The 72,089-nt window shown below is 46.1% G+C and overlaps 1 protein-coding gene, 1 long non-coding RNA gene and 1 pseudogene across 3 annotated transcripts; 2 read left to right on the top strand and 1 right to left on the bottom strand.

The window, feature by feature from the left end:
- Positions 1-40,439: 40,439 nt before the first annotated feature.
- Positions 40,440-47,917, top strand: LOC120670908 (protein NRT1/ PTR FAMILY 4.6-like). 2 transcript variants are annotated; one of them, XM_039951100.1, is made up of 5 exons: positions 40,440-40,573; positions 40,669-40,783; positions 40,890-42,432; positions 42,529-42,746; positions 46,243-47,917. In XM_039951100.1, coding segments are annotated over exons 3-5 (1,662 nt in total). In that variant the 5' UTR covers positions 40,440-40,573; positions 40,669-40,783; positions 40,890-42,431; the 3' UTR covers positions 47,686-47,917. The 2 variants fall into 2 exon arrangements, with proteins under 2 accessions (XP_039807034.1, XP_039807033.1); XM_039951099.1 differs by lacking the exon at positions 40,890-42,432 and having other exon boundaries at positions 40,442-40,573.
- Positions 47,918-48,790: 873 nt separating this feature from the next.
- Positions 48,791-64,045, bottom strand: LOC120669373 (annotated as a pseudogene).
- Positions 64,046-69,269: 5,224 nt separating this feature from the next.
- Positions 69,270-70,817, top strand: LOC120670674. The gene is made up of 2 exons (XR_005673291.1): positions 69,270-69,513; positions 70,644-70,817. It is a non-coding gene; the product is annotated as an uncharacterized LOC120670674 (long non-coding RNA).
- The last annotated feature ends 1,272 nt before the right edge of the window (positions 70,818-72,089 follow it).

Below are 72,089 nucleotides of genomic sequence, written 5' to 3'. Positions count from 1 at the left end.
CCACACTTATTCTTGTACCTGATTTTATTCAACAAAAGAAAAAAAAGGTGGAAACAAGCAAGGACTCTGCCGGTTGCAAACACCGGGGAGTCTAAACTTTTATTGAATTTGAAAAAAAATAAACTTCTTTTATTTTTTTTCTAGTTATTCTATTTTTTTATTGCTTCTATGGTTTTTCTTTTCATGGCAAAGCTAGGTGTGACGGGTAACTTAGCAGGGTGAAAGCATGACATGAGGATGCATGAGTTATGGGATTACATACCTGAAAGAACTTGCCTAGCATGAACAATAATCAATAGCTAAGCTTCATGAAGCAAAGCTTTGCACTTTGTTCTGCTTAGTTCCTCGTGCACCTGACCTCCATGGAGGTAGGGAGTGTTGTATGAGTATTTGGTTGCTGCATGCTACTCCTTAGTCGTTTCCTTTTTATTCCCTGCAAAAGGTTAGTGGACAACAAATACTCGAGGCATGTTTAAGAAGTTTGAAAGGATTTGATCTTTGCCTTGAGATTAGTTGCTCACATCCATGCTTTAAGAAAAATCAGATTTGGAGGTTCAAAAGCCATGGATCCCAAATTGTTTTGCATTATTTTATTTCATCATTTTGTCAAGAGAGAGATATTCTTTTTTTTCAAAGGGTATTTATTATTGTTCACCAAATTTTGATCATTTTAGCAAAACTCAAACAAGGCTAGGTTAAAACTGCATGAACGAAAAGGGGCATTTTGGCAGAATACTCACAGTGCACCTTGAAAGGTGATTTCTGCCTCCTTCGTACGTTGTGCATTCTTTTGAAGTGCGTCCCAAGCCTTGATTCACCTCCAGTATGAACTTAGCTTTAGGACTTCCCTCTCTGTTTGAAGCCTTCCCTGCAGGGGTTAGTCCACAATATATATACATCCAATGCCTATGAAAATATGAACTCTGGCGGTTCATTAATAAAATTTGACACGAAGTCTCATTTGATCAAAGATCCAAAACACTAGGCTAAAACTAGAGCATACCAAAAAACAGGCAAAGGTTGCATGCATTTGTAAAATCAAGCTATGTTCAAAAGGAGATTAATATGAGTGAAGGATTGGTGAACATTGACTTACCTTAGCACATACCTGAGTATACTTACCAGCAGCGTACATGGATGGAAGTTGTGGAGTTGCTGCAGTGGTGGCATGGTCGCATCTGGTTGTCAATGACTCCTCCCTTTTGATGCAGGCTGAAACGGAGGAGGGCGCCATGCCTACCCAGGCGAATAATCAAGGCCAGGTCGTACACATGGCTAGTATGTAGAAACCATAGACTTTGGTGGCATGATCTGTTGGCACAATGCTTTGGGATTGGAGGTGCAAAGTACGTCTCCTTTCTTTGCATATGAGCATGTGCCAAATGGGGTGGAGTAGCAAAGCCCCGGATTGTAAGAGGAGCATTCCTCTTCTTTGCGGGCGTTGGGGATGCTAGTGATGCTGTGCAAAGCTGGCGGCGGATGAGAGTTATGGCAAGGCTTCGCAAGCGTGCGAGAGTAAGGTTGGGTGGAGCCAAGTGGTGAAATGTGTTTCTGCTGAAGTGTAATGCCACAGCTTGAAGGTGTGCACACAAGACAGTCTTTGATGTGTGTAGTGCTAGCAGACTCACTCAGTCCCTTCCTTTCTCACTTCTCTTTTTATATATATACCCCCTTTTTTCTCTCTCTTTCTCTCTTTTTTTCTTTTTTTTCTCTTTTTTCACTCACTCTTTTTTTCTCTTTCTTCATCTCTTTTTTTAGAGGAGTGGGCTAATACCAACCTTGGTATGGATGGACCTTATTGCGGGGTGATTACCAATCTCCCCCACACTTGGATTGTGTCATACGACACTAAATCAAGTGTGCGGTGTTGGTGCCTCCTTCAGAGTGTGCTCCATCGCAAATGTACCAAAGTGTTGATGCAGCCCCCATGTTTCCGGCCTTCGTATGTCCCCTGTTCTTCTTAATCTTAACCTGCAATGGTTAGGGCCAAGAATACCCGAAGGTGCATACTAAACTGAAAACATGTTCATGCTTATTATTATAAAGAAGGAATTTTTTTTGTACATATTATATATATTCCTTTTTTCTTTTTGATAATCCTGGCTGTCTCCCGGCAGCGCATCATTTAAGGTCATGAGCTTGACCATGGGGGCTTCTTCCTGCAGCTATAAATTGGTGACGTAGCCCCCCGCTTTCACCACCATCCGTCGATTGTGCTTAAGATGCAAGGTTAGTGCAATAGTGCAACCACGAAATTTACAATGCTTACGATAAACAAAGGTGTCTACAACCATTTTTCTAAATGTTTTGCTAGAGAGAGTTTTAAGGAGGTTGCAGCTCGCGAAAGCATTCGTGGTGCAACAAGCGGCTGACTCTAGAGGGGTGCTAAAAGAGCATGGTGGAGGTGATTCCAGCATGAAGATGTCATGCTCGTCTATAGAATCTTTTTCTTCGCACTCCAGAGGCAGCGCCTCATTGAATTCCCTAGCCCAAGGGTTCTTTGCCTCATGAGGTTCATCGTGGACGATCATGGTTGTATCTTGTTCATGATCGAGAACAACACAATATGGGCTAGTGGGACAAGGCTCAAACTCGATCGTGGATGATGAGGTTTGCACCATCATCTCGAGCGGGTTCTGTATGGGAAAAGGCTTCGCCGAAGGATTTTCTAAGCAAGGTTTCTCGAATAGGCTCCCTAGAGGTGTAGGCCGAAGGTTGTCTGGAGGGCAGCCTATGAGAAGATCAAAATCAAGGACATCAAAGATGTGAAAGTCAACGTTGACCTCAATTTTGTCTATAGTAATTGGCACGGCACTTGTGACCCCTCGGCACTCAAGAATGTGTCCAAAGGGACAACTTTCTAAGAGTTTGCCGGATGGCGCTAGCGAAACACTACCTAAGAGAGAGTGTGCCAAGTGCCATGGCATGATATTACCCTCCATGTTGGGGATAAGCTGGGCTTCTATAGTGATTCCCCATATGGAACATGGAATGATCGTGGAGGGTGACTCAACCCAAACTGCTTCGGAAAAGCCTATTATTCTATCTGACCATTCCTCCATGGTGTTTTCCTCGAGAAGTGCTTCATTGAGAGGATCAGGAGGAGAAGCAATGTTTGGAGAGATCAATGGTGATGCAAGCATTATCTCTTCGAATAGGTTGTGGTCGTCATGATGCTCCACCATTGGAATTTCCAGGCAAGAGATAGGAGCAGTTTCCCCGGAATCATGATTGAGGCTCCCTTGCGCTGATTTTTCTTGGAGAAGGTTTTCTAAAGGGGAGCCTAGAAGAAGATCAAAATCGACGATCGGGTAGACATGGAAGTCTAAGCAAACCTCGATTTTATCTATCTTGACCGGCACTGCCCATGCGATCCCTCGACATTCAAAGAATAGTCCTGACAGACTTTGAAAGAGCCTGTCGGTCGGGTCTAAAGGCATGCTTCCTACGAAGGTTTCTGTGAGAAATTTGGACATGATGCAGGCCTCGGCAGTGGGGTCATGAAGGGCTTCTACAGCGGTACCTCTTATTGAACAAGAAATGTTCGTGGAGGGTGAGCTAATTCAAAATGCTTCAGAAGAGCGTTTCATTCCCTCCAACCATTCCTCGTTCATGGATTTTCTAGGAGAAGAAAGGGATGTCGTAGGTCTCCTATCACAAAGGTAACTCGAGGTGTTTGTAAGGATTTCATAAAGATAATCCTCGAGTTGGGAAGATAACTTCGAAGGTTGAGTTTCTTCTTCCTTCGATGCTCGTGGTTCGGGAGAGGGCTCGATAGACAAATCTAGGGATGTAGGAGGTGAAGGGCTGGATTCGGCTGATGAGGGGCTCTCATGGTGCAGCTTGGACTCGTGCTAGGGCTCGCAAGGGTAGGAGGGAAGAGAAGACTTTCTTAAGATGCGATCTAGGATTTCTCTTCCTTCTGTTGGAGATCGATGAGTAAACGAACCTCCAGTGGTGATATCGAGATCGTCGGCTGTGTCCATGTCTAAACCCGTGTAAAAGATGTGCAAGGCTACATCATCGGGTATAGACCAGTCTGGGCTTGAAGCTAAAAGGCGTGAGAATCTAGCCCATGCTGCACCTGCGGTCTCCTTCTCCACTTGTTCAAATGCAAGGATTTTACTTCGAAGAGAGGCTGTATGGGATGCAGAAGAGAATGAGAGACAAAAGTCATCTCGGAGATCTTCCCAATCATGGATCGTACCCCTCATGTTGTGAGTGTACCATTGTTCCGCCTTCCCCACGAGAGAGAAAGGGAACAACTTCCACCTCAAGGTTTCCTGTGATATGCCTGGTATTACCAAGCACGAACACAGTTCCTCGAACACTTGCAAATGAAGGTCGGGATCTTCGCTTTATAAACCAGAGAAGGTTTGTGCCCAAACCATGGCAATGATGCAAGGATGGAGTTCGTAGCCAGAAGCCGTGAAAGGCCTTGAAGAGGTTGATGGCTCTGAGAACTCATCCTCGGAGGTAGAGAGTTGGTGGATAGAAGAGGATGACATGGTATAAGGATAAAAGAGAAGAAAAGGTAAAAGAAAAGACACACGGGCAACTAGGTTCGAAGAGAAGAAAAGGTAAAAGAAAAGACACACGGCGCCAGAAATGCTTGTTGGTATTTCTTAACTCTTACAGAGAAGTCCGCAAGCGCACAGAAATACCATTGTAGCACTTCACCCGGGAGTATTCAGGGTATCGTATTTTCCACGAGAAATGGATGTGTAACTGTCTTCTACCTTGATTACCCAGAAGAAGATAAGAGATAAAGAGACCTTAGGGTAGTGTGATTCTGATCTATGGATAGGTCCAAGCAAAGATACACTAATGTTTCCACTCGCTCACTTCAGGCACCGGTTTGACCCTGGTCTGCCAAGGAATATCCGGTATCGCTCTATGTCGTACCCAGGCGGGGGGGAGTGCACTAACCACGCAGACTACCTCCGTAGCGGATGGACAGGGCTGTCACCACCTGCCGTCTACCCCACAATACCAGCGGAGTACGAGACAAACAAAGATAATCTAAGGCCCAGACACCACGCCTATGTCTTCGACTACTACTCTAGAGTCGCGCAGGGTTATCCCGTCTTTATCAGGGGCCCTCTTCTAGAGTATCCGCTATGAGAATGGACGATGAACCCGTGAATGAATGAGAACAAAAGAATAACTTTACTAGAACTCACCAAATAGAAGAACCCAGATATGTACTCCAAATGTACCGTATCCGTAGAGGTACAAGGCCGAAGAGACGCCGACAAGTCCGGCTCTTCTCCGAACTCCTTCCTCACACACTCCCCAGGCTAATGATACAAATATGGAGCCCCTCTACTCTACTCCTCCTCAAGTGTGATGGATGGATGAATGGTGGGAATGAATGAATGAATGAGAGGGGGAGAGGAGGCCCCCTTATATAGTGGTGGAGGTGGAGTAGGGGCTACTCTACGTGGTTCTTTACAAGGAAACCTTATCTTCCTGGGATGATGTTGCTTAGGGGCTACTCCTCGTCAAGTTGCACCTGGACTTGAATCAGTCCAGGTTCGGCCGACCCCCACGTGAAGGTTCCTCGGCTCTGCCTCCCCTGACTGGCTGACTTGTGGGCCCTGAGCCTTATCCTCAGGTGCATCTTGCATGGCGCACCCGTTTCCTCTGATTTGTGGGCCCTCCTTGTAACTGGCATTTCTAGGTAGCAGTATTTTGTGCATTTTATCGTGTGTTCTCCTGTGTTTTCTCAGCTTTGCAGATGTGGGTGCCTGCAGATGACAATTCACCAAAACTCATGGAATTGATTAGTTATAAGCCCTATATCTAAGTTTGGTGATTAAATATCCTGAAAAGCTGCAGGAGTTGACGGTTAATTTTAGCACTTAAGAACCATCAACACCTGCCATGTCATGAGCAGCATCCTTCACAACTCTTAGTTCTTCGAGTTCCTACTGCATCAAGTCCTGGGATTCTGACAGGTCCTTGAGTTGTTTCAAGGTCGTCGCCATCTCCTAGTCAGAGTCCTCCTTGATCTTCTTGAGCTTTTCAATTTCATCTGCGTTTCGGTACATAAGAATCTTTAAATCCAGTACCAGGCTTTCCTCAATCTTTAATGATTTTGATAAAGCTGTGTACTCGATGGAAAAGAAAAACTTATAAATACCAGGCAGAACAACCTAGTCTACTGCATTATATATGCTACAGGCTAACCTTTTTTGGTCTTAGGGAGTTTCTTTATCTTCTCTTGAAGGGCAGCTTTTTCGGACGAAAGCTTCTTCACTTGCTCTCTCAGAGCATCTGGCTCTGAATTGTCCTGGGGTTGGCTGCTCCCCTACTCTAACACCTCCTGCCAAAAAATATAAAACAAGAGGATCAGTATACACTACTCGATCTAAGAAAACAAGTACTCGATATATTCGACTACTTACTCCAAATAGCTTGTAAGCAAGCTTCACCTTCTCTTGAGGCAGAGCACTTCCCGATAAAACCTGGGAAGTATTCGCCTGCACCTCAGAGACTGCCTTTGGCGGCACATCCTCGACTCTTCCCATAGTATTCTCTAGATTTTGGGAATCTAGAGGAGAAATTGAGTTACAAAATCCAACAAGAGGAAAAACAAAGGGAAAGTACTCTATCAGTACAAGGCATTATAAAATCGCCTCTCTCTTTTGGAAGCTTGTCACTTCCACCCCCTCTGGGAGTCTTTCATCGCTCCTCTCAGCATCAGGGAGTGGAGAATTCAGAAGCATAGAATTCGCCATCTCCTCGGCTTTACAAGAATCCATATCTGGAGTGCTCGGGGGCTTTTCTGCTGTTGACTTGGGGGCTGAATCGCCTTCAGTTTCCCCCCTTGCATCCAGGAGTGCATCACTGCAAAGACAAACCAGTCAACAATGCACTCGATATATAGTCAAATCTACAAACAAGTTCAAAGAACTTACGTAGACGCCCTTACAACGGCAAGCTTTCTCATGCCGAACTTAGGAGGCGGCCTCACAATTACGGCCTTGCCTCCCGTGTTCCCGGCATCACTTGCATTGGAACTACTCGCCGGTCGAGTAGTTCCAGTCCCCTTTGACGGGTCTGCTGTGGTGGAAGGGACAGTTTGTCCCACCATAGCTTCATCCCTAGATGTTGTAGTCCGTGGCATCTTAGCCGCCGGACTTGAAAAGCAAAGGTTTCAAATCAGAACAAACAAATCGATAAACTTGGCAAAAGTACTCGATTGCAACCAATAAGCTACCTACCTATCACTGGAAGCTTGTGAGGAGCTACTACGCTTCCTCACTATCGAACGCGTACCTTTCGGGTGTCCCACTTGGGTATCCGCGCTAGGAGTGGGGCTGTGCTCTCCATCACTCTTCTCCCCAGCCACCTCTTCATCTGCACAACCAAGGTCAGATATTAGTACTGCCTATGTAAGAGTCTATGAGAATATTTTGGGACTTGGTTGACAATATAAGAGCACTTGGAGAAAGAAAAAAGAACGATTATGTGCCTGGCAATGGAGGATTGCTCTTAAAAAATTCCGCGTCCTCCTACAAAAAACAAATTCTTTCATAATCTTGCTAAGACAAAGTACTCGACTAGAATAATTCGACTACTTTTGTTCATACCTGCTTTGGAGGATTGGCAGCTGAGAAAGCATCAGGGACAATAGGTACTTTTTTCACATTTCTTAGCAGTCGCTGAATCCGACTAAACACTTCTTCACTTGAGATCTCTTCCTCTGAGAACCGTGATGAATCAGTTGTCCCCTAATACTAGAAACTGAGCATTTCCCGAGCCTGCAGCAGCTGAATTCTTCTTTTCATCCAGTCAAAAACAGCAGCCTCTCTAGTCAAATTCTTTTGCCAAAGCTCGGCAATTCTTGAAAGAAGCTCAGGGATTTGGCTGTTATCAACTGGTTTCTTGTTCCATTCAAGCCGTTGAATTGGAGGGCCTGGAGTAATCACTGGTAGGGTCTCTGATTGGTTTTCTATGTATAACCACCTAGGCTCCAGTCGATTATCTTGTTACTAAGCTTATAGGGGATGTACACTTTATCCTTCCCATGTCTAAGCTGGAGACCCGCACCTCCTACTACATCTAAATCATAGGAATCTGGTTGTGGCTTAAGATGGAAAAGAAATTGAAAGAGCTCAAAATGGGGCTCGATACCCAGAAAAGCTTCGCACAAATGCACGAAGATAGAAATATGAACAATGGAATTGGGGGTCAAGTGGTGAAGCTAGCTCCTATAGTAACGCAGGAGCCCAGAGAAGAAAACCAAAAAAGGGAGCCCCAATCCCCATTCAAAATAAGGGGTGAAAACTACGATTTCGCTCGTATTTTCATATGGACGATCATCAGCTAAGATAGGACGCCATTGGATGACGGATTTCTCAGGCAACAGACCATCCGAAACCAGGGTTTCCAAGTTGGAGTTGGAACACTTACTTGGTACCCATCCCTCCTCGTTGAATGGCTCTGTAGCTACGCCCTTGCCCTTGCTTGCCTTCTTTGGAGCCATCCGGAAATTCACAGGGCGCTTCACGCGCATACAATGGCTAAAACCCTAAAGGAGTCGGGAGCAAGGGAAAACAAGGAATTTTAGACCTGGAAGCTTGAGGCTAAGAGCAAGAATAGATCTAAACAGTATGAAAAGGAGAATGGCGGACGGTGGGGTAAAACCTAGTTTACCATACTATTTTGTAATAGTAGCAGTGGCAAAAAGGTAAATACCCAGAAGAGTAACAGTCAGTTACCAATTATGGTAAAAACGGGGTTTTCTGAGGCATTTCTTTTTTCTAAGATTACATTCTGGAAAAAGAAAACACTCACATCCCTTGACAACTACTCGACTTCACTTCCTTCTACTGGGATTACGTTCTAGAACAAAGGAAAAGTACTCGACACAATACAACAACACGATATCACAATTCAAGTACTTTCTTCTAAAAACTTTACAATGACTCGGGTCTGCACGCACACTTCTTGGCTTCCTGAGCACATCCTACTGCAGCTAGATCGGCCCGAGGCCGTTACAAAGTACAAACTTGTTATTCCCATCAAGGGAATAATGGTACTCGTATTCTGGGAGAAAAGTTTCAAGAGTTTGGAGGCAGATTACAATAATCGCCTTGCAAGATCTCTTGTAGCATCTTGCAGAGAAATTTCTCCTTCTCTCTGAATACGTTGTGACAAGATTAAGTCTCCTCACCAGAGATGAAAGTTCTTGGGCACCCAGAAACAGACAACCCTAAGAGTATGACACAACGTGATGTCACTCATCCCTTGAAACCCTGCCTCATTGGAATATGCAAGGACATGATGTCCAGCATGGATCTGATGAGAGCATTGGGGTTGCAGGATTTGGCTGCAGAGACTTCTCTTGTCACTCGCAAGCTATCTTCTAGCACCTTTTGCTAGAAAACACTACACAAATCTCAGGAGGGCGAGGGCAGGAACACCAAGCGCGAGTCATGGCTTCAGTCTAGTGGTGCTTCCAGTAACACGCCACTCATCCACCTTTTATAGCCATATGGGTCTTGCTGGAGGACAACCTGTGTTGTTAATGTGGCAGCACTCACGAGTGCAATAATAAAGATTCTCCACACAGTAAAGTCCCATGTGAGCAAACAGTACAAAGATATATATCCCGAATTTTATTTTTGAGGATATTACGGGTGCAATCAGTGTGGCATATCCAATCGAATCATTTTTCTGGGATTTCACCTGAAAAAGGGGTCTTTTTGGATATCAAATCTGATTAAACCTGCAGATATTCTTATGAATAAAATCTGATGCCACGTCTTAGATCCTTAATTCCAAATTTTTGCTCGGAGGCTACCCGCAGAATAAGGGATATTGATTTAGGGTTAATTGGAACCATGCTATTGCAACTCTTCAAAGTTGGAAATATAACACTACAACCTTTAATATTGGAACCATACCATCAGATCAGTGGTTTGTCTACCTTGGACCCACTAGCAGGGTATACACCTCTTGTATTTTTCCACCTTGGACTATTTTACCCTTCTATGCTTCGGTCTTTCCATGTCGCTCGCTCGGACACCGTACGTCGCACTCACCTGCCGCGCGGCCGTGTCGCCAGGGCACTCGCTCGGGCGGCATACGTCGCACTCGTTGTGTCGCTGATTTCAGCTGGCTACAAGGAAGAGCCTTGACAAAATAGGTACACATCTGCTGAAATCCCATGGATGGTTTCTTCCTCCTTCGAGTCTAGGATGTATACATGGCTTCGTTGTTGATACGCATGGCACCACATCCGATTCGTCGGCCGCGCACAAGGATTCCATCTTCACCTTGTTCAATTCAGCCTCTGCGGGCGCCCAGCTTGGAACTGCTACCGCCGCCCACCTTCTCGATGCCGACGCAGCCTCCTAAATTGCGATCTCAACTGATCTGCGGGCAGGATTGTCGGACCCCGGGGCCGCCTGCAACCCCGCTTCCAAGATGCCTGCCGCGGACATCTCCAACCATGAGGCGCAGGCCTCGCTCGATCTGGGCAGGCCGAACTTGACATGGTCGCAAGCGTCGTAGTAGCCGCCGCAGCTGCAGCCCGTCGGTAAATCCCGCCTCCTCCCTCTCATCGACCTCCGCGGCGGCGCCACTCCCGCACCCACCGACGGCGACTCCCAGCAGCAGGAGAAGTAGGAGTAGAGCGGTGGCACAGTGGTTGTCAGGTGCCGGCCAGGCATGACCTCGGCTCATGGCCAGCGCCAGAGCACGCGCGCGCCGCTCCCTCCCTCCCTCTGCGACGTGGAAAGACCGAAGCACATAAGGGTAAAATAGTCCAAGGTGGAAAAATACAAGAGGTGTATACCCAGCAGGTGGGTCCAAGGTAGACAAACTACTGATTTGATGGTATGGCTTCAATATTAGAAGTTGTAGTGTTATATTTCCAACTTTGAAGAATTGCAATAGCATGGTTCCAATTAACCCTTTGATTTAAGGCTCGGAGGCTGCGTGATATGTGTACCAGAGATTTATTTTTCAAGTTATTGGAAAATAATGAAGGAAAAAGACTGAAGTAACCCTCAGCCTGATTCTGCGATTCAACCTAAGGCTCGAAGGCTACTCCATATGGAGCGCGAGTACTTCATGCACCATATATGATCAAGATTTCGGGGCTTGAGCACCTCACAGCCTCGGAGCAACCGAAAGTACTTGGAGGACTACTCGAGGTATCTGAAGGAAGGCCCAGAAGCAACCAAAAGGACGTTCTGACTACTTGAAGTACTCGAAGACGTCCAGCCAAGTACTCGACGCTTGCAGGATTCGGCTACGAAGAGCTCGGGGGCTTGTCAGACCCGGGGCAGCGGGACTGCTTATAGGCATAGAATGTTCTAGAGTAAGGGATAGCTCATGGATGTACCTTACCTCTCTTGTAACTACCCAAATAGGCGTAGAACTAGCTGCAGTACAAAGAAAACTACCCGATTGTGTTGTAGTAGAACTCCAACTGTACTCGGCTAGGACTTTCCATGTAACCCTGTCCCCTCGTATATATAAGAGTGGGAAGGGACACCCTCGAAACACATCAATACCTAAGGCAATACGAACAACCACACAGGATGTAGGGTATTACACAACTCACGGCTCGAACCTGTCTAAATCTTTGTGTTCCTTGCACCATCGAGTTCCAGAGCAGTCGATCCCTACCTATAAACCTTACTGTTAAGGGTATCCCTGAGCAGGCTTGGCGGTAAACACCGATACCAAGATCCAGGGAATACTGTGGGAAGAGTTGAGGATGCGCCGCATACAAAGCCGATTTCTATGGTGGAGGCGACTACTTCCCAGGTTTCATTGGAAAGTGCTCTACCACAGAAGATGAGGCTTGCGTACAAGTTGCTGGGCATAAGTAGTCAAGTAACTCGAGTACTTATTTGTTATTAGATCGAGTAGTGTGTACTGATCCTTTTGCTTTTATACATTTGGCAGGAAGTGTTAGAACAGTGGACCAGCTAGCCTTAGGACAACTCAGAGCTAGATGCTCTGAGAGAGCAGGTGAAGAAGCTCTCGTCCGAGAAGGCTGCCCTTCAGGAGAAGAATAAGAAGCTCTCCAAAGCCAAGAAAGGTTAGTCTTTAGCATATATATAATGCAATCGACTAGGTTGTACTGCCTGGTGTCTATAAGCTTTTCTTTTAATCGAGTACATAGCCTGATCAAAATCATTAAAGATTGAGGAAAGCTTGGTACTGGATCTAAAGATTCTTATGTACCGAAACGTAGATGAGATCGAGAAGCTCAAGAAGATCAAAGAGGATTCTGACCGAGAGATGGCGACGGCCCTCAAACAACTCAAGGACCTGTCAGAATCCCGGGACTTGATGCAGAGGGAGCTTGAAGAGCTAAGAGATGTGAAAGATACTGCTCAAGGTGTGGTGGACCTTATGGAGATCCCGGAAGGGAGCGAAGGCGAGCCGCTCATGTTGGCGGGGAGACTTCGTAAAGTACCTGAAAGTTTTGAGAGGTATGTCTCCATAACCACCCGACAGTACGTAGGAAATGTACTCTGGTTAGTGAAGTCCTATTGCCCACGTACTCCGCTGGATGTGCTCGGGGAGGGTGCAAAGACTGATTGCACTGATGACCAATTTGGTCAGTATCTGAGAGAGACCTCTTCCGTAGCGGATAAGATAGTGGAGACTTTGAGCAAGTCTGGATCTCCTTGAGTGTTATGTAAACTGTTTGGCGTTCTAGTGCCTCAAGTACTCTGTGTACAAATGTTTAAATTTGTGTATTTGTCGAGTACTTGTTTTTGTGAAAGGATTTGCATGATCCTTTGATTTGTACGATCATGGGATCTATCGAGTAGTAATACTTAGAAAGTATCATCTGGAGAACCTCATAGGTTCAGGCGGCATCGCGCCTACTCAATTTTAGAGGTAGACACAAAGTATTGTATCCATAGGTGCCTTAAGAGGCGGAGTATTCTCGAGTGAAGTCGAGTAGCATGGTTCTTATTCAGAACTCTAGTGCTAACCAGTTAGAATTGAATCTCGTAGGATTAACCAAGTGGAAAAAGCACTTTTTTCAGAAAGATAGTTAGGCCATAGCCTAATGCAATTTTCCTTTGGAAGGAAATGTTTGGGTTAGAGCGGTGCTCTTACAAACTTGGTTGTCCAAGCAGAAGGGAGGCTCTCGACAACTACTCGAAGCCCCTAGAGAACGAAACACCCTATGAACTTGATGACCTAAGCAAGTGGAATAACTCCGAACAGGTACTCAGGGCAGCAGGTTCTTAGTGTGACATCCCCGGTGGTCCAAGCAAGCGGGAGACCTATATCGAGTGCTTGGAGAACCTGGAGCTTAGTTTTCGTTATGCTCCTTGGATTTTGGAGTAATTTTCTAAGTTGACCAATTAGGATAGACCTTGACTGGTCACCCAAGTGGGAAAGACTTAAGAAAATATCCACAAACTACTCAAACTAGCGAGTAGGGTGTCCTAAACAAGGACTGGATTGATTTCTAAAATAGACCTGATAGGATGAACTCCGTCGAGTTAACCAAGATGAAAATATTTTAGAAATATCCTAAACTTACTCGAGCAAGGTGAGTAAGGTGTCCTACCCAAGGACTAGAGTAATTTATAAGATGGATCTGTTACGATGAACTCCGTCGGGTTATCTAAGATGAAACCATCTTAAAAATATCCAAAACCTACTCGAGCCGGCGAGTAGGGTGTCCTAACCAAGGACTGGAGTAATTCCTAAGATGGATCTGTTAGGATGAACCCCGTCTGGTTACCCAAGATGAAACCATCTTAAAAATATCCAAAACCTACTCGAACCGGCGAGTAGGGTGTCCTAACCAAGGACCGGAGTAATTCCTAAGATGGATCTGTTAGGATGAACTCCGTCGGGTTACCCAAGATGAAACCATCTTAAAAATAGCCAAAACCTACTCGAGCTAGCGAGTAGGGTGTCCTAAACAAGGACTGGAGTAATTCCTAAGATGGATCTATTAGGATGAATCCCGTCGGGTTACTCAAGATGAAACCATCTTAAAAATATTAAAAACCTACTCGAGCCAGCGAGTAGGGTGTTCTAAACAAGGACTGGAGTAATTTCTAAGATAGATATGTTAGGATGAACCCCGTCAGGTTACCCAAGATGAAACCATCTTAAAAATAACCAAAACCTACTCGAGCCAGTGAGTAGGGTGTCCTAACCAAGGACTGGAGTAATTCCTAAGATAGATCTGTTAGGATGAACCCCGTCGGGTTACCCAAGATGAAACCATCTTAAAAATATCCAAAACCTACTCGAGCCAGCGAGAAGGGTGTCCTAACCAAGGACTGGAGTAATTCCTATGATAGATCTGTTAGGATGAACCCCGTTGGGTTACCCAAGATGAAACCATCTTAAGAATATCCAAAACCTACTCGAACTAGCGAGTAGGGTGTCCTAACCAAGGACTGGAGTAATTCCTAAGATAGATATGTTAGGATAAACCCCGTCGGGTTACCCAAAATGAAACCATCTTAAGAATACTCGGAGTAAACCATAGGATAAAGAAATACTCGATAGTTGCTCTATGTTGAGCAAAGCTTTTTGGAGTAGTGTTAGTGATGGGGTGTTGGTCGAGAGCGAAGTAGTCGATTTATAGGGAAATCAACTTTTGTTGAAGACTTGTTGTGATTACAGCAATTGTAAAATGACAGACTCTGACTCTTAAGACCTACCCCTTGCTCATAGACATGATCAATGGTTTACATGACTGAAAAAATATTTGGAGGTAATACTAATCGGTATAGCAGTCGACTAGATTTTAGATAAAGTCTCCTTTACCAGTGGTGCCCCAAGGGCTTTGCGGAGTGAGTTGCACTCGAAGATCGTGTGAGAGCTCTTTGGGTGCATAAAGCACTTGCGTAGGAGCATTTTGTTGATCTTGTCTCCACCAAGAGATGTATCTCCATGGTGTTGGGTGTGGGGCTTCCCCTGAGGAAGGGAACTTACTGGTTTGTGTTTCTTAAAAGACGCGGAGGAGTGCGCTGGGATGCGGTTATTGGAATAAGGGCTGTAAGCCTCTATTTCCTCGTGCTCCTTTCTCCTTGAGATGATGACGTTGCGTGCATCGTGGCCAATGTTGATCACGTTGAGGAGGTCGCTGTTGGAGTAGTCGTAGTTGTCACCTTGCTGTTCTTGTTGGCGGTTGGCGACGCGCTAGCGCCTGAACGCCCTCTTCTGGTTAAGCCAGCAACGACGTTCATAGAGATCCTCCGCTGCGGGCTGTTCTTCCAGTTGAACAGTTACGGTGACTACTGGAGGAGGCATAGGCGGGTCTTGCTTGATAGCAGCTTGGGCTTCTGCGACCGTAGGAGGAGTAGTTTCCATGTTGTTGGAAAGGTACTCATTGTAGTCATCTGAATTGTAGTCGTCGAGGTTGAGACGTTCCATCGAATCGGCCTTTGACTCGTGGACTTCAGAGATGCAAACCATGAGGATTTCATGGTAGAGATCCTGAATTTATTGGTCTTGTTTGCTTGCTGACGGATCTAGCGGGGTGCTCTGCTGGAAGGGGAGATCTGTTGGCTGAGAGGCAAAAGCCTTAGAATCTTGTATCTCCTTCCAACGCATTGTCCGTCCTTGCGGTGTGGCATATATGACCAAGTTTCGGAGGGAGTCTTGATCGGGCTTGGAATTCTTGGTCGAGTTGGATTCGACTTCCTTGCTGTACTGGATTAGGTGATCCAGTTTATCCTCCGAATCGTAAGAGTACTTGGAGTCGGAATTGGTTAGGCCACCGATTTTAGAATATGTGTGCTTTGGGTGAGCAAGAAGCGGAATGTCCATCTCTACACGGAGGGTGTTTTCGTTCATTCAATGTAACCATGATTGTGTAGGAGTTAATCCTTCTGGCTCTTGAATCCAGGGTTTGTAGAAGATCGACTCGCTGGATTGTTCAGGAGCTTTGGATTTTCCTTTTTTAAGCTTGGCTAGCTTCCAGAGGGCGGCTGCCATCTGGGGTGGATGGGCCATGACATCCATAAACAAGTCGATGTTATCTGACCAGTCTTCGAGATCATCGAATGGTTCAAAGTTGTCAAGACTTTCCATAAACTGATCAAAGTCCTGATCGAAAAGGGGATCAGAAATATCAGTTGGTTCAGGAGTCGACTTGTGAGCAGGTTTCAGTGAAGGCTTCTGGAGTCTCCTGAAAGGAGGTGGTCCCATCCGAGCAAGCCGGGGGTTTGCCTCTTCAGATTTCCCACAGATTCCTCCTCCCCCATTATGCTTCTTGTTTTGTAGAGTGCTTTCGGCCATCTTGATGCAGTCGATGAGCTTAGAATATTCTCGATCGATCCCGAAGAGCATATTTCCCGACTGTTCATGTGGTGGGTTCAATGTTTCTGGGTTCTGTTGTGTTTTAGACCGTGAGACCCGATCTACTCTATCAAGTAGTTCTGAGTTGACGATCTTAGGGCGTTTGATTGACTTGAGATAAGCTATGTATTTTCCATGAGTTTCGAAAAAGTAGAGATTTTCGGAGTCATAATTTGTATCGAACTCGGCTAACTCGTGGATTCGAGTTGGAGTTGACACGTTTCCTATGATGTTCGAGTCAAGCTCGAGTAGAGCTTGTTTCCCGTCGAGCTCTGCAACCGTGCAGGTTTCGGCGAATTGGTTGGTGGTTTTCGATTCATGTGTCTTAGGCGCGATAAGGTGGCTGGAGAAGCCGCCCGATCCATCGGCCGTGCAAGCCCAAGAACCGAAAACAAGTGTTGTGCCCTCAGCAACGTAGTTGGCATCGCTTGATCCGGCCATCGAATTCGCCGAAGCCCCTACCTGGCGCGCCAGGTGTCGGTGTTTACCACCAAGCCTGCTCAGGGATGCCCTTAGCAGTAAGATTTGTAGGTAGGTATCGACTGCTCTGGAACTCGATGGTGCAAGAAACACAAAGATTTAGACAGGTTCGGGCCGCGAGTTGCGTAATACCCTACGTCCTGTGTAGTTATTTGTATTGCCTTAGGTGTTGACGTCTTTTTGAGGGGGTCCCTGCCCGCCCTTATATATCCAGGGGGACAGGGTTACATGGAAAGTCCTAGCCGAGTACAGTTAGAGTCCTACTACAGCATAATCAAGTAGTTTCCTTTGCACTGCGGCTAGTTCTAAACCTATTCGGGTAGTTACAAGAGGGGTAAGGTACATCCATGAGCTATACCTTACTCTAGAACATTCTAAGCCTATAAGCAGTCACGCTGCCCCGGGTCTGACAGATATCTTGCTACACACTACCATACAGCACCCCATCACCGCCCGGTCAAAAAAAGGCCGCCGGTTTGGTGATGTGTTGGATTTAACTAAAAGAGCATCGTGCAGCACTGCCGGTCCTACTCGTGCCGCGCTGCCACCTAGTACTGCTCCGCTAGCCACAACGTGCATCCTCGTCATGTGCTTACCCCAGCTCTGTCCCGGCTGGCCACCGCATCCGCATCTTCTACTTCTCCACATCGCCGGCACGGGCCCTTCCCCGCTAGCCGCCATAACCCTGCGTGCCATGCGGCAAGGGAAGGGCGGTGGAGGGGGGACGGTCCCCGAGCACCACCGCGACCGCATCCCCACGCATCGTGTTGTAGGGGCACTGCGGCAGGGAACAGGGAGGGGAGGAGTGGTGGGGGAGAGAAGGGAGAAGAGGGAGGAAGGAGGCGGCGGGAGGGGAGGGTGTAGTGGGGGAGAGAAGGGAATAGAGAGATAGGCAAAGGGGGACAGAAGGGATGGGTTGGTGGGGAGGGGAGGTAGCTACTGGGGGAGAGAGTGGATGGAAAATATGAGAGGAAAGAGAGGGATGGGAGAGGAGGGAGATGTGGGGAAATAATGGGGTGATGGACATCACCATCTGGTCATGACCTAGTAGTGATGTCAACTATCACTGCCAGGTCCCCTGAAATCTGGATGTGATATAAAATCACCGCCGGTTCGATTCGGTCGATTCAAACCAGCGATGATGAGGTGTTTGGGATGACTCATTCTGTGTAGCAGTGATAGCAAATAAAAATCTTTTCTTGAACCTTCTTATCCGTCCCCAGAACGTGCATTGCACGTGGCTCATGAGAGAATTAGTCTACTATTGGTTTTCCAATGAACACTCATCAAACAAATTAAGTGATGAACATCCTCGAGAAATAAGTCAATAACATCGTTTTTTCATTCTCTGTAGGTGTTGCTTTCATCCATAAGCTATATCAGCTTCTTGGACAAGCTGAGATACGTACGTGTTATCTTTCACCATATGTTAAACTTCAACGCATGCACGCTGATTACTTAGTCGTCCGAAGGTCGTATTCTAGCTACCAGCAGGGAGTTCTGAGTTAGCCTAGACAAATGCATAGCCCTCCAAAGAAAAGCACCTGTCATAAACTCAGAATAGTTCCAAAGAAATCGAAGCAAACGGCCAAATCGACGACTCTGAGACGAGTCTGAGACGAAGCATGCATGCTCATGAATGGTACTCCTATCTTAGCTTTTAACTTGTTGGTTCTTCCATCTTCCGTTGAAAACGAAGCTTGTCTTGGCCTGCGCCCTGCAGGGATATCACCATGTGCACGGAAGTGACTGTTAACTGACTGGCATCTTCCAACTAGCTGACGCTGGCTGACAACTACTTTATTGTATAACGCAAAGAAAAAAAATATATATATACAAGTAGAGTAGTGCTAGTGCACTACTACTTCAACTACTACGTGTATGTTACGGAACGAAACATATATATCATACAGAATACCCGCAAAAAAAAATATCATACAGAAAGGCTCACTGTCGTCTACTGGATCAAAGTCTAGCTAAGGGTAGCTCACATACAAAAACCTAGAGGATTTTCAGCTGTTTTCTGCCAGTAATTCAAGGGCCGGGAATGCTATGATAAATTAATTAAACATACCTGGAGACTGGAGGTTGCACGCATGCGAAGTCAAATGCGGTCGGTGATCTGTGTGGCTGCTTACCATACTGCTTGCCGAAGTATCCCATATTTTGGGGAGGCTGAACTAGCACTAGTATAAACCGTGACTGACAGAGAGATGAATTGGCCGCATTTGGTTTCTTCGGAACACGCAAGCCGAAAAAGAAATTTTGCATGCATAGAGTACTAAATGAAGTCTATGTGAAAAATCTGTTCACGGATGAGTGTAACTTTTCGCAACGAATCTAATGACGATAATTAATTGATAATTGGCTACAGTGATGCTACAATAACTATTCTCTAATTACGTGGTCAAAGGCCTCATTAGATTCTTCAGGATTCCTAGCGCAAAGTTCTTGAGTTAGTTTTGTAAACTGATTTTATTTAATACTCTTAATTAGCGGTCAAAGTGCTTTCTAGGATTTTTTAGGAAAAAACCAAATGAGGCCATTGAAGTCCTAGCTTGTATTTTCTTTTTTGAACGATTTTAGTATGTATCCTGCGCTGCGCTTTCAATTTTAATATAATATACAGCTCTTTTACTTTGTTTAGTTTTTAGAAAAATATAGAGTAGAAAACGAGACAACTAAACGTGGACCGACAAAAGTCTATATGAAGTCGAGGAAAGGAATATACCAGGTGCAAACCAATTTTTTCGTGCAAACTTGCAAACTTCTATCTAGGCCACAGGATCAACATCCAAGCGGGTGCGCAGGGGGAGTGTGATGTGAGGGGGGATTTGCAAAAGTGTGATTAGAGACGGGCGGTTAAGTGTAAAATTATATTATTTTCCATGTCTTTTGGATGTTGATCATGTGGCCCAGATTAGAAGTTTGTATGAAGAGATTGGTTTGCACATGATATGTTCTTGTCAAAGAAAGACCATAGGATAATATGCGGTCTCTCTTTTTCTGCGAGGAGAAATAAGAAGGGAATAACGCTTTCTGTATGAACAAGTTGGACAAGTCTGAGCCCGTGCAGAGCTTTCTGTATGTTTTGTTCCATATGCACATCTTAAATGAGGATCACCGTCGTTCGTCGCCTAGTATGGATTATGTGCCCCATACTATGGTTTTTTTCCTTTTCTTTTCTAGTATAATATGAATTTAAAGATAACTACCTGTGCTCCTGCGGAGACTAATTAGAACTAATATAAAATAAAAATTATAGCTAATAATTATAATTATTTATCTCACATTCTCTTTTTATCTATTAAATATTCTAGAACATACTCTGAAATATATATTTATCATTATCTAGTTGCAATAGATTTCATTTTGCATCGCACCTCCACGCCATGTTTGATATATATTCAACTGGACTATTTGTTTGTGAATTGATATTTTTATTTCTTCCATCATATATGAATAGATGGTGACATATATCATGGGTACTATTTTTATATAAATAATAGTATAAATAATATATTAATAATGATGGAAATAGTAATTTAAAATTTTATATTGGTGCACTTTATTAATATTTTTTATTTTTATATAATTTAGATTCAGATGTAGTGATTACTTTAACTTTTAATAATGATATAATTGGATAATTTATATGTAAATTTAGATTGTTATTTGTATTATTTTTTAATTGGTATAGGTGAGTAATTTATATGAAGATTGGGGGATTAATTTAGATTTTTTAATAATGACAGAGTTGGGTAATTTAGATACATGTTTTGGAGGGGTACTTTAATTTATTTTCATAATGGCAGAGGTGAGTGATTTATTAGGAAAGATAACAGATCCAATGAGCATTTTGATTAGAGTTGTTAGAGACCGGATGTTTTTTATTTTATGAGAATTTCTAAAATTTCTTTAGTTTTTTTATTATCCACCTAGGATCCTAAGTGTCTTCACGTGGAGGCTTCAAAGAAACCTCCATTTAGCAATGGTAAGATGTGATCGTTTAGTCTGCTCGGACAATAATAGGTGGTATTTTATTAGTGAGGCTGAGAGGCAGTGATAATTAAGGACGACAAATCATTGGTTATGCCCGGCCCGGCTCCCCTTTGACTCAGTATTACAGAATCCTGCAGTTTGGCAGCAGTTTTGTTCTTTTTTTCGTAGCACAGAAAATGTGCCGAATTTGTCAAACTGTGCTGCACATGTTATGGCCAAAGGCAATATAATGAAGGTGGAGGGAGAGACGTACTGGCAGGGGCATCACCATCCTTTCCGGTGACGGTGAAAAGAAGATAGCAAAACATGTTGGGGGAGATAGAATTAAGAATGCATGCAGTGAGAAACTGCCACAGCTAAAGCTGTGAGAACCTTATTCCTGAGCTAAAGTTGCTAGCATCTCGCCCATGCGCATACCTCTGAGTGTGGCTTAGATAGACGCTCAGTCCTGCTTAGCCCCAACACATCACAAAAATTCCTTTAGTTTATACATTGTACAGGAAAGTAACCACACAATTCTCCGGTCAAGATGAATGTTTCTTGTGCTTATGCCGTTAGTAACATAACGCGTAGTTTTATTATTTGACCAGGTCAACACAAAAGCTATATTTGCTTGGAAAGAAAAGTGTTGTCATGGAAGACCACGGTTTCAACTTATTTTATAGCTAGGTTTCTCCTGGGATAAAAGCGGTCTCGTGTGTTTATTAGTTTAACCATATCTTTGTTGACACATTAGGTGTGGAAACATGACTAGACCAACTGAATGTCGTCTCTTCTAATCTGCTACTCGCCTAACACGTTTAGCTTTCGGCCGGGGTTGGCGATACAGATGGATCGGATGCATGCACGTACTTAAACACATGGTGCATGCCAGGCAGTGCAAAAATAGGTGCGGTGTTTGCATGGCCAGGCAACGGATTACCTAGTTGCAGGGGCACATTTCGCACCATCCAATAACAGTACTGTTACTGTCTTAACCACATGCTTGAGCATGACCAATCCAAGCAACCAGCAAGAAGATGATCTGATCAGGCAGCGTTGTCATCATCTCAGCGTGTGAATAGAGCACGCATCACTACTACAAAAACGTTGATTTGTCCCGGTTGGGAAACCGCTGTTGTCCCGGTTTCCCAACCGGGAACGCCTGTCCGGGACAAAAGGGGGTGCCCTTTTGTCCCGGGTGTGGCAACCGGGACAAAAGAGGACAAAAGGTCTCTTTTTTTTCATGTTTTTCTTTTCTCAATTCTTTTTCTATTTCAATTATACTTTTGCATTTCAATTAAACTTATGTATTGGAATTCAGTGTGTATGATCTCCACTAATATATACATATATATATAGTTACTTATATAATATTTGTCCTAGATAGTTTTCATATATAAATTAATTCACTTATATATATATATATGTATACACATATCTATACATGTGAATTCCTTTACATATGAAAATGTCTAGGACCAATATTATATAAATATATATATACACATATATATTATTGGAGTGCTTATATATATAATACATACATACTCCATCATATTTGCATAGGTATATTCGTTCTTAATTACATAGTAGAATTCGCCTTTTGAAAATTTAATACATACATACATACTCATAAATAGAAATTTAATACCTATGAGTCACATATATATTTACATAGTTATATTCGTTCTTAATTACATATATACGCGTATGAAAGTGATCGGGTGCTCTAGCCTAAGAGGGGGAGGGGGTGAATTAGGCACTAATAAAAACTTAGACCTATGGCTCCAACTAGTTTGCACAAAACTTAAACTAAAACAATCTATCAAAATGTGCAACTAGGTTGTTCTAGTGTAAAACCCCTATCCCAAAAGAGTTTAGCAACCTATAGCCTTTACTATCAAGAAACTATTCTATGAAAGTAAAGGCATACAAATTACTAGAATGAAATGCGGAAGCTTAAAGAGCGGGATAGGAGATAGCAAACTCTTGACGCGGGTGTTTATCCCGTGGTTCGGTTAGCCACAAAGGCACACCTACATCCACGTTGTTGTAGCACTCACTAAGAGTATTGCTACTCGGCCACCAAGTCTCTTCCGTGAACACAATCACGGTCACCTTGGCCCCGGGTTCCACTAAGGAGCTTCTCCACAAAGGATGGGGGTCTCCACGTCCCCCGCACAAAGGTGTCGTCGCCGCTCCACACCAAGTCGGAGGGTCGATGACGTTGCCGGCGAGCTCCACGCTCCAAGGTGCCGGCGCACCAAGCTCTTGTTTTGGTTCACTAATGAACCACAGCACAAAGGCTCTAAGCCTTGCAAACTCACTCACTAAGAGCTAATCCTTTACACAACACTCTCAAAGTGTGCTAAGGGCTAAGGATATGATCTTGATGCTTTTGTATGGCTTGGAGATGTTCTTGGGTGTGTGTGGGATGTCCAGCAACTCCAGCAAGCTTCAAATGGCCGGGGTGAGGCGTATATATAGGCCACCAAGTCTTGTAGCCGTTGCTCCAACGGTTAGCTGAAAATCTGCGTACCACCAGAAGAACCGATGCCTCTTGGCAGGGTAGCGTCGGTTCATCCGGTCACTCATCACACGAAGTAGCCGTTGGACTCCTGATGGCTGACGCAGAGACCACCGGTTGAACCGATGCAATGCACCGATGCCTCACCGGTTCAACCGGTGCTGAAAGAATCTTCTCCTGGATGCTGACGTCATTACACCGGTGGTATGCACCGATGCACCGTCGGTTGAACCGGTGCTGAAGAAACTTCTTCTGGGCACTTGACATCGTCTCTGGTACAAAGGACGGCCATTGCACCGATGCCCTATTTTGGACCGTCGGTTCAACCGGTGCCTATAGGCTGACTTGGCTTCGATTCCCTTCTGCACCAAAGTATCAAGGCGTCGGTTCTTCCGACTACCATCGGATGCTCCGATGCCCTGGCGTCGGTTCTTCCGGTGCTCCTGAATCGAAGAGCTTTCAGGGGCTGCCCTTCGGGCCTTGCTACGCCTATTTTCTCTTTCTCTTTGTCATCACTTGAACCTACAAGCCTGAGAATGATCATCTTAACAATCATATTAGTCCAAGTGTTGTGTTGTCATTCGATTACCAAAATCACTCGAAATGGCATAAATGGTGTCATATTCGTTACAGCGTATATTGTCATATTTGCTGTGATTGTCAATATTAGATATTCCATCATAGTAGAATTCGCCTTTTGGGTCGAGGACTTGCTCAACAATAAATCCGGAGAATTGTTCTTGAATCGCCATAATCTTTTCCTCCAGTATGAGTTTATCGCGCATCTCCCCGACCTATGGAAAAAGGGGATAATTAATTTCGACTAATTAAAATATGAGTTCAAATATTAACAAGTTTTTTTACTTACTTCCTCCTCCCAATCTGTCCAGCCCTTTGGAGGACCTACCAGACCATGGATGTTCTCGCATACATAGTATGCGCACAATACAGTGCCTGGTTTCTGCCTCATACACTTTAAGAGAGAAGAAATTATCAGGTATTTACATGAATATATAATAAAACTAATAAATCGTGCAACGAATCATCCAAGCGCGTACCGGAAAATCTGTCTTGATCTTCAATTCCTTGTCAAATTTGCCTGGATGATTTTTAGCGAATTCTTTCCAAACCCTGTGCATGATTAGAACAATTATAGTCAAGTAACAAAGTGATTCAAATTATCGGTCATGGACGGAGTAGTGGTAGAATTACTTGTGCTCTCGGGGAGCTCGAGCGGTGGGGGGAGCAGGGGAATTAACGGACGGCGGGAGGGAGGAAGGGGCGAAGGAGGGAGGAAGCTAGGAAATATATGGGGGGGGGGGCCTTTTGTCCCGGGTGAAGCCACCACCCGGGACAAAAGGTCCTTTTGTCCCGGGTGGTGGCTTCACCCGGGACAAAAGTCACCACCTTTTGTCCCGGGTGAAGCCACTACCCGGGACAAAAGGACCTTTTGTCCCGGGTGGTGGCTTCACCCGGGACAAAAGGGGCTTTTGGGCGGGCCGGGAAAATTCCCAGCCCGCGGCCCACTTTTAGTCCCGGGTAGATCTACCACCCGGGACAAAAGGGGCCGTTTTCCCTCGTTCCCGCCTAATGTTATGTTTGTTTTTGTTTCTTTTTACTTCTCTTTTAAAATTGGCTTTCATTTGTTAATTCAGTTAATAAAATTATGATTCCAAAAATTATGGAACAAAATTTCTTATCTCTATATAAACTTGATACATGCAACAAAAATAATTAATTTTCATTCAAGTGATTGGGTCAATGAAATATCTAACTTTTTTGAAATCATATTTGTTATTTTGACCATGCAAAAATATATTAGGAGAAATTTTTTTTTCAAACTGTTGCTTTTCGACAGAAAGTGGATTCTATCACGATATTAACGTTTAAAAAGTGAATTTTAGATAAAATTAAGCAATTTCATGATATTAATGAGTAGTGTGTGAGTTTGAGAGATAGTGTGTGTTAGTGAGATTGTGTGTGTTAGTGAGAGAGTATAGTGTGTTAATGTGAATGTAATTTCATGAAATAAATAAAATTTGTTGAGTAATCCATTATTGAATGAAAATTATAATTGAGTCTAGTAATTAAGTGAAAAATATATAAAATAATATATATAACACATAAAGTATAATTGTACAGTACATATATAATAAAAGTATTCGAATTGCGATTATGTTTTTATACAATAATATAAAATGATTCAAGTACATGAAGGATTAGCGGTAACAGACTTTCTCTTCACAAATGTCCCTTGATTATGATCACGGCGCAAGTATGGAGCATCATCATTGGCTAGCAGGATGCATGGATCAGCATTTACTTCGAAAGGTGGAATGGCAACAAAATTATTATATTCTTCTAAAAAGTCTGTCTTGTCCTCCACTCCAACGATGTTTCTCTTTCCTGATAGAACTATGTGTCGCTTAGGCTCATCCTTTTGCTTGTTTATCCCCTTCTTTGGCTTGCTGGACATGTCCTTAATGTAGAAAACCTGAGCAACATCCTGGGCTAGGACAAATGGCTCGTCTCTATACCCAAGTTTGTTGAGATCAACTATTGTCATCCCATACTCATCTTTTGTTACCCCTCCTCCAGATAGCTTAACCCATTGGCAACGAAATAGAGGCACCTTGAAATTGGGACCGTAATCCAGCTCCCATATCTCTTCAATGTAGCCGTAATATGTGTCCTTTTTTCCATTATTGTCCGTGGCATCCATACGAACACCGCTGTTTTGGTTGGTACTCTTTTTATCTTGGGCTATCGTATAAAATGTGTTTCCATTTATCTCGTACCCTTGGTATGTTAAGATATTCCAAGATGGTCCCCTACCCAATAAGAACAGTTGTTCTCTTATATCCATGTTATGCATTAGATGCTTCCGCAACCAACTGCAGAAAGTGTTCATGTGCTCACGTGTAATCCATGCCTCAGACTTTTCCGGGAAATTGGAGAGCAGAATTTTCTTGTGTTCCTCTATATATGGGTCAACCAAGGATGATTGTTGAAGAACCGTATAATGCGCTTTCTTGAATGAGAAATCATCTGTGCAGATATAAGATTTCTTTCCTAATGTACCCTTTCCAGTTAGTCTCCCCTCATATCGCGATTCAGGGACTCCAATCGGTTTAAGGTCATCAATAAAGTCAACACAAAAGTCAATGACCTCCTCAGTTCCGTAGGCACTGGCGATGCTTCCTTCTGGACGAGCTCTATTACGAACACATTTCTTGAGTACCCCCATGAACCTTTCGAATGGAAACATGTTGTGTAGAAATAGTGGTCCGAGGATATCAATCTCTTTGACAAGGTGCACTAGAAGATGTGTCATGATGTTGAAGAAAGATGGTGGAAATATCAGCTCAAAGCCAACAAGACATTGCACCACATCGTTTTGCAGCTTTATCAAATTCTCCGGGTCAATTATCTTCTGAGAAACTGCGTTGAGGAAGGCACATAACTTCACGATGGTTAACCGGATGTTATCAGGCAGAATCCCCCGCAGCACAACCGGAAGAAGTTCGGTCATAAGCACATGGCAGTCATGGGACTTGAGATTTGTAAATTTCTTCTCTGCCAAATTTAAGATTCCTTTTATATTGGATGAGTATCCAGATGGAACCTTTATACTGCTCAAGCAGTCAAACATGGTTTCTTTCTCTTCCTTGCTAAGAGTATAGCTGGCAGGACTTAAGTATTGTCGTCCATTATCTCGCTATTGTGGATGTAAGGCATCTCGTTCTTCCATACGTTGCAATTCATGACGTGCTTCTACTGTATCTTTTGTCTTTCCGTACACTCCCAAGAATGCTATCAGGTTGACGCAAAAATTCTTCGTGAGGTGCATCACATCAATTGCATGACGAACATCTAAGACTTCCCAATATGGTAGCTCCCAAAATATAGATTTCTTTTTCCATATGGGCGCCATTCCGTTTTTGTTCGGAACAGGTTGGCTACCAGACCCCTTTTCAAAAATAACTTCTAGATCTTTTACCATGTTGAAGAGGTCTTTACCACTACGGTGCATCGGTTTTGTTCGGTGGTCCGCTTGGCCTTTGAAATGCTTGCCCTTCTTTCGTACCGCATGCCTGATGGGAAGAAACCGACGATGACCCATGTATACAACCTTCTTACAGTGAGTCAACCATATATTATCGGTATCATCTAAACAGTGTGTGCATGCTTTGTATCCCTTGTTCGAATGTCCTGACAAGTTACTAAGAGCAGGCCAGTCATTGATCGTTACAAGCAGCAATGCTCGTAGGTTGAAGTTTTCCTGTTTGTATTCATCCCACATCCGTACACCTTCATCGCCCCAGAGCAATAAGAGTTCTTCGACCAATGGTCTTAGGTACACATCAATGTCATTTCCGGGCTGCTTTGGACCCGGGATAAGCACTGGCATCATGATGAACTTTCGTTTCATGCAGAGCCATGGTGGAAGATTGTACAGACAAAGAGTCACGGGCCAAGTGCTATGACCACTGCTCATCTCACAAAAAGGATTCATGCCATCCGTACTCAAACCGAACCTTATGTTTCTCGCATCCAAATCAAATTTAGGGTACGTTCTATCTATTTTTCTCCACTACGACCCATCAGCGGGGTGTCTCAACATCGAGTCTTTCTTGCGTTCCTCTTTGTGCCATCGCATCAACTTAGCATTATCTTTATTTCTAAACAGACGCTTCAAACGTGGTATTATAGGCGAATACCACATGACCTTCGCAGGAACTCTCTTCCGGGGAGGCTCCCCCTCGACATCTCCAGGATCATCTTTTCTAATCTTGTAACGCAATGCACTACATACGGGACATGCATCCAAATTCTTGTACTCGCCTCGGTAGAGGATGCAGTCATTGGGGCATGCATCTATCTTTTGCACTTCCAGTCCCAAAGGGCAAACAAGTTGTTTGGCTTCATACGTTGTGGCAGGCAATTCATTGTCCTTAGGAAGCATTTTTTTAACAAGTTTGAGTAATTCACCAAATCCCTTGTCGGATACACCATTTGTCGCCTTCCATTGCAGCAACTCCAAGGTGGTGCCAAGTTTCTTAAATCCATTTTGACAATCTGGGTACAACAACTTATGGTGGTCCTCTAAAAACTTCTGGAACTTCAACCTCTCCGTTTCACTCTCACAGTCTGCCTGCACATTGTGCAATGCCTGCCCCAGATCGTCGCTAGGATCATTTTCTGCTACATCTACTTCGGGCTCTTCCATGGGAATATCGTCATCGAATGCACCGATTCCAGCATTCCCGGGAAAGTGGTCGTCAAAATCTTCTTCTTCATTGTCTTCCATGGTAACCCCCTGTTCTCCGTGCTTCGTCCAACAAACATACTTTTTCATGAAACCATTTGCGAAAATGTGGCTGTGTAGGATTCTTGAAGATGAGTAATCCTTGTTATTGTTGCAATGAACACACGGGCAGCACATAAAACCATTCTGATTGTTTGCCTCAGCCACAGACAAAAAATAATGCAGGCCATCAATGAATTCTTTCGAACGTCGGTCAGCATTGTACAGCCATTGCCGGTCCATCTGCATTTTAAATAAATCGATTTGAATTCTTTACACGTATCGAATAAATAAAATATATCAAACCTAAATTAAACTAAATGTAACATAACATGAATAATTAAAAGATATGCAATATCCATCATACATCTTGATTAATTAAAAGGAGTACTTAATCCATTACAGAACTTAACAAAGGAGTACTATACATGAAATTTAAAAATTCGGTCAACAACTCATAGGTTTTCAACCGTCCTTGCGTTGGAATGCAGAATGTTCTAACGGATTTCTTGCTGGCGCAGAAAAAGATGGCGGAGCTGAAACCTCCGAGTTTGGTGGTGACGAACCGTAACGCCGCAATAAATCCTCAAGATCAAACGGAGGTTCCTCGCCCCTTGCCATGCATTCTCTATATTCTTTTTCCAAATAACGGAGCGCTGCCCTATGAAAAGCACTAGGTTTTTTGGACCGACGACCTACTCGAGTTGTGCCCTTCTCTCCAGAAGGACAACGATCACCCCCACCGGCGCCACTCCCTCCAGCTGGTGAAGCCATATTTTACTGAAAAATACCTTTATTTTCCACAAAATTATAAATTCTTACCATTACAAAGCAAAGATTTTTTTTACTTCTAAATGGTTTCAATGTGAGCCTGATTAAATACATCACTAGAGTGTCAAAATAATCCATTCATAATACAAAAAATTCTAATATACTCATTTCATTAATTCATTCATGAATAAAAAAATCAACTATCCACAATATGGTCATATATACAAGTACATCACATGAAGTGTCTACAATCATTCTAAAAATTTCTACTATCCACATACTCATCTAAATCTAAAAGAAAATCACACCTACATATATATGCAATCTAGCTAAATGTCCAAGAAATGAGCTAACTACACATTTTCTCTATTTCTAAAGCATGAAATGAGCTATACAATCCAAGGAAGAAGAGAAAAACAAGCCCCAAACCTTTAGCGCCGATGGATGGATGGGGAATCAAATATCTTCACAAATATGGTGAAGAAATGAGCAAGAACTCCTCTATCCCGAGCCAAGAACAGCAAGAAAACAAGTGAGCTGAATGGCTCGGGCGGGGGGAGAGGGAAGGGGATAAGGGGGCCAAGGCCTTTTGTCCCGGTTGGAGACACCAACCGGGACAAAAGGGGGTCCTTTTGTCCCGGTTTGTGTCTCCAACCGGGACAAAAGGCCCCTGTCCCCCCGCTGGCCCGGCTAGCCGTTGGACCCGGGACAAAAGCCACCTATTGTCCCGGGCCCAAAGGCTGCCGGGACAAATGGCCTGGAACAAAGGCCTGTTTTGTAGTAGTGCATGCCATTCATTGCATTTATTTTCAACACGAAACTATCAACACCGTTACATTTATGATGAGCTGATGAGTTCCCTTTTGCTGGAAAAAAAAAGATGACTTGAAATTTCAGGTGCTGCATGCATGTAGCTAATGCATATCCGACCCATCTATCGACATGCCTGGAAATATACCTCCCATGCCCTTATCTTGGATGTGACCTAATTGCCGAGGACGCAGCAAGGATTCTCCCCTGATAGCAGGTATCTCCAATTCTCCATGCATCGCGACCACTCCTTTTCTGCATCTCTGTTTCCCTGTGGCACCAAGGCACACACACACAAGATAAAGATTTGCACACATGTCGGGCATGTGGCGCATATTCCGTGTTTGCATGAGGCGACAATGAGATGATAGACTATATGATGATGTACTACAGTGAAATTTGACGAGAGCACACAGTTCCTTCGTTTCCTCGGATCCACTACGTGAAATATGTGTAGAGAGAGCCACATGTAGATCACATCTGGAACCATCTGATGCACTTCGGCATTTCGACGCCGGTTGATAGGATGATGCCTGGCATCTGGATGGTCGTGTGCATTCGTCTGGTACTATTCGACAAACCGTGCGCAGCCATATGGCGACCTCCCCGCCTGAAATTGTATAGGATGTTGTCAGGTCTTAAGGGATTCGCTTTCTAGTGTCCCTGCAAGAGTTTCTATCTTTCCCTAAAGCTTTTTACAGAGTGGCCTATATATATATTACAGTGTTAGTAACAATAATTAGTATCTTTCTTATTATTACCATGAAGCCACCTAGAATCCTAGGCGGACACTCTGAAAAAATAAAGAAATTTTATAAATTCTCACAAAAATCAGAAACATCCAGCCATCAATCCAACAACTCTAATTATAATAATCAATCTGATTTATTATCTTTTCTAATAAATTACCCACCTCTGCTATTATGAAAATAGACTAAAGTAACCCCCTAAACATGTATCTAAATTATTCACCTCTGCCATTATAAACAAATTATAAAGTAACCACCCTAATCTTTATGTAAATTATCAACCTATGCCATTATAAATAATACAAATACCCCCCCTAAATTTGCATATAGATTATCCAATTATGTAATTATTATTGCAAGTTAAATTACTCCATAAAAATCTAAATTACTATTTCTATCATTATTAATATATTATTTATATTATTATTTATATAAAAAATACTACCCATGATATATATCACCATATATTCGTGTATGATGGAAGAGATGAAAATACCAATTCATAAATAAATAGTTCAACTAAACATATATTGAATACATAAGGAGGAGTGATGCAAAATAAAATCCACTACTACAGAATAGGCCTTTGTTACAAGCCATTTGTCCCGGCAGCCTTTGGGCCCGGGACAATAGGTGACTTTTGTCCCGGGTCCAACGGCTAGCCGGGCCAGCGGGGGGGAGGGGGGGACAGGGGCCTTTTGTCCCGGTTGGAGGCACCAACCGGGACAAAAGGTCCCGGTTGGTCCCGGTTGGTGCCTCCAACCGGGACAAAAGGCCTTGGCCCACTTATCCCCTTCCCTCTCCCCCCGCCCGAGCCATTCAGCTCACTTGTTTCTTATTGTTCTTGGCTCGGGAGAGAGGAGTTCTTGCTCATTTCTACACCACATTTGTGAAGATCTTTGATTCCCCGTCCATCCATCGGCGCTAAAGGTTTGGGGCTTGTTTTTCTCTTCTTCCTTGGCTTGTATAGCTCATTTCATGCTTTAGAAATAGAGAAAATGTGTAGCTAGCTCATTTCTTGGACATTTAGCTAGATTGCATATGTAGGTGTGATTTTCTTTTAGATTTAGATGAGTATGTGGATAGTAGAAATTTTTAGAATGAGTGTAGACACTTCATGTGATGTACTTGTATATATGACCATATTGTGGATAGTTGATTTTTGTATTCATGAATGAATTAATGAAATGAGTATATTAGAATTTTTTGTATTATGAATGGATTATTTTGACATTCTAGTGATGTATTTATTCAGGCTCACATTGAAACCATCTAGAAGCTAAAAAAATCTTTATTTTGAAACAAGTATACGTCGTTAATCTCCATCCAACGGTGATGGCACTACCTTTCGGGGATACACGATGCACTATAAGGACGTCGCGAATCGATTGATCGCATCACCAGCACTTCCGATTGATAAGAAGACAGCATTTGACGCAGTCAGCATGGCCATTGTTGTACTGAGAGCATATCAACGAGCATGCTACCTGTGCCAAGTGCTGTGCCTATTAATCGTAAATGTTGGTGCTGCGACTGGCCGATTGGTGACATCCTTGTACCGCACCGTGTCCCCCCGAAAGGCAGTGTCATCACCGCAGGGTTGAGGTTACTGACATATACATTTTTCAGAAATAAAGGTTTATTTTTCTTCTAGAGGGTTTCTGGATATTGAAAAGAGTGTACTCCTGAAACTGAAGGGTGTCAAAGTAATTAAAAGTTATAGAGATTTCTTTCAATTAATTAGAGATTTCTTGAGGATTAATGATACATTTCATCTTTTTTATATGATTTCATTGTTATTTGCAGGAGTTATTAATCTGATCATTGTAATTGTAATAGTAAATAATTTTTGCATTGCAATGGTAAGAATTTATAATTTTGTGGAAAATAAAGGTATTTTTCAGTAAAATATGGCTTCAGCAGCTGGAGGGAGTGGCGCCGGTGGGGTGATCGTTGTCCTTCTGGAGAGAATGGCACAACTCGAGTAGGTCGTCGGTCCAAAAAACTTTGTACTTTTCATAGGGCAGCGCTCCGTTATTTGGAAAAAGAATATAGAGAATGCATGGCAAGGGGCGAGGAACCTCCGTTTGATCTTGAGGATTTATTGCGGCGTTACGGTTCGTCACCACCAAACTCGGAGGTTTCGGCTCCGCCATCTTCTTCTGCGCCAGCAAGAAATCTATTAGAGCATTCTGCGTTCCAACGCAAGGATGGTTGAAAACCTATGTGTTGTTGTCCGAATTTTTAAGTTTCATGTATAGTACTCCTTTGTTAAGTTATGTAATGGATTAAGTACTTCTTTTAATTAATCAAGATGTATGATGGATATTGCATATCTTTTAATTATTCATGTTATGTTACATTTAGTTTAATTTAGGTTTGATATATTTTATTTATTCGATACGTGTAAAGAATTCAAATCGGTTTATTTAAAATGCAGATGGACCGGCAATGGATGTACAATGCTGACCGACGTTCGAAAGAATTCATTGATGGCCTGTATTATTTTTTGTCTGTGGCTGAGGCAAACAAGCAGAATGGTTTTATGTGCTGCCCGTGTGTTCATTGCAACAATAACAAGAATTACTCATCTTCAAGAATCCTACACAGCCACATTTTCGCAAACGGTTTCATGGAGAAGTATGTTTGTTGGATGAAGCACGGAGAACAGGGGGTTACCATGGAAGACAATGAAGAAGAAGATTTTGACGACCACTTTCCCGGGAATGCTGGAATCGGTGCATTCGATGACGATATTCCCATGGAAGAGCCCGAAGTAGATGTAGCAGAAAATGATCCCAGCGACGATCTGGGGCAGGCATTGCATAATGTGCAGGCAGACTGTGAGAGTGAAACGGAGAGGTTGAAGTTCCAGAAGTTGTTAGAGGACCACCGTAAGTTGTTGTACCCAAATTGTCAAAATTTATTGAAGAAACTTGGCACTACCTTAGAGTTGCTGCAATGGAAGGCGACAAATGGTGTATTCGACAAGGGATTTGGTGAATTACTCAAACTTGTTAAAAAAATGCATCCTAAGGACAACGAATTGCCTGCCACAACGTATGAAGCCAAACAACTTGTTTGCCCTTTAGGATTGGAAGTGCAAAAGATACATGCATGCCCCAACGACTGCATCCTCTACCGAGGCGAGTACGAGAATTTGGATGCATGTCCCGTATGCAGTGCATTGCGTTACAAGATTAGAAAAGATGATCCTAGAGATGTCGAGGGGGAGCCTCCCTGGAAGAGAGTTCTTGTGAAGGTCATGTGGTATTTGCCTATAATACCATGTTTGAAGCGTCTATTTAGAAATAAAGATAATGCTAAGTTGATGCGATGGCACAAAGAGGAACGCAAGAAAGACTCGATGTTGAGACACCCCACTGATGGGTCACAGTGGAGAAAAATAGATAGAACGTACCCTGAATTTGATTTGGATGCGAGAAACATAAGGTTCGGTTTGAGTACGGATGGCATGAATCCTTTTGGTGAGATGAGCAGTGGTCATAGCACTTGGCCTGTGACTCTTTGTATGTACAATCTTCCACCATGGCTCTGCATGAAACGAAAGTTCATCATGATGCCAGTGCTTATCCCGGGTCCAAAGCAGCCCGGAAATGACATTGATGTGTACCTAAGACCATTGGTCGAAGAACTCTTATTGCTCTGGGGCGATGAAGATGTACGGATGTGGGATGAATACAAACAGGAAAACTTCAACCTACGAGCATTGTTGCTCGTAACGATCAATGACTGGTCTGCTCTTAGTAACTTGTCAGGACATTCGAACAAGGGATACAAAGCATGCACACACTGTTTAGATGATACCGATAATATATGGTTGACTCACTATAAGAAGGTTGTATACATGGGTCATCGTCGGTTTCTTCCCATCATGCATGCGGTACGAAACAAGGGCAAGCATTTCAAAGGCCAAGCGGACCACCGAACAAAACCGATGCACCGTAGTGGTAAAGACGTCTTCAACATGGTAAAAGATCTAGAAGTTATTTTTGGAAAGGGATCTGGTAGCCAACCTGTTCCGAACGAAAATGGAATGGCGCCCATGTGGAAGAAGAAATCTATATTTTGGGAGCTACCATATTGGGAAGTCTTAGATGTTCGTCATGCAATTGATGTGATGCACCTCACAAAGAATTTTTGCGTCAACCTGATAGCATTCTTGGGAGTGTACGGAAAGACAAAAGATACAGTAGAAGCACGTCAAGAATTGCAACGTATGGAAGAATGAGATGCCTTACATCCACAACAGCGAGATAATGGATGACAATACTTAAGTCCTGCCAGCTATACTCTTAGCAAGGAAGATAAAGAAACCATGTTTGACTGCTTGAGCAGTATAAAGGTTCCATCTGGATACTCATCCAATATAAAAGGAATATTAAATTTGGCAGAGAAGAAATTTACAAATCTCAAGTCTCATGACTGCCATGTGCTTATGACCGAACTTCTTCCGGTTGTGCTGCGGGGGATTCTGCCTGATAACGTCCGGTTAACCATCGTGAAGATATGTGCCTTCCTGAATGCAGTTTCTCAGAAGATAATTGACCCGGAGAATTTGATAAAGTTGCAAAACGATGTGGTGCAATATCTTGTTGGCTTTGAGCTGATATTTCCACCATCTTTCTTCAACATCATGACACATCTTCTAGTGCACCTTGTCAAAGAGATTGATATCCTCGGACCAGTATTTCTACACAACATGTTCCCATCCTCGGACCAGTATTTCTACACAATATGTTCCCATTCGAAAGGTTCATGGGGGTACTCAAGGAATGTGTTCGCAATCGAGCTCGTCCAGAAGGAAGCATCGCCAGTGCCTACGGAACTGAGGAGGGCATTGACTTTTGTGTTGACTTTATTGATGACCTTAAACCGATTGGAGTCCCTGAATCATGATATGAGGGGAGACTAACTGGAAAGGGTACATTAGGAAAGAAATCTTATGTCTGCATAGATGATTTCTCATTCAAGAAAGCGCATTATACGGTTCTTCAACAATCATCCTTGGTTGACCCATATATCGAGGAACACAAGAAAATTCTGCTCTCCAATTTCCCGGAAAAGTCTGAGGCATGAATTACACGTGAGCACATGAACACTTTTTGCAGCTGGTTGCGGAAGCATCTAATGCATAACATGGATATAAGTGAACAACTGTTCTTATTGGCTAGGGGACCATCTTGGAATATCTTAACATACCAAGGGTACGAGATAAATGGAAACATATTTTATATGATAGCCCAAGATAAAAAGAGTACCAACCAAAACAGCGGTTCAGATTGCAGGGGGAGAAGATATTCCAAAGGCCGATGTGGTCATCAAATGGACGTATGAGATCGGCAAAACTCTTGTACCCCCCGAAGTAGTGTCCGTGCTTCCAACGCAAATGTATAAGCTGCACCAGCACTACATGCGTGCGATGGCCAATTGCATCTTCATGCAGAGCGCAAAGATTAAAGATGACGATTTCTTACGGGGGAAGGCCATTATATGGATAAACTGGGAAGAAATTTACCAACTATTCCATCAGGAGGCCCTCAACATCTCTATGGTCGGCTTGTGGGTTCTGTAAGTATTTTACTCACCTTATGTATTGTTTTGCATAATCTCAACATACTGATCCCTTGATTTATTCGGTATCATGTAGAATGGAGATACAAACTTGCAGGAGAAAGGGATACTCTCACCTCTGCTTCATCGACCCAATTACTTGTAATTGGAGGATTCTACGCGACACTGCCGATGAGCTATACCAAAACTTGTTCAAGTACATAAGTGTTCATCACAACAAGCAAATGATATTGTTTCTTTACAACTTTGCGTGAGTGATTTCTTTCGTCTAACTCTTTCTATTCTGTAATCGAATTGTTTAAACCTTAACTATCAATAACTACCTCCGTATAATCTTGCAGTGAACACTGGGTCCTAATTGTCATAATTCCCGAGAAGAGCCTACTCGTGGTTATGGACTCATTGAGGAGACCTCTAGAACAATACGAAAATCTTCTTAACATGATGAAAAAGTAATTCTACCACTACTCCGTCGATGACCGATAATTTGAATCACTTTGTTACTTGACTATAATTGTTCTAATCATGCACAGGATTTGGAAAGAATTCGCTAAAAATCATCCAGGCAAATTTGACAAGGAATTGAAGATCAAGACAGATTTTGCGGTACGCACTTGGATGATTCGTTGTACGATTCATTAGTTTTATTATATATTCATGTAAATACCTGATAATTTCTTCTCTCTTAAAGTGTATGAGGCAGAAACAAGGCACTGTATTATGCACATACTATGTATGCGAGAACATCCATGGTCTGGTAGGTCCTCCAATAGGCTGGACAGATTGGGAGGAGGAAGTAAGTAAAAAACTTGTTAATATTTGAACTCGTATTTTAATTAGTCGAAATTAATTATCCCTTTTTCCATAGGTCGCGGAGATGCGCGATAAACTCATACCGGAGGAAAAGATTATGGCAATTCAAGAACAATTGTCCGGATTTATTGTTGAGCAAGTCGTCGATCCAAAAGGCGAATTCTACTATGATGGACTATCTAATATTGACAATCGCAGCAAATATGATAATATACGCGTATATATGTAATTAAGAACGAATATACCTATGTAAATATATATGTGTGTGTATGTATTAAATTTCTATTTATGAGTATGTATGTATTATATATAAGCACTCCAATAATATATATGTGTGTGTGTGTATATATATATATATATATATTTATAATATTGGTCCTAGACATTTTCATATGTAAAAGAATTCACATGTATAGATATGTGTATACATATATATATAAGTGAATTAATTTATATATGAAAACTATCTAGGAAAAATATTATATAAGTAATTATATATATATGTATATATTAGTGGAGATCATACACACTGAATTCCAATACATAAGTTTAATTGAAATGCAAAAGTATAATTGAAATAGAAAAAGAATTGAGAAAAGGAAAACAAGAAAAAAAGAACATTTTGTCCCGGTTGGTAACACCAACCGGGACAAAAGGGTGCGCTAGCTATGTGGCACTGGCAGCACCTTTTGTCCCGGTTGCCAGACACGGGACAAAAGGACCCCCTTTTGTTCCGGCCTGGCGTTTTCGGTTAGGAAACCGGGACAACAAAGGTTTCCCAACCAGGACAAATTAGCCTTTCTGTAGTAGTGATCTATTGTAACTAGATAATGATAAATATATATTTTAGAGTATATGTTAGAATAGTTAATAGATGAAAAATGTTGTGAGATAGATAATAATAATAATTGACCTTATTGTTATATTAATTCTAATTAGCCCGTGCGGGAGCACAGGTTGATAGACTGGTTTTCTTAATTGGATAACAGTTTTTCCCTGCAGTTTTGGTAAATTACCAACAACAAAATCCTCAACCTCATTGTATAGTTTTATGGTTTGTTAACCAAATGTACTAAAACCATTGGCCATTTTAAAAAGAAGCTGTTAGAAGAAATAATTATTAGTCTTGTTTGGTCTAGGAAATAACTCAAGTGACAAGGATTTGGAAGCAAAGAACAGCACCGACCAGGGGTAAGCTACAACCAAACGGAAGCCATCAACATTTCTTTAAAAGCACATCAACAGGTCATTCTTTAAGAGAGAAAAAAGCCGTATGTGTGTATCCCACTATCCCATGAAAGAATTCAAAATTTTGAGGTGACATGTAGCTTGTAATTTAACTCAACTGGCTGCAGTTGTCTGATTTGCAAAGAAGAAAGGTTGTGTCGTGAAACAATTAAGTATCCATCCATTTCACTACAAGATTCTTTTTTTCGTTTCTTTGCCACAGGGCTCCACAGCTCTGACTTTCAAAGTCAATATGATGCCAATTTGACGTGTTTACACCTTACTATATCATTGTAGTTAATTTTAAAAAGTGTGAATGCGTTTAATAGGACAATAATTATAAGCTAGCTAGGAAAGATTGATATGCCAATAAGATTTATAAAGACAAAGACAATTTTTTTAAGAAAAAAAATCAAAACTGCTGATACATGGGGAAAGTGATTTTAGGAGCATTTGCAGGCCTTTCCCTTGTGCTTCCGGCACACTAAAAAACACACCCCAGATTCTGATCGATAGTGAGGGGGTTGGAGGAGTGAATGCAAACCACTAGCCAGAAATAAAGGAAGACCTATCCAGAATAACCTCATTAGTTCCACTCTTTGCATTTATCCCGTACCCATTAGCAGCGTCCAAAACATGCACGGCCACACAAAACACGCCACGCACAGTTGCAGTAAAATGGATTTAAACTAGTAAACGACCACCAGCTAGTGATCGATCCACCACCCATTCAAATGGTGAGAGCGAGGACCCAGCAAGTGTCCAGCACCTGTTGCTTCTTGTACCTCATGAGTCAGTCACCCAACCAAGTACGCATCTGAAAGGTTCCTGGTTGTTTTGCTTATGAACCTCATGAGGAGTGGTTGGCTGTAAGACGAGCCCACCGGAGCAAGAGCAAGTGTTGTTTTGTGAGCCAAGAGTCTCTGCCCGGTCAGTTATGGGAAGTGTTCCTCGTTAGGAGATGACCATCAGACCCGATGCCCAGATGGTTCCTGTCGAACAGAATGTGTCTGCTGTATGTGTGTCGTCCGCTCGACCAAGCAAGCATGCCTGCTGGTCCATTTGTTCAAACCTACTATCTATGGTACTTTCTCTAATTGTAAATATATGACAATTTAGGATTTGTCGCTGATCAACTTTTTTAGCTTTAGCCATCAATATATCAAATTTGATATAAGTTGACAAGTGACACCACCAGATTGTTGGTATTATATATTCATCAGAAAATATTTTTCATGATATTTAACCTTTCTATTTTGACATGATATTTTTTTAAAAAAAATCGCTAGTTACATTGAAGAGAGAGTAAGTTTTGTAGTAAATAAAGTCCCTTTTTGCTTCCTTTCTCCATCTATAATTAATAAAGTCCGTTTTTATGTTCGATGTGTGTTTTCTTTTCTATAGTTGAGAGGAGTAATTTAGACTTTGCCTAATAATTATTACTTGCCGTTTTTTCAGTCTCCGGATGAAACAGAGTACTAATACTGTATATCTAGTTCTACAATTAAATGTGAAACTAAGTTATTCTTACTATAAGACTAGTCCTAGAGAATAGTATCATATCATGTTGGTGCATCCAAGACTGCCACGATATAAAAACGTACAAACCTATATATTGCATGTCCAGTCCCTTTTCCGGGTTTTATCGGGCATCCTGAGGTTGACGTCCCCGACCCAGAGCCGGCCGCCCTTGCTGTGCCGCGTCCCTCTCGGGCTCTCGGCAGGCAGCCCCCCCTGTCTGTGTGCGATTTGGTGCCCCTCCCGGCGCCCTTTTACCCCTCGCGCAGCCCCAGGGACGGGACCCTCCCTCCTCCACACTTTTAAATACAGCCAGAACCACCCTTCTCCCCGCAGGCACACGAGTGAACTCAAACTGCGACCACCCTGATCCGTCTCCCTCTCGTCTTCCTCTGCCCGCTCGCACCCCGGAGCCCCCGAGCGAGAACGGAGCGCGAGCTGCCGCCGCCAGCAGCCGCGGCGGGCACCATGGTGAGTCACCTGGCGGGGCCAATTCCTGGGCATTTCCTTAGCTCGATCTTCCTTGTTGCTGATCTCTGGTGGCCGCGCGCGGTCGTGGCGCGCAGGAGGACGGCGGCAACGCACGGCGCGCGGAGCGGTGGGAGGGGTACGTGGACTGGCGGAACCGGCCGGCGACCAGGGGCCGGCACGGCGGCATGCTTGCGGCGTCCTTCGTGCTCGGTAAGCGACCCCGCCCCCCGATTCCAGATTCTTCTGCCTAGAGCTCCGCGGTCGCCGATCGCGGCCGGGCCCCGGATCGACCTCACCTCCTGGTTGGTTTGGGCAGAGCGCGGAAGAAAAAAAAGAAGGCAGCGGCGCCAGGCGAGGCCCGCGCGGCGGATCGAATAGGATGCCGGCCCTCCATGCACGGAGTCGGAGCACACCCTCCTCCTCCCCTGCACGCTCTGGCCTCTGCAGAAGCAGCTGCCCCTGCAACCCTGAAAGACACGGCTTCCATCTCCTCCGCTTTCTTCCTCCTCCTCGCTTTTCCCCGATCGCCCGCCCGGGCTCGGCTGCTCTGCTTTTGGACAAGTGGGCGCTCGAGACCCTTCCTTCTTTCTTCCTCACCACCTCGCCGTCCCCCACTGGTGTCCGTTGGGCTCCATTCCCGCCCCTCCTTTCGCTCCCTTTCACATACAGTTCCCGCTGCTTCCGGACGCAACTTGCCCGCCAGGGAATTCGGCGCCTTTACCGCCCAATTGCGCCACGAACCCGAGAAAAAGCAGAGCCCCAACTTGCTTCCGGCGCATGACCCGTGCCTGCAACTGGTGGATTCCTGAAGGTTTTTCTTTTTTTTTTGGGGGGGGGGGGGGGGGTGTTCCATGAGCAGCAGAGCTGCTCGCGTCCATGGTCGATCTTGATCCGTTCGTCTTCTTCAGCGCAACTGGCTCACCAAACTGATCGCGAGGTGTATGAGTCCGTGGCTGCCCTCGTTCCAGGGAATGAACACCTCCTGCTACTTTGCTGCTGCGATCTGGAAGGCTCCGCCTGCCTGCGGACAAGTTTGATTGCATGTGCGAAGGGGAAACCAGTTTGTTTTGTCATCCTGTCTGCCATCATCGTTAGGAATTCAGGACAGGATCGTGTGTGCCGAGAGAGGGAGGGGCCCTCTGTTTTTAGTCCAACCGTTCCAGGTTGAGACAAGAGAGAGAGAGAGAAAAGAATACGAGTATCACCCTGAACCGGACCCGCATTGAAAGGTGGCACGAATCGCAAACGCACGATTGGGTCGCGGCGGGGCAGTAAATTCCACCGGCTGGCCGGTACGCATCGGGAACGGCACACGGCCGCATATCATGGAGGACGTTATGTCCGTTACCACCGCACATGCTGCTTGCGTAATCAAATATTTTTTATTTTATTCTTCAACCAGTGGATCGAATTTGCCTTTTTTCAAAATAGTAAAAACGTTACGCTCCTTTACTGGACTGGAGTAGTTTGTAATTTCCACTTGGAAATTTCATCATGTTCCAAATGGGTTGCGTAGGGCAGCCACAATGTGAGCAAAAAGGTAGCCTTAAGCATTGAATGCAGCTACACTTCTTGACCATAAACATTGTGGGGGATAAATCACAAGTAACATCCAACAAAAATACACCACATGCTTGAGGTCCATAAGGCAATAAAATATAATACCATGAATAAACAATACATTCCCATGAACTTGTAGTGGTTGAGAAACGTAAATTGTTTTTCCCCTAGCTAGGCCCACCTTGTTTCTCCAACAAGATTTAACTATTGTAGAATTGGCCATAGTTACAGCTGACTGCGCGGGGGCCCACCGGTATTGCCATCATAGCAATATACATTGGTGCTGCCCTTATTAATAAGTAAGATAGCAGTCTGACGACAACTACCGTTGGTCATGCCCATGGTGTGGTGCATGCTGAAACTAGCTGACATCCTGACCTGAATCGCGGTTGCAGTGGTGGAGGTGCTGGAGAACCTGGCGTTCCTGGCGAACGCGAGCAACCTGGTGAGGTACCTGATGGGGTTCATGCACTACTCGCCGTCGCAGTCGGCGACGACGGTGACCAACTTCATGGGCACGGCGTTCCTGCTCGCGCTCCTCGGCGGCTTCCTCTCCGACGCCTTCTTCACCACCTACACCATCTACATCGTCAGCGCCTTCATCGAGTTCATGGTACGTACGTCGTCTATCTAGCTATCTACTCATCATTTGTCTGCATGCCACTGCCTGCAAGTTCTTCCTCCAGCGTCTATCTATTCTGATGTCATCACGCGACCAAAATATATAATTAAATATATACAAATACTAGTGGTAGCAGATGCTTCCGGATATAGGCAAATAATAAATATACATGTATCGATCGATCTCCATGTCGTCCCCGCCGTATCTCCGATCCACGCTGGCGTTAGAAGGAATATATATATATATATATATATATATATATATATATATATATATATGCAGCCCAGCTATGCAGCCATGCACGTCAGCGCTTGACCGCTGGGTCCTGGTGCCACGTCAGCAGCTAGCTGTCTCTCAGGCAGCACCCATCAAGCTAAGCGGTTAGTTGTTAATTTGGATCCAAGTGCTAATATCTTAAAGCTCCAAATTTTAACAATAATGTATCCAAATAGGAGTGCTAATAAAGTATGTTAAACTTTGGCAAAGACGTAAAAACTTTAGTACAGGTATAAGTGATAATAGGTGCTAAAATTTAGCCCTGAATTTTAGTCCTCCAAATAGCGTCATCTAAGCCGTCCAAATAAACAGCCAAGGTGATCGACGAGGCAACACGTGGCACCAGGCTCAGTTTACACCCATAGCTCTGTCATGAGCGACCAAGAGTCGCTGTCATCACTGATCTCTCAAGGTGATCAGCCGAACGTAGCGTCTTGCGCGCTCCACGTCCATCACTTTGTCGAATGCCCGCACTCACACTCTCAGCCGGCCAAAGCTCATGCACAGTCCCTGCTACTCGGGTTAAAGGACGGATCGGAACTGCGTGCGAGCAGGTTAGGCCGGGCCAATGATTATCTGGTAGTCATCACTTTATTCGCCAACAAGATGACGATATGGGCCGGATTTTGACCCGATACCCTGGGTCAAAGGGAAGCTAATCACACCTTGTTAATCGCACATTGCGCTGTCACGGCACCAACCTACTATGCGTGTAGCTAGTCTGGGGTATGGGCGTAACCATGCCGTGCGTATTCTGTCATTGCAAATTTCCGTGGCAGGGAAGATGGCAGTATTATTCGTGCGCTAAATGGTGTGCGTGTGTGTGTTGTTCTTTTGAGATTTTTTTTTCACTTTGATGCTGAAAGTATCATCATCCCTTGTGGCCGTGTCTGAGTATACGGCCGGCCGGCCGGTATCCACTGGATGAGTAGGATGGATGTTGATGCGTAGCGGGTAAAGTGACACGTGTGCGCGGATCACGTGGGTGTGCCTCCTAACAAGTCGAGCGGCGTAGTCGTACTTTTTTTTGGACCTTGGCGTAGTCGTACTTGCAGGGGAAAGAAACGAGTCAGTAGTTATTTGCATCAGCAACCGTAAGGTGTAGGGGAATTTCAGCGGTTGATCGAGGGCGATGGGGTGTGAATCACGCAGACGTAATATAAGAAAATACTATATTCCCTCTAAGTATAAAGTCGCAGCACAAGCTCGGAAAATGCACATGACAGGCAATACTTGGATACAGCATGGCCTGGGCGGCCGCCTGGGTGGTCGCCGCCAGGCACACGCAGGTACCGTACCGCGCGCCGCTCTCGGCGGGTGCCGTCGGCGACCGTACCCATTCCTCCCTGGGCGAGTCGATCGGTGGGCGGTGGCGCCGCCCGCGGATGCCTTCTCGCTGTTGCCCACACATGCCGACGGCGCGGCGAGGCCAATCCTGGGCGCGGGGCCGGCGAGGGAATCTCACCGCCCCCGCCACGCACGATAGACTTGTTAGGAGGCACCCGCGCCTGTCAACATCTCCCCGTGGTCAGGGCTGGGACAAAGGGCCTGTTCGGCTGGTAAGATGAATAATGCTCGACTAGTAGAATAAATAATATTTTATAAGAGAAAATAAATCGTAATATACCAGTCTTGCACTGTTCATCTACCAGTCCAACAGGCTCAAACCGTGTGTCACTGGCGGCGGAACGTTCTGGAGCCTTTTTTGTTTTTCCTCTGGCGCGGTCCGTACCGAACCACCACCTATCCAGAGCATAGCCGACCACCACCCTGGACACCAGACACGTAAACATTTGAATATTTGCCATCTGGGCACTTTACATCGGACTGGCACGATTGATCCGAAACACCTGGGTTCCGTCCGTGTACGGCGCTGCAAGTCATGCCCGCCACGTCGCGACGCGGCGTCGAACGCCAAGTCGCCAAGGCCAGAAAGGCTCCTCTCGCTGCCGCGCACCGTGCCGCTAGCTGCCGCGCCCGGAACCGCTCTCACTTGAGGGGCCGCGGGGGTTTGTGATTTGTTTGCGGCCGGACGCAGGCCCCGCGTATCTCCAGCTTGGTCGGGAAGTTTCGGGGCCCTGCGTGCGCGGCGGGGCCGGAGTCCCGGAGGGTGGGGAGACGCCGGCCAGTGGCGGGGCCGGCGAGAGCGACGGAACTACGAGAGGCGCGTCGTCAGTCCTCTTCCGGACGTGGCCGGCGCCGGCTCTCGCTCGTTTCCTCGGCGCGGCCCAGCGGTTGGGGTCTTTTGAGATGAACCTGGAGCGAGGGGCCCGACGGATCTGCTGGTACGGTACGGCACAGCACAACCACACAGTGAAGTCTGGAGCCGTGGGGATCACGCCGTGTTCACACCCGTTTGGGCACGGCATGATACAGCAATCCAGGTCTGGCCCTTCAAGTTGATGACCAAAAGGATCCGGTCTTGTGAGGACGGGCTGATTAGATTAGGCCGACTAGCTGCACCCATCTGATGACATGTGTCCACGGCAGCAGCAACCTGCACTTGCACGCTCCCTGACACCGATCACTGTCTGACCGCACCCTCCCAGATCCCAGCCTATCGGAGCCACGCAAACACATCTCGAGTCTCGACCTCGCCGTACAGGGTTTAATAGTCAGCGCTGACAAAATTACGGAGTCAAATCGCCGGCCATCTCTATGATTGTCTGTGTTTCAACTCTCAACCCCGGGCGGACCCACACACGGTTGCTGGTCAAAGGGCTAACCGCATGGCCGCATGGGATGGGACGGGCGGTCTCCTCCCCTGCTTTGGCGCCCGGCTCACGGGCGCAAAGCGGCGCCGCGCACGGGCGGGGAAGCCGGCGCGAGTACCTTGGCCCGCCGCCGCCACTTGCGCCCGTGTGCTTGCTCGCCTTTTCGGTCGCCGTCGCCTGATATTTGCCCAATCATTCGACGTGATGGACACACGTCTCGTCCGTCACTTGGCACGATTGATATCATCTTCTCTTTACAAAGTGAAATCAACTTTGCAAAAGAACTCGCACAAATCATTTTTGCAAAGAAAACAAATCGTCATGTGACATTTAAGTCATTAACTATACAATGCATGTGGAATTTGGCCCTTGGCCCAAACACAGAGGGCCACACATCACATGGGCTGTGCAGCAATGTCCAAATTGTTTCTTTTTTCCATTATTAAAAATGCGTCCTACTAATTAGTATTTGTCTGCAAATGTCTGATGGTGCGCAGGGGCTGGTGATCCTGACGGTCCAGGCGCGGACGCCGCACCTGATGCCGCCGCCGTGCGCCGCCACCGCGCCGTGCGCGCCCGTGTCGGGGCCCCGGAAGGCGATGCTCTTCGCGGGGCTGTACCTCACGGCGCTGGGCGTCGGTGGGATCAAGGGCTCCCTGCCCTCCCACGGCGCCGAGCAGTTCGACGAGCACGCGCCGCAGGGCCGCAAGGCCCGCTCCACCTTCTTCAACTACTTCGTCTTCTGCCTCTCCTGCGGCGCGCTCGTCGCCGTCACCTTCGCCGTCTGGGTCGAGGACAACAGGGGCTGGCAGTGGGGCTTCGGCATCGCCACCATCGCCATCCTGCTCTCCGTCCCGGTCTTCGCCGCGGGCTCCGGCCTCTACCGGAACAAGGTGCCCACGGGGAGCCCGCTCACCACCATCGCCAGGGTCCTCGCCGCCGCCGCCCTCGCGCGCCGCGCCGGCGCGCAGAGCGCCAGCCACGGCGCTGTCATCGACCGCGCGCCCAGCCCCACGGGGAGCACCGACATGAAGGACTACTGCAAGCCCGGCGACATGGTGGCCAACATCGCCGCCGGCGCCGGGCCGGCCGAGCCGTCGCGGGAGCTCGCGTTCCTCAACCGCGCCGTGCGGTGCCAGGAGGAGCAGCCGGGGCAGCAGAACGGGCGCCTCGCGTGCACGGTGCAGGAGGTGGAGGACGTCAAGATCGTGCTCATGGTGCTGCCCATTTTCTTCTCCACCATCATGCTCAACTGCTGCCTGGCGCAGCTGTCCACCTTCTCCGTCGAGCAGGCGGCCACCATGGACACGCGCGTCGGCAGGCTCACCGTGCCGCCCGCCTCGCTCCCCGTGTTCCCGGTCACGTTCATCATCCTCCTCGCGCCCGTCTACGACCACGTGATCATCCCGTTCGCGCGCCGCCTCACGGGCACCGAGATGGGCATCAGCCACCTCCAGCGCATCGGGACCGGGCTCATCCTCTCCATCGTCGCCATGGCGGTGGCCGCCGTCGTCGAGGTGAAGCGCAAGAACGTGGCCGCCGACAGCGGCATGCTGGACTCGCCGAAGCCGCTGCCCATCAGCTTCTTCTGGATCGCGTTCCAGTACCTGTTCCTGGGGTCGGCGGACCTGTTCACGCTGGCGGGGCTCCTCGAGTTCTTCTTCAGCGAGGCGCCGTCGCGGATGCGCTCGCTGGCGACGTCGCTGTCGTGGGCGTCGCTGGCGCTGGGCTACTACCTCAGCTCCGTGCTCGTGTCCATCGTGAACAGCGCGACGGGGCGCGGCGGCCACCGGCCGTGGCTGCGGGGTGCCAGCCTGAACCACTACCATCTCGAAAGGTTCTACTGGGTCATGTGCGTGCTCAGCACTCTCAACTACCTCTTCTTCCTGTTCTGGGCGATCAGGTACAAATACAGAAACGCAGGGGTCATCAAAGGGTAATGCCATAGCCAATCGGCATTGCCGTTGATCGCCACGGTAGCGAGAACTGCTGGGTGTTACTGTTTATATTGGTGGCAAGCAGAGAGTAAAAAAAAAGGTACTAGGTTAACTTCTGCAGGATGTGGGGATTATATTGGTGGTGGTGGTTTATCAGGTTGTCATGAATTTGGTTGATTGGTTCAACAAGTGAATCAAGAGGTGGCTCAGTTAATCCAATATCCATTTGTTTGAATCGATCAGGCATGCCATTTACAAATGTCAAAGCAAAATTGATTACGTTTTCATCTAAGCAAAGCCCCCAAGGGGGATCAGAGATACAATCGAACCAAACGAAGAAACTTGGAACATGAGTTCGTTCTTTTTTTTCAGTTTTGGGAAAGAACCTTATTCTCACAAGTTACTGAACCAGAGAATATCTCTGCAAGTTTAACTGATAAAGCCATCACGACATAGTGATAATAATAATATGTAAGAAATTTTAAACTATCTTCGAAGTGAGAAATGGCCACATTCAGGCTATGTAGTTGCTCTAACAAACAGGGTGTTACCAAATGTCCAAATCTCAAATACATTCTAACTGCAAAAGAGCTACTTTAATGCAGTCACATCTATTCTCTTTTGAAGGAGAAGATCATAAACTCCACAAAGTACGTCATCCTTCCACCAAAAAGGTGATGAACAAGGCATCCAAATAAAGCATCTCACATGTATCTGAAGTCTATCAGACCTCTTACCACTGGTCAGATGATATCGCTTGAAGGTCTCTGGCAACCACAAATGGTGACAGACGATGCAAGCAACCTAGTGACTGGTCTTTTCATAGCAATAGTTGATCATCTTCTTTCCATAACAAAGGGCCCAACAAAAGTCTCCATGAAGGAAACGACATATTACTGATGCCATCTGGCTATCCAACACACCAGATCAAGGATTTCACCTGGAGCTCAAACTAGCGAAGTGTGAGGGAACCGTAACACCTCAGCAAATGTCATCAATCAGGGTAAACGATGCCCCGAGAATCATGGCTGCCGGCACGGTGGCTCCAAAGTAAGACAAACCAAGCAAATTAGGCAAAGGCATCGTGCTCTATTAGTATGCGAACAGCAGTCCATTTACTCAACCGTGTAGCGCTGCAAATGCTTCTTTGATTGTGATGACTTCAGCATAAACATCCTGCATTGTTGGTCGATCTTTTGGTGTCTCCATAGAGCACGAGAGACCGAGTTTAACAAGTTGCCCAATGCAGCTCTTCACGCCATCTGTAGCATTATTTTCATGGTCCAAATTGTTGGGCACATCACCATCTTCAGAACTTAGAACGATGCAAGGATCTAGAACTTCAGTAAGCTTTTGAGGAAATGCTTGTTCCACGAATTTGTGAAGGTTCAAACCATCAGTAAACATCTCATCTGTTGGACGCTTCCCTGTGAGCATTTCTAAGATGATAATTCCATAGCTGTAGACGTCGCCTTCAGTTGAGAGTTTGCTCCCGAAGCCGTACTCTATAAAATTTTGTATAATTGATCAAATAATTTAACCTCTTAATATTGTGAAAACCTGAGGAATGAGAGTACCTTCTCTTGGCTGTGATGAGTGAATTGTCAACCGTGCGGTGTGATCGTGTGCTTGGTCTTTGGTTGCAGGTACACGGGCGTCGAGTGTCGACGGAGAGCTGCCGTGGAGGTGCTGTGGCCGATGGACCATGCGGTGGATGGCGGTGAAGGACAGCCGGGACCGGAGCTCGTGCTGGACGGCAGCTGTGGCGTCCCCTCCTAGATCGAGGGCGCAAGCAGCGACGGAAGGCGGGTTTCTTGGTTTGCGCCACAAAACCAAGGAGGCGGACGGCTGTTGAAGACGCCAAGTCGTGGAGGCACGGGCGTCGGTCTCGGGACTGACGGAGGCGATGGGCGTCGACGGCGTCTAGGGCCTCGCTGCGGGCGAGGAGGTGACGGGCGTCGGGCGTCTAGGGCCGTCAGAAGGCCGAGGCGGGAACGGCGTCTAGGGCCACGGCGTGGAGGCGGGAATCTTCCCGCGCGTGGAGTTTTGGCGGTTTTCTCAAAACCGGCCACCTACCCGAGTTTCGCGGACCCCTCAAAAACCGCAATCCGGATCTTCATCGACATGGCGGCATCGCAGAGAAGGCTTCGAGTCGAAGAAAGAAACTCCGCCGTCGGATGAGATCATGTACATATTTCCGATTTTGCCCCTACGGGCATTTTAGTGTCTAATTTAGTCTGAGGGTATTTTGGACCCCTGCGTGGGCACTATAAATACCCCTCACCTCTCTCTCTCCCTTGGCGCCAGAAAAACCAGCACCACGCCACCACCTTCTCCTGCGCCGCCCTCCTCTTCCTGTCTCTCTCTCTCTTCTTCCTTCCTCTCTAGGATTAGGATTAGAGGTATGGATTCTTGAGGTTTTTGTACTGAGATTGTGTGGGAAAGGAGGCCAATCCTCCTTGTGCCCTCCGGGGTTTTGAATTCAAGTCAATCTCGTATGTTTTGTCCCTAGTTTTGGTTGAATTCGATTTTCCTTCGTCGATTCTTGAACACAAGTTGATTTGCAGGTTCTTGATGATCACGTGACTCTTTGTGATGATTCCAATCCATATAGCCTAGTGCTAAACCCCCCGGAATCACAAGTCTCCTCGGATCAAAGTTTTATTGTTTTAGAGAAAACCCCGTTCTTGCTCGGGAATACCTCGATTCCTCCCAAACCATGGAGTAATTCGTCGATTCCTTCCGTGGATATGTTCACAAGTTCCTTGTGATCGTGTCTACAAAGTTTGGCGAGGTTTGGACATGATTTGGTCCTTCGATCGTTGAGTTCTTCAAGAAATGCGGGCTGGAAAAACCTCTCTGGACTCTGTTTTTCCTAGCACCAGTTGAACCGACACTTTGAAGGTGTATGCGTTAGATCAACCGGTGAGTAGGTTTATCTGAGATTAGGGTTTTCTGGTGTTCTTCAGTTGCACCGGTGCATTAGCTACCACGAGCATCGGTTCAACCGGTGTCACTGCTGGGTTTGCAGTTTTTGTGCGTTCAACCGGCGTATAGATTTTTCTAGACGTCGGTTTAACCGGTGCTCAGTTGGATTTGATTTGCTATCTCTCTGGACAACTGCACCGGTGCTTTGGACTTGTGATCATCGGTTTAACCGGTGCTGAGAAGTTCATTTTTGAGCTCTCTCTGGACAACTGAATCGGCGATTGGTTTTGATTTTGCCGGATCATCCGGTGTGCTAACACCGGTTGAACCGACGCAGTTCAAACACATATGTCGGATCAACCGGTGCTCGCTTTTTCGCTGCAGGCTCTGTATCATCAGTTTGACCGATGTACTCATTCCTTTGTGCGTCAGATCAACCGGTGATATATACCTTGCTGTTTCTCGCGCTGCTTTTCGGTGTTTGCTTCCGCGTTGGATCTTGTTTGTTCCTAGGGCTTTCTTGTGTTGGTGTAGCTTCTCCATAGCTACTCCACACTGTGCCTAAGACTCTAGGGTTGGGTATGTACTTCGGGACTAAGCCGATCTTTCCGATTGCAAGAAATTTTAATCGGCTCCCATTCACCCCCTTTGGTCGCCCCTTCGGTCCCTCAATTGGTATCAGAGCTTGGTTAAGGTTTTCAATACCCTAACCGGTTCGAAAACCACTTGGCGACCATGGCGAGTCTTAGTAAGACCCCTGTGTTTGCCGGCGAGGACTATGCTTACTGGAAGGTTCGTATGCGTGCCTTCTTGCAGAGCATGGGAGCCGAGGTTTGGGAGATAACCAAGAACCAGGCTTACGAGGTGCTTACCGTTCGGACCACACCTCTTCAGGTCACCGAGCACGAGGCTAACGCCAAGGCTGTCAATGCCTTGTTCGCTGGCGTTTCTCGTGCGGAGTTCTCACGCGTCCAAGGTTTTCAGGAAACCCACAAAGTTTGGATGTGCCTTGAGAACTACCACGTGGGCACACCTCAGGTGAAGGCCAGGCTTTATGAGACTCACCAGCGTGAATATAAGAACTTCACACAGGAGCCGGGTGAGAGCATTGACTTGATGTTCAGTCGTTTTCAATCGATTGTGAATAAAGTCAGTGCTAACAAGCCTGCTACTACCCTTGACTACACAGAGCATGAGAAGGCTCTCAAGTTGCTCTACGCACTTGACCGCTCTGTGTGGGATCTCAAGGTGAACACCATCATTGAGTCTGCTGGCTATGAGACTCTTACGGTGAACGAGCTTTTCAGCAAGCTCAAGGCCACCGAGGTGGATAACCAGACACGAGCTAAGCTCAATGGTGCCCCTCCTTCCAAGAGCATCGCTCTTGTGACTGGCCTAGGTGGATCGAGCTCTAACGCTAACTCTGCTCTTGTATTTTCTCTTGCCTCTTTGCCTTCTGTTTCAGATGAGCAGTTGGAGACGCTAGGCGACAACGACTTGTGCCTCCTCATCAACAAGTTCCAGCGTGTCTACCACAACAGGCAGAGGAGGAAGAACCCCGGGTGCTACCACTGTGGCGATCCAAACCACTTCATCGCCGACTGCCCCAAGAAGTCCGGAGGTGGTCAGAACAACAACCCCGACTACTACCGCCACCGCGACCGCGACGAGGGAGGCTCCAATAAGGAGCGTCGGCGCCACAAGCACCGCAGTTGTGACCGGGGAGGGCGCTTCGACAAGGAGTCACTCAAGAAGCGCTTCCAGTACAAGGCCAAGAAGCAGGAGAAGGCGTTCTTGGCGCAGCTCAGCGACCTCGACAAGAGCTCCGACACCGACCGCTCTTCTTCACCAACCTCTGACGACGATGACAAGAAGAAGAAGAAGCAGGACAAGGAAGCCACCGGCTTCATCGGCCTTTGCTTGGCGGCCGGTCGGCGCAAGAGCTTCTGCACCATGGCGGGCGAGGCCAATGGTGCTCGTGCGTCTTCATGTGGACATGCTACACAAACGCATGACGACTCTTCTCCAGGATCCGAGAGTGATTCAGAGGTAAACTCCACGATTGACCTGCTTGATACGGAGGTTAGGGAGTTGTATGCCGCTCTCGACAATCAGAAGAGGCTGCTTAAGGAAGCAGCTAGAGAGCGTAGAAAGCTTAGGGCTGAGCTGGCTTGCGCTAGAGAGGAATCTGGTGAGGATGAGTGCGCTGGCTGCATATCTCACATGAATGATCTTGTTGCTCTCTGTGCCAAGCATGATGAGAATGTTGCGAACTTGGATGTTGCCAAGACTTCGCTTGCTGACGTGTCTCATGAGCTAGCCAAGGCCAAGCATGAGCTTGAACTTGTCAAGGACGCTCCCATTGTTAGTGATGTGCTTAAATGTGATGAGTGTCCTATCTTTAAGTCTGATCTATCTTCTTTGCAGTCTAAGTTTGCTACTGTTGTGTGTGAACTAGAGGAGCTTAGATCTAGGCCTGTTCTGCTTGGTGCTTGTAAGTTTTGTCCCACGCTTAGGTCGGAGCAAGATGAGAAGAATGCCTTGATTAAGTCTTTGGGGAAGACTAAGGTCATGAAGTCTAGCCCACCTATTGATTGCTCTGTTTGCCCTGGCTTGATTTCTGATCTGGATGGTCTTGCGGTAGAGAAAGCCAACCTGGAGAAGGAGAACACATACCTTAGGGCGATTCTTGGTTGGGTTTCTAGCAATGAGCCGCAGTTGGGCATGATGATCAAGTAGTTTAAGCGTGGTGATGGCTTTGGGGTCGGTTACACCTACACGAAGTCAGACTTTGACAAGTTGTATGGTAAGATCGGCAAGGCTGCTGGAGGTCAGAGCGCTCTAAACACTGCTACTACGAGCACGCAGCCTTCGCTTGTTGACCCCGTGGATGGTGTGCTAAAAGAACCACAAAAAGCACCTCCACAGAAGCAGGTTTGGGTTCCAAAGCCCAATGAGCTGAGGAACCCCCTCGACAGGCTCCCTGCTGCCGCAGCTCAGGTTGCCCAGAAGAAGAGGGCTGCTCCTCCCCATCCGCAGGCGAGACCTCCACCTCCCAAGAGAGAGGTGAGGTACCACTGCGAGTACTGTGACAGAGAGGGTCACCTGGAGGAGTTTTGCTTCAGAAGGAAGCGGGCTGTGAGGCGTGAGCAGGAGAGACGGAACTTGGACATGTACTCTGCTCGGGTGCATGGTCCTCCTCGGCGTGGTGGTAGGCAAGATGCTAGGGCACGCCGTGTAGGTGGAGGTCAGGGAGATGGTGGTGGTTACCATGCTCCAGCGAGTGGTCGCGTTGCCGGTCGTGCTCCTGGTCGTTTTCAGTACGGCTATGGACCACGGGACTGAGGCTTTGGAGGAGGTTACGATGCACCACACTTTCCTCGCGGTGGTGTTCGTCAGTCACGCAGTAGACGGGACAAGGGATACGCTTCTTCTGATTTTGCTAACCCTTCTGTAGAGCAAATGGCTCGACACTGGTTTGCTTCACACTTTGCTAACCCCCAGTGTTGAGACATTTGCTCACCCTTTGTCTCACTACTGATGTGCAGGTTGGAGGCTTGGAGAACAGGTGGATCATGGACTCCGGTTGTTCTCGCCATATGACCGAAAATGACAAATGGTTCTCCAGCCTCACCCCAACGCGCCACAAAGAATACATTATTTTTGGGGATAATGGTAAGGGCAAGGTACGTGGTGTTGGCGTTGTTAGAGTTTCTGATCGCTTCACCTTGAGAGAGGTTGCTTTGGTTTCGAATCTTGGCTTTAATTTGCTTTCAGTTTCGTAACTTCTTGATGAGGGGTTTGAAGTTCGCTTCAAGGAGGGTGATTCTCGAGTCTTGGATTCCAGAGGTGACCTGGTTTGCCGGATCGTTCCTCGCGACCAAGAGTTCTTGGTCGATTTCTCTAGAACTCCTCTTGGCCCTTCTTGCTGTTTGGTGGCAACTCCTTCTGATATTTGGAAATGGCATAGGAGACTCGGTCATTTGAGCTTCGATTTGCTTTCTAGACTTAGCTCTCTTGACTTGATCCGAGGATTGCCCAAATTGAAGTTTGAGAAGGATCTTGTTTGCCACCCGTGTCGCCACGGGAAGATGTTTGCCGCTTCTCATCCGTGGGTTAATCAAGTGATGACCTCTCACCCTGGAGAATTGCTTCATATGGACACGGTCGGTCCTTCTTGGGGTGATGTCTGTTGGTGGGAAGTGGTACGTTCTTGTGATCGTGGACGATTTTTCTCGCTATTCTTGGGTCTTTTTCAAGAAAACCAAGGATGAGGCTTTCGAGTTGGTTTGAGACTTGATCTTGAGGTTAAAAAACGAGCTACCACAGGCCATGAGAACAATTCGCAGTGACAATGGCACATAATTCAAAAACGCTCGTTTCGACACCTTTTGTAGTGATCAAGGACTTGAACACCAGTATTCTTCTCCCTACACTCCACAGCAGAATGGAGTTGTAGAATGGAAGAATCGGACGCTGGTTGAGATGGCTAGGACGATGCTCGATGAGCATAGGACTCCTAGAAAGTACTGGGCTGAGGCGGTTAACACTGCTTGTTATATGTCCAATCGTATTTTCTTGCGTGCTTTCATGCACAAGACCTCTTATGAGTTGCGATTTGGACACCAGCCCCGTGTTGACCATCTCAGAGTTTTTGGTTGCCGGTGCTTTGTGCTGAAAGAAGGAAATCTTGATAAGTTTGAGTCTCGATCGTCTGACGGCATTTTTATCGGTTATGCTTCTCACTCTAGAGCGTACCGTGTGCTGATTATTGATACTAACATCGTCAGAGAGACTTGTGAAGTCACCTTCGATGAGACTGCACCGTGCAATTCTTCTGTCTTTGAGGTTGCAGGAGATGATGAGCTCGGCACCCCCATCTTTGAAGATGAGGAGGAAGAAGCTGCGGAGGGTGATGCTGAGGCTACCACGCGTGCTGTGGACCCAGTCGCCTCCGCCACGAGCTCGGACGATGACGACGGCCCCGACCCGACCACGTCTACTTCTCGGGGGCCAATCGAGCAGGTGACTCAGGCTTCACCAGCTGCACCTGAGGAGACACCAGCTATGGTTGAGGAGGAGGCAACTTCGACATGGGAAGCACCGCGACACATTCAGCGTCGTCATCCACCTCAACAGATGCTAGGTGAGCTCAACGAGCGAGTTACACGGTCCAAGATAACAAGTATCGCTGGCTTTTCTCATTCAGCATTTGTTGCCTCTTTTGAGCCCAAAGATATTGGACACGCTCTTTCTGATTCTAATTGGGTCAATGCCATGCATGAGGAACTCGAAAATTTTGAAAGAAACCAAGTTTGGGTTTTAGTCGAGCCTCCACCTGCTTGTAATCCCATCAGAACGAAGTGGGTTTTCAAAAACAAGCAGGGTGAGGATGAGTTGGTTGTTCGAAACAAGGCTCGTCTTGTTGCCCAGGGTTTTTGCCAAAAAGAAGGGATTGATTATGAGGAAACTTTTGCTCCAGTTGCTCGTTTGGAAGCAATTCGGATCTTTCTTGCATTTGCTGTTTCTAAGGGTTTTAAAGTTTTCCAAATGGACGTTAAATCTTCCTTCTTAAATGGTTTTATCGAAGAAGAGGTTTATGTGAAACAACCCCTAGGTTTCGAAAATCCCAAGTTTCCAAACCGTGTTTATAAACTTCAAAAAACACTTTATGGTTTGAAACAGGCACCTAGAGCTTGGTATGATAGACTGAAAACATTTTTTCTGGCTCAGGGTTTTAAAATGGGATGTGTGGATAAAACTTTGTTCCTCATGCGGTCTGGCACTGATTTTCTATTAGTTCAGATATACGTGGATGATATTATCTTTGGTGGCTCTTCTCACGCTCTTGTTTCCAAGTTTTCTGAGCAGATGTCTATGGAGTTCGAGATGAGCATGATGGGTGAGCTGCAATTCTTCCTCGGGCTGCAGATCAAGCAAACCTTCCAGGGCACGTTCGTCCATCAAGCCAAGTACACAAGGGATTTGCTGTGGAAGTTCGACATGAGTGACTTGTCTCCTCAGCCGACTCCGATCAGCACATCGACGGCGCTTGATGAAGACTTGGACGGTGAAGCGGTGGACCAGAAGGAGTACAGGAGCATGATTGGCTCTCTCCTGTACCTAACGGCGACCCGGTCGGACATTTAGTTCGGGGTCGGCCTTTGTGCGCGATACTAGGCATCTCCGCGCACCTCCCACAGGCAGGTGGTGAAACGCATCTTCAGGTATATGAAATTCACCCCTGAATTTGGTCTTTGGTACTCTGCGGATTCTTCTCTGGTTTTGGTTGGCTTTTCTGATGCCGATTTCGGTGGGTGTCGGTTGGATCGCAAGTTGACATCCGGCACTTGTCAATTTCTCGGTACATCTTTGGTGTCTTGGTCCTCTCGCAAGCAGGCTAGCGTAGCGCTTTCTTCCACAGAAGCTGAGTATGTTGCCGCTGCTAGCTGTTGCTCCCAGATCCTTTGGATGAAACAAACCTTGCAGGATTATGGATTGAGTTTTGGTAGGGTTCCCATCTTTGTAGACAACATGTCTACCATTAGCATTGCAAAGAACCCTGTCCTACACTCCAGAACCAAACACATAGATATCCGGTTCCACTTCCTGCGAGATAACCATGAGAGAGGCCACATAGACTTGAACCATGTACCATCCGAGGCGCAAACCGCAGATATCCTCACCAAACCGCTTGAGCAGGACACCTTCGCTCGCTTGCGAGGGGAGCTTGGGGTTTGTTACCCCTTTTAGTTGGTAACTTCTCTTTGGTTGGCTCTGTAGGTTTTATTTGTTCTTCTCTTCGTTTTCTAGGCTTGGTAGTTGGTTTGTGCATTTACATTGTACATTTCTGCATCTTGCATTGCCTCACTTGTACTAGCATTCATGTATACATTGCTATGATCTTCCAGTGCTTGCTAGTGTGAGTTTATAAACGTGATCATGAATAGCTTGCTCCACTGTGTATATGACATCCTCTGAGTTAAGCTATTTTGTTTTGAAAATTCAAAAACATGGTCACCCTGTCTTGGCTACTAGCATGTTAGGGCGTGTTGATATGCTTTGCTATCTTATTCATGCTAGTGTGGCTTTTGATTCATGACATGAGCTAGATTTGTTAATTTTAAGATATGTCTGAAATGGAATGAAAAGATCCAGGTGGGATTGCTTGTCGCACTGACGAGCTTTCGGGACGGCTCACATAGCACTAGTGAGAACCCGGGCAAGGCTGTGCATGACTGAAGCGAGTGCTTTAAGCTTTTGACTGCCTTTGGCATAGGCTTGGCCTCGCTGCTAAGTAAAGCATGACAAGCTTTCAACCCCTGGCAGAATCACTTGCTTGATATAAACTATTAAATTTTCGTTCAAATGAAAGTTTTGAGATGCAAAATTGTTCATGATAAAATATGTTGGATGATCTTGGCTCATCTGTATGAGTTCGATTAGCACTGATTTCCATTCCCTACTTGTTAGTGCTAGATCATGGGTGATGCTTTTATTTCTCCTAAACTGAACTTGCCTAGCTCTAGAATGATTTTATATACCCTGTTGAGCTAGATGCAGTTCTTATTTATGGATGCACACATGCTTGTGACTAGATGTTGCTCATATCCTTGTATCCCTGAATGCTTTCACTTACACCTCCTGCATTGCATTCATTGATAGCATATGTTCAGGGGGAGTCTCAGTTTCAGGGGGATGTTTGGGTCTGTTTAGCCTTGATGTGTGCATGTGACAACAAGGGGGAGAAGTTTTGTGATTGAACAATGGGGAGAATTGTTTGATTTTTGAGAGAACCAAAAACTTGTTGTGCACAAGGCTTTGAGAGTGCATATATGTGGTGAGTGTTGCACGTGTGAGGGGGAAATGCATTTCAGTGGGAGTTTCTGCTTTGTCTAGCTCCTGATTTTCCCTCCGCTTCTGGCATAACTGTGTCGAGCCCTGCCTCTGTCTTTGAGGAGTCATGCTTGTGTTTGATCGATTGCGTCGAGCTGTTGCCCTTGTCTTAGGGAATCGATCTCTGCTTGGTCAAGTGACTTGTTCTCGCTTCTTTCAAGCTTTTGTCACTTGTTCAAGTTCTCTCTTGCTTCTTTGTTCTTATCTGCTTTTGTTTCTCTCGTTGGTTCGTTTGTGGTGTGTTGACAATGCACTCATCAAGGGGGAGATTGAGGAATGAGAGTACCTTCTCCTGGCTGTGGTGAGTGAATTATCAACCGTGCGGTGTGATCGTGTGCTTGGTCTTTGGTTGCAGGTACATGGGCGTCGATTGTCGACGGAGACCTGCCGTGGAGGTGCTGTGGCCGATGGACCGTGCGGTGGACGGCGGTGAAGGGCAGCCAGGACCGGAGCTCGTGGTGGGCGGCAGCTGTGGCGTCCACTCCTGGATCGAGGGCGCAAGCAGCGATGAAAGGCGGGTTTCTTGGTTTGCGCCACAAAACCAAGGAGGCGGACGGTGGTTGAAGACGCCAAGTCGTGGAGGCACGGGCGTCGACGGCGTCTAGGGCCTCGCTGCGGGCGAGGAGGTGACGGGCGTCGGGCGGCGTCTAGGGCTGTCAGAAGGCCGAGGCGGGAACAGCGTCTAGGGCCACGGCGTGCAGGCGGGAATCTTCCCGCGCGTGGAGTTTTGGCGGTTTTCTCAAAACCGGCCACCTACCCGGGTTTCGCGGGCCCCTCAAAAACCGCAAACCGGATCTTCATCGACATGGCGGCATCGCAGAGAAGGCTTCGAGTCGAAGAAAGAAACTCTGCCGTCGGATGAGATCATGTATATATTTCCGGTTTTGCCCCTACGGGCGTTTTAGTGTCTAGTTTAGTCTGAGGGTATTTTGGACCCCTGCGTGGGCACTATAAATACCCCTCACCTCTCTCTCTCTCCCCCTTGGCGCCAGAAAAACCAGCACCACGCCACCACCTTCTCCTGCGCCGCCCTCCTCTTCCTGTCTCTCTCTCTCTTCTTCCTTCCTCTCTAGGATTAGGATTAGAGGTATGGATTCTTGAGGTTTTTGTACTGAGATTGTGTGGGAAAGGAGGCCCAATCCTCCTTGTGCCCTCCGGGGTTTTGAATTCAAGTCAATCTCGTACGTTTTGACCCTAGTTTTGGTTGAATTCGATTTTCCTTCGTCGATTCTTGAACACGAGTTGATTTGCAGGTTCTTGATGATCACGTGACTCTTTGTGATGATTCCAATCCATCTAGCCTAGTGCTAAACCGCCGGAATCACGAGTCTCCTCGGATCGAAGTTTTCTCGTTCTAGAGAAAACCCCGTTCTTGCTCGGGAATACCTCGATTCCTCCCAAACCATGGAGTGATTCGTCGATTCCTTCCGTGGATATATTCACAAGTTCCTTGTGATCGTGTCTACAAAGTTTGGTGAGGTTTGGACATGATTTGGTCCTTCGATCGTTGAGTTCGTCAAGGAACGCGGGCTGGAAAAACCTCTCTGGACTCTGTTTTTCCTAGCACCGGTTGAACCGACGCTTTGAAGGTGTATGCGTCGGATCAACCGGTGAGTAGGTTTATCTGAGATTAGGGTTTTCTGGTGTTCTTCAGTTGCACCAGTGCTTTAGCTACCACGAGCATCAGTTCAACCGGTGTCACTTCTGGGTTTGCAGTTTTTGTGCGTTCAACTGGCGTATAGATTTTTCTAGACGTCGGTTTAACCGGTGCTCAGTTGGATTCGATTTGCTATCTCTCTGGACAACTGCACCGGTGCTTTGGACTTGTGATCGTCGGTTTAACCGGTGCTGAGAGTTCATTTTTGAGCTCTCTCTGAACAACTGAACCGGCGATTGGTTTTGATTTTGCCGGATCATCTGGTGTGCTAACACCGGTTGAACCGACGCAGTTCAAACACATACGTCGGATCAACCGGTGCTCGCTTTTTTGCTACAGGCTCTGTATCATCGGTTTGACCGACGTAATCATTCCTTTGTGCGTCGGATCAACCGGTGATATATACCTTGCTGTTTCTCGCGCTGCTTTTCGGTGTTTGCTTCCGCGTTGGATCTTGTTTGTTCCTAGGGCTTTCTTGTGTTTGTGTAGCTTCTCCATAACTACTCCACACTGTGCCTAGGACTCTAGGGTTGGGTGTGTACTTCGGGACTAGGCCGATCTTTCCGATTGCAAGAAATTTTAATCGGCTCCCATTCACCCCCCCTCTGGTCGCCCCTTCAGTCCCTCAAAACCACAGGAGAATCTTGTTAAATAATGGAAAAGTAAAACATGAATACAGACAAGAACTATCATAATATTAAAAAATTATAGTGTTTTAACCAAAAAATTGTCACCTGGCGCAATATATCCTATTGATCCTCTTGGTCCCAGTAAGCTTGTAGAACTTTGATGGCATGAATGACTGAAGCTGTGAAGAAACTTAGCTAAACCAAAGTCAGCAAGACGTGCACCCATATCATCATCAAGAAGGACATTGCTGGGCTTCAAATCACAATGGGCCACAGCAGGCATGCAATGGTTGTGTAGATAATCAAAAGCGGAAGCTATATCCACTGCTATCGTTATTCTGGAGCCCAAACTCAATGGGCTTTTCAATCCGTAGTTGTTTAGCTTAGTAGGATAAAGCCAGCTCTCTAGGCTACCATTAGGCATATATTCAAGAATAAGAGCTTTGAACTGATGTCCTGATGCATCAAATGTTGAGCATGCAGTAATAACCCTTACAAGATTACGGTGACGAGTGTTCCTCAATGCCTCACACTCTGCAAGGAAGCTCTTTGGTGCGCCTAGTTGATCAAGTTTGAAAACCTTGACGGCAACTGTATGTTCTTCAAACTCAAATCGAGCTCTGTAAACTGATCCAGATTTTCCTGAACCAACCAATTTGGATGAGGAGAAACCATTTGTTGCTTTGACTATATCAGCATATGACAACTTTTTCAATTCCTTGAAGGATGGTTGAGCTTCTCGTTTGACTTTCTTCTTCTTTAATAGGATGACAGCTAAGCATGATAATAGGAGCAAAGAAAGAGCACTCAATCCTAGTACCTTCAGAATTTTGGCAGTATGTTTTTTTTTCTGGAGGCCTTTGCATCACAAAGTGGCAGTTTTAGCAACGGACTGCTCCCACATAACTTCTTGTTCCCTTGAATGTACACTGTGCTTTTACTCTGAAAAATCCCACCAGTGGGTACTGGACCTTCGAGGTTGTTGAAGGACAAATTGAGGAGGTTCAAGGAGCTGAAGGGCTCAAATCATTCAGGTATTGCTCCGGATAGATTATTTCGAGATAGATCTAGCTCGATAATGCCTCTCATGTCAGCGAAAGATTTTGGGATTTTCCCTTCAAGAAGGTTCCCTTCCATGTGGAGGGACTCCAAGTGGACACACTGGCCTAGAGTGGAGGGAATTTGTCCAGACAACTGGTTATTGGACATATTGAGGAGACCAAGATTGATCAATCCACCAATCTCAAGTGGTATTTGACCAGAGAGTTGGTTGTGGGACAAATCCATGCCTATAGAAAGGGACGAAAGAGTTAAAAGCTTCTTTGGTATGCGACCATCAAGGCTGTTCCATGAGAGGTTCAACATTTCTAAATTTTTGCAGTATCCTAAAGCTTTTGGGATTGGGCCACTGAAATCATTTTCCTGTAAATAGAGCTCATTCAATTGACTTAAATTACTAATTGAGACTGGAATTTGCCCTGAAAGTTTGTTCTGTGGCAAGCTTAGTCCAACTAACCTTGAAAGATTCCCGAGTGTATTCGGGAGGCTTCCGATGAATTGATTTTTCCCCAGGTAAAGAACCGTAACGTTTGTAAGGTGTCCTATCTCGGGTGGTATTGTCCCTGATATATTATTTCCTGCCAACAGCAGAACCTTTAAGCTGCTTCCGAGACCACCGATGGAACTTGGCAATGTTCCTTGGATTTTGTTTTCTGATAATGATAATTTGACCAACCTCGTGCAATTGGCAAGTGAGGAAAGGAAAGACCAATCCCCGGCTTCAAGCTGATTCATGCCTAGATTTAGTTCCTGCAAGTTGGGAAGCGAACCCAAAGAAGGAACAATTCCATGGAATAAATTGTACCGTAGATCCATGACCATAAGGTTGGTTGAATTCGCTAGTGAAGCAGGGATTTAACCATGGAATTGGTTCTCTAGAAAAAAGATTTTTTTGATGCTTGGAAGGGTGAAGCCAATGTTATTTGGAATTTCCCCCTCAAGGTTATTTGTGCCTATGCCAAGGTATGTGAGGGTTGACATATTGTAAAGGGAGGTTGGGACAGTTCCTGACAAATAGTTGTAAGTCAGGTCCAGTGCTTGCAGGTTTGGAATGTTACCTATACTCATGGGGATGCTACCTTCAAGATTGTTGTATGCAAGCAAGAGCCTGATAAGGGAAGAAAGATTCCCTAATGAAGAGGGTATGGCACCTGAAAGATAATTTGATGACAAAATGAGATGCTCCAATGGAGAGTCAGTGTGCGAGAAAGCAGGTATCGATCTCACAAATTTGTTCAGCCCAAGGGATATTATTTTGAGTGATCTACTATTTAGCAGAGCATATGGAATCTCTCCATCAAGATGGTTGTTTGTTAAGTCCAGCACTTGAAGCGACCAACTATTAGCTAGGCACGATGGGATTGGTCCGGTGAGGCTATTGTTCGTATCTCCTCTTAATGAAAAACGTGCTCAGGCACGGTCGCGAAAAAAGACTATTGTTCGTAAGAACAACAGCTGTAAGTGAAGATTTGCATCCAAGTGAAAGCGGAACTTTTCCCATCAGACTATTTCCAGCAAGATGCAAAACTGAAAGGTTCTGGAGCATCCCCAGGCCTTCAGGGATACCTCCATTGAGGCTGTTATGTTGCAAGATGAGCTCCTCAAGATTTAAGCATTGGCTCAGGTTTGGAGGAATCACACCTTGCAGGGAATTTCCACCAAGATCGATGATCTGGAGGCGAGAACAGGAGGACAGTGTGTCCGGAATCGCACCACTGAGATGGTTGGAACTGAGGTTAAGGTACTGCAGCCTATTTAGTTGACCAAGCTCACGAGGGATTGGACCACTAAGCTGGTTATTTGGGAAGTGGATTCTTGCGAGGAAAGTGAGGTTGGCAATACAAGCAGGTATTTGGCCATGGAGCTCAAACGACCCGAGGTCCAGTGCAACAACGCGAGATGTGCGCCTCTGGCTGCATCTAACACCAGCCCAACTGCAAAACTGCAGAGAATCATTCTTCCACGAGGCTAGCTTCCCGGCAGTGTCGGAGAGATGGGCCTTGAGGCAAAGGAGGGTTTGGAGATCATTATTGGGTGGTGTTCTAGTATCAAGTGATGAGGCAAGGTGTTCAGTGATCGGGTGTTCAGTGACTCTGATTCTGACGAGGATTACCCGGATGACACTCAAAATTTTCGCTACCGCCCTTGGCCTCCCTGCCCACTTCGCTTTGGTTCTTTCGATTGCTTGTGCCATCCTTCTGCTCCCCGTGTATGTTGCTCTGGTGATTCGTTTCAAGATGATGCTGCCGCCCAGGCTTATGTCATTCGTGATGAGTCTCTGGATCCCTGCCGACCTGACCCCATGCTGCTTGAATCGTCTGTAACTCACCAACTCTTTACGACTCCTCACCGCGAGTTCGACCCAATGTATGTTGAAGCTGAGGCCGTCGGTCGTTCTTCACCTGCCCGGAACGTGGCCATGCCGGATTCTGGCCTGCACGTGGTGGTTCCCTCCACCACTGTCGACCGTGCTGCCGAGTCCTCACCTGAGCTCGAGCCGGTGCGCTTCGATGTCCAGGACTATTCGCCGGTGCTCCGCAACACAACTGCTGATCTGCAAAATGTAACGGTCACTCGGGGGACTCGCCAAACCCTCCCGCTTCATCTCTTTGCTGATGATGAAACTCTTGCAAATGAGCCTGCCGCTAATTTTACTCATGCTGTCTGTAGGGCCGCACCTCCTCCGGTGCTGCTGGCTTCCCCGCCGCGCCGGACAACACGGCCTCAACAGGGCTTCACCATCAGGCGCAGCGAGCGGCTCGCCCAGAAATCGCGACACCAGGCCACGAAGCCTGCGGTCCAAGCCCAAAACGTGATGATGAAAAAGCTGGGCATTACATCCGACAGCCGGCCTCCGGATGCTTCCTCCTACCAGGAGTTTACGGCTACGTTCTCCTCCACTCTAACAACCGCGCATTGTGAAGCTCTTGACGTGCTCCTGCCTTCTGGAATGGGCGCTTTGGCAACTGAGGTGGTTACACCAATGATGGTGTCCTAACCTTGTCGTTCCTGTATGACTGGTCGCACAACTTGTTATCCATGTTAGGTGAAAACTGTTTGATTTGGAATGTGCGTGGCTTGAATTCTCGTGCTCGGCGCAACGTGGTGCGGGAGTTAGTTGATCAAGAAAACATCTCCCTCCTCTCTCTACAGGAAACGAAGCTCCAAGATTGCACCGAGTCTGTAGTTCTGGAGACTTGTGGTGCCCATTTTGATTTCGTGTTTAAGCCAGCGGCGAATACTTGCGGAGGCATCCTTCTTGCCTGGAGACGTGATACATGGGCTGTTACTTCTCCGGTAGTTCGGTCGTTTTGTCTGATGGTGAAACTCAAGTTGCTCCAATCCAACTTGACCTGGTGGTATACCTGTGTCTACGGACCACAATCCGATCAGGAGAAGCTGCTCTTCCTGGACGAGCTCAAGGACGTGCGCGCGGCATGTCCAGGCATGTGGCTCCTTTGCGGTGATTTTAACCTCATTTATCAGGCCCAGGACAAAAACAATGGACGGCTTAACCGGCGCATGATGAATGCTTTCCGTTGCTTCCTGGATGACATGGACCTCCAGGAACTACATCTCTTTGGTCGCCATTTCACCTGGTCAAATGAGCGCGCCAGGTCGACGCTCGAGCGGCTTGACCGCGTCTTTGCCTGCGAGGACTGGGTGGCCGATTTCCCTGACCACGCCCTTTCGGATTTGGCGTCCGAGTGCTCCGATCATGCACCACTTCTACTCAGAACGGACTGCACTCTTCCTCACCTCAAGCGTTTCCGCTTCGAAAATTTCTAGACCAAATGTGATGGTTTCTTACAGGTGGTTGAGGAGACCTGGAATGCTCCTTTGCCTTGGGCGCACGCGACGGTCGACACTTTCAGGTGCCTCGATTTTAAGCTGCGGAACTTGGCAAAGGCTCTGAAAAGCTGGAGCGCGAAAAGGATCGGGTCCATACGCTTACAACTTGCGATTGCCAAAGAAATTGTTCTCCGCCTGGACTCCGCCCAGGACCATAGACAGCTAGCCGTGCACGAGTTGGCTCTACGGAGGAAGGCCAAACTTTGCTCTCTAGGACTGGCTTCTCTCCAAAGAACTTTGGTCCGCCAACGAGCTCGCATCACGTACCTGGCTGAAGGCGACGCTACCAAGTTTTTCCACCTTCAGGCCTGTCATAGGAGTCGCAAAAATTATATACACAACCTTTGCACGTCTGATGCTATCCTCTCTAAGGACGATGAGATGGCGGAAGCTGTTTTCGGTCATTTTAATGCTATCCTGGGCACAAGAGGTAACCGGTCGGTCCACATCAATCTGGACCAGCTAGATTTAAAAACTCTTCAGGATTCATAGCTGGACCAGTGCTTTACCGAAGACGAGATCTGGCAGGCGATCGCGGACATGCCTTCAGACAAGGCGCCAGGGCCCGATGGGTTCACGGGTTTATTCTATAAAACAGCCTGGCCGATCGTCAAAGGAGACATTTTAAGAGCGTTTCATGCTCTGTGGTCGCTTGATGGACGTAGTTTCTACCTCGTGAATCAGGCCTGTATGGTACTACTCCCCAAGAAGCTTGCACCGTCAGGTATAGGCGAGTACCGGCCTATCAGCCTCATCCACAGCTTCGCCAAACTATTGGCAAGGTGCTTGCACGCCGCTTGGGCCCTCACATGCAAGAACTGGTAAAACATAATCAGAGCGCTTTCATCCAATCAAGGCTCATTCATGAGAATTACAGGGCGGTTCAATTAAGTGCCAAATTGCTACACCGTGCAAAAATCCCAAGTGCACTTATCAAGGTGGATATTGCTAAGGCTTTCGATACGGTAAATTGGTGTTTCCTCTTGGGTCTGCTGCAACATCTCGGCTTCTCGAGACGTTGGATCGATTGGATTGCTCTCCTCCTCTCCTCGGCAAGCACGAGGGTCATCCTAAATGGATCGTTGGGTAGAAGGATTTGTCATGCAAGGGGCCTACGCAGGGAGATCCCTTGTCCCCCCTCCTGTTTGTCATTGTCATGGAAACATTAAATGCCTTAATCAAGCTTGCTGACAACTTGGGTTTTCTAAGGTCGCTACACTGCAAGATGAAGGAGAGGGTATTCTTGTATGCTGACGATGTGGTGGTCTTCCTCGCGGCAAATCAGCAAGACCTCACAATGCTAAAAACAATTCTGGATATTTTTACGGGAGCTTCGGGGCTAAAGACCAACATGTCAAAATGTTTGGTGTCTCCTATCCGCTGCAATCTGGAGTCCACGGTGATGTTACTCACTCACTTCCCAGCAAAAATCGAGCCCTTCCCTATATGCTATTTAGGCATACCCTTGGGTTTAAAGTGTCTCACGAAGGATGATCTTCAACCTTTGGTGGACAAAGTTGCAAATCGTCTTCAAACCTGGAAGGCCAGGTTCTTAACCAAGGCCGGTCGAGCTGTGCTAATCAAGAGCACGCTTTCTGCCATTCCCACACATACCGCCCTTGCTATCAATCTTTCTCCCTGGGTGATCAAGTGCATTGACAATTGTAGAAGAAATTTTCTGTGGAAAGGGAGTGGCGATACGAAAGGGGGTCACTGCTTGCTAGCTTGGCCATGGGTATGCAGACCGCTACAGCTCGGAGGTTTAGGAATTATTGATTTGCAAAAATTTGGTTACGCCCTGCGGATGCGTTGGCTGTGGCTAAGGAGGACTGACGACCAGAGGCCTTGGCTTGAGCTTCCTGACAAGGTTGAACACATTGTGGAGGCAATGTTTCAGGCCTCAATTTATGTTGAGCTTGGAGATGGTCGTAAGGCGTTGTTCTGGTCGGACCGCTGGTTGCAGGGCCAATCTTTGCTTGATCTGGCACCCTGCTTATGTAAGGTTGTTGCCACTCGCGTCAAACAGCAACGGACGGTCGCGGAGGCTTTGCACAACGATCAGTGGATTTCTGATATTTCAGGGGCGCTCACCGTGCAGGTTCTGTTGGATTACCTCCAAATTTGGGACCGTGTCAAACAGATCCAGCTCCTCCAGGATCAACCGGACAAGATTTGCTGGCGATGGACGGCGGACAGGGTATTTTCCACCAAATCGGCTTATTTGGCTTTCTTCATCGGTCAGCATCCGGTGGAGGGGGCCAAACTGCTTCGCAAAGCCCGAGCCCCGGCAAAGTGCAAATTTTTCATTTGGCTCGTCCTCCACGACAGATGCTGGACTGCTGCTCGGTGCAAGAGGCATGGTCTGCAAGATGACGACGTCTGCGCGCTCTGTGATCAATCTTCTGAAACCGTCGATCACCTTCTACTTTCATGCCCTTTCTCTCGAGAGGTCTGGTTCCAGGTTATGCGCAGGATTGGCCATGAAGGGGTGCTTCAGTAGTTTCAGTCCAATCGTTTCCTGGACTGGTGGTCTCGCGCCCGGAGACTAATACCGAAATCTGGACGCCGTGGCTTTGATTCGTTAGTGGTCCTAATCTCTTGGCTTCTGTGGAAAGAGAGGAACGATAGAACTTTTGATCGTCAGGTGCGAACGTTCCAGGAAGTCGTAGCTCGTGTTTATGATGAGATCACAGTGTGGTCTCAGGCAGGTTTTAGGCAGTTAGAAACTCTGTTTTCTCCGCCAGTAGCCCCATCCGGTCGCGAAATTCGGACAGGGTAATAGAGTCGTGTGAACTATAAATCATAGGACCGCTGTCCAATCTCTGGATACCGATCCTTTTTGTAATTTTTTCCTAATCTCTTCTTAATGAAAAACATGCCCAGGTACGGTCGCGAAAAAAAAAGTGATGAGGCAAGGGCCAGGAAGCTCAAGAGAAAGGACAAGAGTAGGACAGTGGCCAGGAGCACTGACGACCTCAGAGTTCCTAGAGGAGCCATATCCTAGAGCAAGGCGGCCGTCAGGACCTCCTCATTTTCTGGGAGTGGTAGATGTGTGGACGAGACTTTGAGTTGTGATTTCTCATGGTTGCGCATATGTTCATATATAGATAGTCTGCCGCTATATTAAAATAGGAAAAATAAGGACGGGATAAGTACTGTAGAAAGCTATGGCCACGACTTGTCTCCCGCGATTGACTGATTGCTTTGAGTAGTAGGAACAAAGTAGTAGTCAAGGCTTGTGAGAATGACGTGAATGGAATGCTTTTTCAAAGCGTGAACGAATCAAGAACCGGGTACAAGAGCTATTGTGGACTTTGACTGGTGACCGCCATTATTATTGCTTATGCCGGCCGTAAGAAATTTTAAGGTCATTCAGGCACGTGCATTATTTTACTTTGACTGTTCTTTGCTGTAAGTGGGCATTATATCATTGGAGATGACAACACAGACTTGACCCGTGCAACTGTGCAAGAGATGGCGAGCTGACTGACCGGATGCAGCTTCCTCCGCATATCCTATTAAAAGACCAGTCCACAGTTTGATCGAAAACTCCTGTATAGGTGAGCTTTTGTGTAGATGCTGTGGAGCGCTATTATTTAGGCACGCCCAGTCTGCCATGCCAAGTGCTCGCTTTGGTTGCTAACTTGTGCCCTCTCCAGCTCGCCGGACCACACCGCAGAACAGCAATAATGTCACCAAACACATGCGTTTGCCTGATGATTGTCGTCCTCAGCTTATTGGTCCTTGTCATCAGCAGCAGCCTTACTGCAGGTAGCGAGGGCGGAGCACGGGCATCTTGCGGCGTTAATGGTAAGTACTGAATACTCTCCTGATCCGGTGATACCTTGAGCTAGCGAGGGAAAAAGGGAATGATTTATTTTTCAGATTCTTTCTGCGAAAAAAAAATCTAACCAACTTAGCTATCTTGATTCACATTTTGTTTAGGAAAAACTGAGACTGCAAATTCCCTATCTGCTGTCCACTTCGCCTGTAAGGCTGCAACACTATCTGAGATTTCACAAAATTGCTGGAGGCAAAATAAAAGATTTATTTAAAGATGAAACATGTTTCTATCTATCTACTCCATCCGTCCCCAAATATAAGGTGTTCTGGAGTTTTCAGGACATATTATGGCTGTATAGAAAAGACTCTACTACCCCTAATTATTAAGCATTGGGACTCTATTTGGGTAATTAAATATGTGCTAATTAAAGTGGCATGCCCTTTCCCATACACCTCCCCTACATGTCTGCATGCACGTCTTTCTATTTGGAAAGACCCGGAAACAATGCACAATTAAGATGGTTTGGTCCACTCTCAACCAATGATGCCTTACATTTTAGTACAAAATTTGAACTCTAGAATGCCCTATATTTCAAGACAGAGGGAGTATATCTATATATACTATAAAAGTTAAAATAATTGAAACTCTTATTTTCTCACTAAAATTAGACCCACGGTACCCCTCACGGAGGTCCCACTTGTCAGGCCAAAAGGTTTGACGAAAAGAGGTGGAGACCCTTTTTTGATAAAAGGAAAATATTTCTATCGAAATGCTAATACTTTTTACACCAGCAATTTGCTATACCCACCTCTTGTACCCGCGTATTATTTTACTTTGGCGCACACTTTACTTTTCTTTGCACATGCATTCACCCATAATTCGTGTCATTATTTGTTTTGGAAGGATAATAATTGACATCATTGTTTTATGGAAGGAAAAAAAAGATGTGTATTATTTTTGAAAGGAAAATAAATAACATCTTTGCTTGATGTAAGATAAATTAAATAGTCTGTGGCACGTACATCTTCACTAGTTACTTCAAACCCATGAATAATTTTCTTACAGTTAACTATTGTAGGAATATCTTGGTTTTTCTCTTATGGTCTTTCCTTTTTATCTGCGGTGTATAATCGTTGACCTTCATTCCAAATTGCAGATCCGAACAACCCCTGTCCAAGATCGTGCGGTCCGTTCTCACCTTCTTGTCATTAGCACCTGAGAGCCTGGGAGCTCATCCTGATTCTACAAAATGCATAAAATTTGCGAATATTATCTGGTTTCCTTTGTGCTCATCCTAATTCTACACATTTGAAAGAGATTGCAGTTTCCATGTCCGTAGACTTGAATAAATCAAGTAGGCTATGTTTCTTTGTAAGGATCGGGTGCTCTAACCTAAGAGGGGGAGGGGGTGAATTAGACACTCTAAAAAATTTAGACCTATGGCTCCAATTAGTTTGCACAAAATTTAAACTAAATAAGCTATCTAGATGTGCAACTATGGTTGTTCTAGTGTGAAACCCCTATCCCAAAAGAGTTTTAGCAACCTATAGCTTTTTCCTATCAAGAAACTACTCTATGAAAGTAAAAGCATACAAATTGCTAGTATGAAATGCGGAACCTTAATGAGCGGGATAGGAGATAGCAAACTCTTGACGCGGGTGTTTATCCCGTGGTTCGGTTAGCCACAAAGGCACACGTACATCCACGTTGTTGTAGCACTCACTAAGAGTATTGCTACTCGGCCACCAAGTCTCTTCCGTGAACACAATCACGGTCACTTTGGCCTCGGGTTCCACTAAGGAGCTTCTCCATAAAGGATGGGGGTCTCCACGTCCCCCGCACAAAGTGTCGTCGCCGCTCCACACCAAGTCGGAGGGTCGATGACGTTGTCGGCGAGCTTCAAAGCTCCAAGGGGCCGGCGTACCAAGCTCTTGTTTTGGTTCACTAAAGAACCACAGCACAAAGCCTCAAGGCCTTGCAATCTCACTCACTAAGAGCTAATGTAGCACTCATATTTTACAAGGCTAGTGCTAAAGGCTAAGGATATGATCAATGAGCTCTTGTATGGCTTGGAGATGATCTTGGGTGTGTGTGTGACTTCTAGCAACTCCTTCAAGCTTCAAATGGCCGGGGGATGCCATATATATAGGCCACCAACTCGAGCTAGCCGTTTAGCCAGTTTCTGCGTTGGCATCGGAACTTCCGGTGCAGGGGCGTCGGAACTTCCGGTCACTCACAGGCTGAAACTAGCCGTTGGCTTCTCTAACGCTTCTGCAGCTGAGTTGGCCACCACCGGTTTAACCGATGACTTAGTGTCGGTTCAACCGGTGCCTCTTGATTTTCATGTAGCCGTTGCCCTTGCTGACGTCAATGCTCCGACGCCTCGCTCTGACGCACCACCGGTTCAACCGGTGCTGAAGGCTTGGCTGCTGCACGTTTGACAACGTCTCTAGAACACAATACATCCAATGCACCGATGTCTCTCTTGAAGCCGTCGGTTCAACCGGTGCTTCACTTCTTTCTTCACTTGATCTACAGAGACGCTCAGTCTTGTGCCAAAGCCAGGGCGTCGGAACTTCCGACGACCATCGGATGCACCGAT

Source organism: Panicum virgatum, chromosome 4N (assembly GCF_016808335.1).
Source record: "Panicum virgatum strain AP13 chromosome 4N, P.virgatum_v5, whole genome shotgun sequence".
Classification (NCBI taxonomy): domain Eukaryota; kingdom Viridiplantae; phylum Streptophyta; class Magnoliopsida; order Poales; family Poaceae; genus Panicum; species Panicum virgatum.
Note: the sequence above shows the minus strand (reverse complement) of the source record. Positions and strands in the feature narration are given on the sequence as shown.

Bases quoted from the DNA above. Each gene is read 5' to 3' on its own strand.
- LOC120670908 (XM_039951099.1), top strand. The intron at 40,784-42,528 runs GTAAGCGACCCC...TCGCGGTTGCAG, and splicing joins TGCGGCGTCCTTCGTGCTCG to TGGTGGAGGTGCTGGAGAAC. The intron at 42,747-46,242 runs GTACGTACGTCG...GATGGTGCGCAG, and splicing joins GCGCCTTCATCGAGTTCATG to GGGCTGGTGATCCTGACGGT.